This window comes from Rhopilema esculentum, chromosome 17, assembly GCF_057945365.1.
Source record: "Rhopilema esculentum isolate cy_ngs chromosome 17, ASM5794536v1, whole genome shotgun sequence".
Taxonomy (NCBI): domain Eukaryota; kingdom Metazoa; phylum Cnidaria; class Scyphozoa; order Rhizostomeae; family Rhizostomatidae; genus Rhopilema; species Rhopilema esculentum.
The window spans coordinates 34942-106718 of record NC_142831.1 but is presented as its reverse complement, the minus strand read 5'-3'; the positions used below and the strand labels follow the sequence as shown (position 1 = coordinate 106718).

At 36.2% G+C, this 71777-nt stretch overlaps 5 protein-coding genes across 10 annotated transcripts; 2 read left to right on the top strand and 3 right to left on the bottom strand.

The window, feature by feature from the left end:
- Window positions 1-363: 363 nt before the first annotated feature.
- Window positions 364-7840, bottom strand: LOC148958118 (guanine nucleotide-binding protein G(I)/G(S)/G(O) subunit gamma-8-like). The gene is made up of 2 exons (XM_089113401.1): window positions 7647-7840; window positions 364-985 (listed from the first exon to the last, which is right to left on the bottom strand). The coding sequence occupies exons 1-2, from the start codon at window positions 7757-7759 to the stop codon at window positions 877-879; spliced, it is 222 nt and encodes a 73-aa protein (XP_088969527.1). The 5' UTR covers window positions 7760-7840; the 3' UTR covers window positions 364-876.
- Window positions 7841-25317: 17477 nt separating this feature from the next.
- Window positions 25318-27117, bottom strand: LOC148958117 (uncharacterized). Its single transcript, XM_089113540.1, has one exon. It carries the CDS (start codon window positions 27115-27117, stop codon window positions 25318-25320), a length of 1800 nt encoding a protein of 599 aa, XP_088969666.1.
- Window positions 27118-29326: 2209 nt separating this feature from the next.
- On the top strand, window positions 29327-39009 carry LOC135690585 (uncharacterized). The gene is made up of 3 exons (XM_065208215.2): window positions 29327-29780; window positions 34860-35045; window positions 35277-39009. Exons 1-3 carry the CDS (start codon window positions 29594-29596, stop codon window positions 38276-38278), a joined length of 3375 nt encoding a protein of 1124 aa, XP_065064287.2. The 5' UTR covers window positions 29327-29593; the 3' UTR covers window positions 38279-39009.
- On the bottom strand, window positions 30684-50238 carry LOC135690667 (uncharacterized). Of its 6 annotated transcripts, none has more exons than XM_065208481.2 (4): window positions 49588-50238; window positions 45249-45332; window positions 43793-43885; window positions 30684-34094 (listed from the first exon to the last, which is right to left on the bottom strand). In XM_065208481.2, the coding sequence occupies exons 1-4, from the start codon at window positions 49600-49602 to the stop codon at window positions 34029-34031; spliced, it is 258 nt and encodes an 85-aa protein (XP_065064553.1). In that variant the 5' UTR covers window positions 49603-50238; the 3' UTR covers window positions 30684-34028. The 6 variants fall into 6 exon arrangements, with proteins under 6 accessions (XP_065064553.1, XP_088969494.1, XP_065064475.1 ...); XM_089113368.1 differs by lacking the exon at window positions 30684-34094 and adding an exon at window positions 38266-40672 and having other exon boundaries at window positions 49588-50215; XM_065208403.2 differs by lacking the exon at window positions 30684-34094 and adding an exon at window positions 40679-42836 and having other exon boundaries at window positions 49588-50235.
- A 5092-nt stretch (window positions 50239-55330) lies between these two features.
- Window positions 55331-67824, top strand: LOC135695070 (serine/threonine-protein phosphatase 2A catalytic subunit beta isoform). Its single transcript, XM_065214059.1, has 7 exons — window positions 55331-55496; window positions 62603-62812; window positions 64799-64972; window positions 65461-65550; window positions 66376-66537; window positions 66695-66813; window positions 67159-67824. Exons 1-7 carry the CDS (start codon window positions 55407-55409, stop codon window positions 67229-67231), a joined length of 918 nt encoding a protein of 305 aa, XP_065070131.1. The 5' UTR covers window positions 55331-55406; the 3' UTR covers window positions 67232-67824.
- The last annotated feature ends 3953 nt before the right edge of the window (window positions 67825-71777 follow it).

The following is a 71777-nucleotide window of genomic DNA, read 5'->3' as shown; positions in this document are numbered from 1 at the left end:
TAATCTGTGTTAGTTCTTAATTGACAATTGTACAGGCCAGCACACCTGAACTTCCCTATATTAAGCCTTGCAACACCACAATATCTTAATAATTCCTTTTAACATAATTATGTTACAGCTCTTCAAAAAAACCCTGATTAAACCACAGAGATGGCTTTTCTCAATATGTATCAAGTGAGCAGCCTATATACTTTCAACCTAATTCATCAGTCATCACAATTCTTCCTTCAGATCACTGAATAAGCTTTTTAATGAAAATGGTTGCATAATCTTCAGGCGTTTTTATATAATTAACAAACATTTATTTCATCAACACACTTCATTGATCAAAAGAGTTACAAGAAAAAGAACTGATAAATGCGCTTGTTTAAATTAACAGTTAGAGGTCATAGAATAAAACAATTGTTGAAAAATTTAAGCAACGGCTACTGCTCATGAAGTGCAAAAAAAACAACAAATTCATATAACACATTATGAAATGACAGAATGAAGACACTTGCCCAAATCTGTCAGTACCACAAAAGCAGCTATAATTGCTTTTTGACAAAATGAAATTTACTGAGATAAAACAGCAAAGCAGTTTTAGCATCCAAACAATGATAAACATGTCCCATCTGCATATTTACATGTCTAAAATACTCCAAAATCTACAATTCTCCAAATGAGTAACCATACAATAAACAAAATGGGCTGACATGGTCCAGGATCAATCAATTTGCACCTGACATATGCTTTTCAAAAAAACTGCTCCTTGCCAATTTGCCAAAACACAGATAAATGAATTTCATAGAAAAGAACATTTTATCACTTTTCCCTCCTCTAAAAAGTGCATGCCTTCCACCGTGCCATCTTTGTGCCAGCAGTTATTTCCAGCAACTAAAATATCTTGCAAATGCCTTTGTCATTTCTGAATGGGTTTGCAGAGGTTGGTAACTTTGAAACTAACGGATCAGCTCTTCTCTCGTTTTCACAGAACGCAACAATTCTGCAACAAAAAACAACAAAAACCGTGTTTACATAAAGACACAGATCTGTCTGTTTCATTTTCAACTTTGATATCTGTTTCCTAAAGTTTATAAAACAAATTGGTAAAGGTTATGTGATGATGAGCTACCTGCAATTCAAAAGGGGACAACAACAATCATCAAGCTTGTTTAAAAGATAAAACTTGATATATTTTCAGAGGAAGTTCAGCCAAATGTCATCCATCAAAACTGGACAGGAAAAAAATTTATTGTTCAGCATTTATGTTTGAGAATTTATTGTTCAGCATTAATGATGCCTCAAAAGAGGCAGCATATCACCATTCAATGTAGAAATAATTAATAATTTGCGACTGACAACTTCTATGAAACTTTTTAATGTTCCAGAGTACATCAGTGATGGAAATTAGTGAGGCATGGATAAATTAAAGTTTTCCAATAAAAGTTTTGGTAATTTAATAAACTTTGATAGACTAAACAAACTCAGAGTCACAAACAGAAAGGAAAGGGATAGTCAAATTCCCTAGGGCCAAAAGGTGTAAGGAATCTCATAAAGTAAAGAAGTTGATTTAAAGAACTGAATTAATCAAACGTAACACAAGTAACTCTCTTTAACACAAGATATAATGTTGGTGAGAAATCATTTCATTTCAGTTTCACTCTTCTGAAATGACCAGGTATTTTATACTAATCCAAAACAGCATGTTTTCCAAGTTTCTGTTCACTTGCTCGCAAGGATCCACATTATCCTGTTCCACCCTAGGGGCTTTTCTATAACCTCTCTGTGCCCTTGAACACACCTATTCTAATATTGCAATATTTACCAGTACTTAATAATTAAACAAACTATCTGTGATAACATCAAAACTGCTTTGGAATTCTATAATATACAATTTCAATTCCATGAATACTAGCTGTGCTTTCCATCAAATTCGTCCAAGCAAATAATACTTTCAAACATATTTCCCACTGGAGAAAACAATGAATCTTGGTAGAAAATGAAAAAGAGAGAAAAGATAAAATGCAGAAAAGGAACTTCAACATTTAATTTACTTTTTTTATTTAGTTGAAGAAGTAACAATTATGTTGTTATCATGAATGACTTGTCAATAGTGTAATCGGCTGACCTCTTGTATCACCAATAGCCTTAAAAAACATATCAAACATGATACCAAAAGTAATGAATGGATTGTTCTTCTAGCAACTAAATTTAAGAGTTTCAAAGATTTCTTAAAGGTCCTGCCCTATTATCACCTATCTTCATTAAATTGTGCAGTGCAAGGATAAATTTTTCTTAAAATTAGGTTTGAGTGGTATGATTCAAGATGTTATCGTGTCTGAAAATTGTGGGTCTCAGCCAAATTAAAACCTGAACTTCGGCCACTAGATCATATGTTTGATTTTGATTTGACTTCTGGCATCTACAAGAAAATTTGTTAGTCTCACCAACACAAGTTGCAGGTTGGTTTCAGGCGTACTGGTTGGCACTCTAAGTGTACTATACCAAACATACCTGTATTTTTTTAATATTCTGTTCATCTGCAAACTGAGAGCTTTACCGGTTTACCAAATTCAATGATGGGCTAAAGTTTAATGAGCTTTAGATCCACGCCATTAATCGGGGGTAGGGGGGGGGGGGGGCAAAACAACTGAAAGATGGGATGGAAAGGAGGAAGGAGGCAGAACAGGAAACATGCAAAGGTGCAGAAGATACCTTAACTAAGCAAACAATTTTGTCATCAGAAGTGACGATGAAAGTATGGCAATGAATATGATGACACATCTTGCCTGAAGTTATGGAGAGCATACAATGAAATTATAGTTATATGGAGATCATACAAAGGAGAAAATAATGAAGTTTGGCTAATCCCTGACATGGCTGTCTGCCTATGTCTGCCTTAAATGTTTTCAAGAAGGTTTTGATGAGGACAATGAATTTTTTTGTACTTATTGATCAGCGGGGGACATTTAAATTGCCAGTGCCAATATTTTTATCACCTAAAAGCTGATTTTTTTAAACTGTTCATTTTCTGGTGCTAATAAAGAGTAAATATTTTTGTCTATCCCTTGTTGCCTATATTTATAAAGCTTTCACACTCTGGCACACGCCTGCTGCTTCCCAGGTATGCGAATAATCATACGCCTTCATTCATTTTGAAAGCATTTTGAAAGCGATTGATTATTAGTTTTGCGGGTTTTTGTCAGGCCACTTCAAAAAGGCTAGACACCTTGTCACTATTTTGGATTAAATATCAAATTCCCAAATAATTATAGCGCTTATCTATTTTTGATTTCACCAAGTTGAATTTGAAGTTCAAAACAAAATAACTATAAAGAGGCCTTTATGTGAAAAATTGTCAGTTTGTAGTGACTTCATTTATTCCTTTTTTCCTCATTATCAGCATTCATTATCCAACTTGTTTATTTTACTCACCTTAACACTCTACGTGCGAATCCCGATGTCAACATTTCCTGTCTTTTGTTTGGGCCTATTTCAACCTACATGCATCTCTTTTTTAAAACTATTCACACTTGGATGGAGTAGCCTTTCCTTTCCCAGGCCATCTTATTTGTTTTACATAATTAGCTGTCCATTGTGAAACCACATGTGTATCATATATCAGACTTTACCAATAGATTTCTAGTTAGTTTGTTTCCATATTCGCTGGAGAAAAAATGCACAAAATACAAGCAAGTTGTTTTATGTCCAGCCATGATAAGAGCTATTAAAAGTTTGTGTTTTGAATTATGGCGGCAACCGTCCCCAAAAAGATAAAATGGCCAGCTGTAAAGTTAGTGTTTGAGAAAGTTGCTGCAAGCAATAAATGATGTTCAAGTGAAACTAAAGCAGAAGTTGGAGGACTGTTAAAGAAATTAAAGGATTATCATCATCTCTGCAGTGTAGCTGCTTACTTGGATGTTCTTGATTCTTTGGAACCCTTATCTCTAGAGTCCAAAAAGCAAAACTTACTGGCATTTGAAATCCCACCAGCTGCAGAAAGGACCAAGAAATCTTTAAAAGAGATTACTGAAGAGGGTAGTCAGCCATTTGGGGAAAATATCGCTTGGAAACAAATGGAGATAAAATGACCGTCAAAGTTAGCTTTCCAAAAGCTGGTCATGAGAGACAAAAACTGGATAATCGTGACCATGTAGATTTGGAAATTGCAGGACTAGCTAATGCTCAGTCTGACACTATTCAAGCAACTCTTGAGATGTTGAAGGAAGCTGGAAGACTACTGATTCCAATGATTGAAGAGCGCTTTAATTCATTTGATCAAAACCTATTTGGAAACATGATCTGGCTTAATCCGAAGTATTGGGACAATGCAAGCAAGGAGAGATTTGTTGCTGATTCACAGTTCCACTACAAGAAGCCTTGTTTGATTGTGAAAGTGTCATCAAAGAGTGGAAATTGCTAAAATACTTGCAGAGGTCTTTTGCCCAGCAATGGAGGCTGGCCAACTTTGGGAGAAAATTCTAAATTTCAGACATGCAGAGTTTCTAAATTTGTGCTTACTTGTTAACTTGTGCTTTTGTATTTCGGGCTCAAACTCTTCGGATGAAAGAGCATTAAGCATTCTAATTACAATATCATCTGACAAGCACTTTAAGATGTCACACAAAACAATGGAGGGGTGCATGATTATTACAGGGAATGACACAAATTGGGACAAATCTGACGGCGAAAAAAAGTTAAGTAAAGCAGTAGAAATCTACATGGGAAAAAGAAGAACCACAGTTTTTCCAAAAAAATCAATTTCAGAAAAAGAGACAGATTAATAAAGTAGAAACAAAAACGTTAACAATCTTGATATGCTAACTTCTTCATTAGAGGACACAACTGATAGCGATGACAGCAAATTGCAAAACATTATAAAACTTTGGTTGATATTGATTGTCTTTTGTTGATATATTGATTAAGTTCAGTTCTTATTTCTGTGAAAACTTGGGCAGTTATCAATCATAATGCTAGAGTCATTGTCCTGTTTGCAATTCCTGCATAGACCTACCATAATTACCTAGATGTTTCCAAAGAATTTGTGTCACATGCAACCACACGGCACCACATGCCTGGATCACCTCAGGCGTATGGTGGTTAGCACACCTGCTATGATTTTCCCACAAAAGCCTGTTTTTTTTTTCTTAAGCCAGCCTGATAGAACTGTATTGCTGCAGCCATTTTTTGCATTTTCAACTTTCTAAAGTTGGCCAAGCAAGGACAGATTTTGTAACAATAGGTTCTTTGGTTTGTTTACATTTTGTTGACTAGTCAATCAGAAAGCTCTATTTCTATGGGCGTCATCTGATCGTAATGGCGGATGGAGGGGTTTGCTGTGGAGAAAACCACACCCTCGTTTGTTCCTAGTGATGAAAATATACTTTGAGAAAAACTCAACTTTTTTTGTACCCATATAGAACGATACATTTTACACATAATTTATTGGCACTAAGCTCTGTGTTTTCTGCTCTTTGCGTGATCACTCGCCATTGACATCCCTCTGGTGGTGGTGAAATGAAAGTGTAACGAAGATGGGTAGTGGTGATAACAATAAAAAGGTAGTAAAAATAATGTACACTCTCCTCACAAAAGTATTGCACCACCTCGAAGGAGGGAAAATGGCGATAAGAATTATCGAAAGCTATTGTTGCACGAATTGATTGTTTTGAAGTGGTGAATGGGAGTTTGTCGGAAGTGAAACAACCACCAATCAAAAATTCAATCTTTTTAGAGCACTTTTTTTAAAATAACAGTTTCAAAACATCTTTTAACAGTTTCAAATTTCAATATTTTGACGGGAGCTATGAACTTCTGAAACCGCTTTATGCCTTCTTGAATTGGTTGCATATAATTAGGCAATGTATTATTGTGGATTTTCATTCCAAACCTGAAGAATTCTTTTAATTAACAACTCTTTGGTTCTTCAAGAACCTTTTAAATCATGGTTCGTAATGTTTTTCATACAAAGCCAAACATTTTCAACGATGTACAAATCTGGACTTGAACAATGCCACGGAAAAACCTGAATTCTTGTAAAAATGGTTTCCTTTTACGCAGGTGAAATTTTATTTTATATTTGTGTAAGACACTCATCATTTTTTATTTGGAAGAATTTTGAGCTGCAAAACATTGCTCAGCGTTGAGTTTCATGTCTTTTACTGCCCCTTGGTGTAAACATGGTGAAATAAAACAGACAAAATCGCTACCCCTCTAACATCAATTTTTTTTGTTCACCCACTTCTTGGTTCATTACTACTGAAGCACTCTTGAGAAACCTTTTTTGATTTATTGAAGCTGTTGTGTGGCTGCATCTAACACGGTCAACAATTTTTCAAAAACTAAAGACCACTTCCCTGTAAAAATTTTAAAGGGACTCTCATCTCATTTGACAAATTTTCTTCCTTAGGTGTGGTCTACATTTTTACAAACAATAATATTTTTGCTTAAAATTTACATTTCTAACTAGGTATTCTATGGCATCAGCAAAATTTGCAAACTTTTCCCGCCAAAATTTGCTATAAAATATGCCTATTTTACCCAATTCATGCATTCAAATGTTTTTTATTGTAAAAATATTGACGAAAAATTCCGCCATTTTGAACAAGGTGGTGCAATACTTTTGTGAGGGGAGTGTATAAAGTATAAATAATGGTGATGATAGTGACAATGGTAGTAAAAAATGAAAAATAAATAAAATATATGGAGAAAAGAAAATGATAACAGGAATGTAGGGAGTAATGATGATGATTGTAAAATAGTAATGTATAGGTAGTTGAAAAAGTGGCGATGTGGGTGATGATGGTGTGTTGCTGTAAGATTAACGGTCAGAGGTTCGGTTCATGCCCTTCGGTGTGAGAGTGTTTGCCAAGCCAATGAGGTATTGCTCTTTGGCTCGTCGAACACTCTCTCGTTTGTCGTTAAATTGCAGTAAGGTATGTTCTGGGCTGCAAGAGTGTTCTGCAAAACCAGACTTGTCTACTCTTTTGTTGATAATGTCTCGTCTGTGTTCATTAAATCTGTCTTTCAATCGTCTGCTTGTTTGTCCGATGTATTGGCATTTCTTGTTTCCGTTAATTTTGTTGCTTCATGTTCAGCTTCAAACTTCATAATTTGGAAAACAAAAGCTAAGGACTCCGTACCAGACCTATTTATATGTGTTAAAAAATGTCTTTTAGTATTTTACAGAGGATGTAACACAAAATAATCCATTTTTTGCCCCATTGTGCCCGCAGGACCAATACAACACAGGATAAATTGTCTAAGAAGGAAGAAACGCCGGGTTGGCTGTCCACCGGATTCTTTGAATCTTGCAATGAGTATGATTTTAATACTTACTTTACTTACTATACTAATATTTCGCCCCGGCATACATACAATATTGGATTCTCGTCGTCGTTTTCTTTGTTCCCGACTATTACCTATGCAACACAATGCTCAATTTTATTGAATACATAAAAATGGCCTAAAAAGAGAAGCTTAATTGGTCTGATAACATACTCAAGAAGATCTGAACTTACAGGCATTGAAATAGAATAAGAAAATGTCACAAAATATACAAGTTACCGCAATTTAAGTGTCTTCGCTAACCTGACTGGCGGTTTTTGTTCTGAATTCGGTAATGGAAACTTGTAAAAGGGAATTCAACAAAACTTGAGACTTACTCTCTTGAGCTTGAAGAGACTTGTTGCCTTTCAACTCTTACTTCCCTTTTCAGTTGATCTATCTGCTTTTGAAACTGCTGAACCTGTTGCCCGTAAGGATTTTGACCAAGCATTTCGATGATGATTTTTGATTCCAATAAGTATTTCCACACACCCTTTCACTACCGGCATCCACAAACTGCTAGTCAATGCGATGTGTCATGGCTCTCAGGCAGGGCATACCGTAAAAACCAGACCCTAAGGCCCTAAGACCCAGGACCCTTAAGTGCTAAAATCAAAAAGGACCCTTAACACCTGAAGGGTCGTCACCTCGACAAGACAATAGTTTATCTCAGTTGACTGTCATCATCGCACCAAGAGGACAGAGATATCAACTGTCAAATGCGCTTTTGTGCCAACTACGGCGTTCTTCCACATCAGCTGCTGCCTTCAAATAAGTCAGAAAGTGACAAGGAATTTGAAGATCTTTCAAAGTTGTTTTATCTCTTGGAATCAATTATAAAGAAGAGACACAGATCAAGAGCAAGGCATATGTCCGAGATGAAGATGCAGGCGCTTTCTTTGGTTGCTGCTTGTCGCTTTTGCGTGATTTTTTTGGATTCTGCCCTCCCTATCCTGAAAAATAGCATTATTGGCAAATGCTATTGTAAATTTGGTGTTGTGTGTAATTTTAAATTTTGGCATATCTAAGAGCATACTGTATGTACCCGCATATAAGAAACTTAAAACTTTTGAATAAGACAATTTGGTTTCTTATACATAAGGAATATTAATCGACAAATGTCTAGAAGCAAATGTTTATGTATTGTTTTTGGCTGAACTTTTAGGAAATTAGTAATCAAAAATAAACTAGATTCCATCGAAAATAGGCCTGGAACTGGAAAAAATAGACGAAATGATTCTGGAACTGATATCTATTGACAGAGGTCAGCTTCAAAAATTCCCTGCATAAAAATAAATTCAATTAATTATTTGATAATTATTTTTATTTTCTATAATCCAATGGCAGAGGTTTTCAGGATACATTTTTTAACATAAAGATTTGTGCAAAGTTTGCAGGAAAATATCGTCAATTCTGTGGCAACCACTCTCAGAGGGAACAAATTAAGAGATACCTAGAGGAAGCCCAAAAGGCTGCCCTGAACTTCCTTGTCGCCAGGGACAAGTGGCTAATTTTTTTTTTGGGGGGGGGGGGGGGGGGGTCGTGTAAGGTTGAAAATTCCAAATTTGCCTGATGAATTTTTTCTTTCGACCTGTTAATCTTCTGGACCTACTAAATTGATTTGGAAATTAGCCTTATTCCAGATTTTTAGGTTCTGTATAATTACCAACATTTTACTTATAATAATTAGTCTTAAGCATAAAAACACTAAAGAAGATAAAGGAAATCTCTAAATTTTGATTAACGTAACACGAACATCTAATCTTTTCTTAAGATATAAAGCAACACCAAAGCCATACCAGCCTAGATCTTGGATATGTTTAATGATAAAAAGTAATATTCTTTCAAGTCAATTAACAGCAATTCTGTTCATTTTCTGCTTTGCCCATCTTAAAGCTATTTGCTTTTGAACGACGAAATCTTCTCGCTAGAGTCTTTGAATTAGTACAATCATTAGGATATAACGATCTTTCAAATGAGGTTTTGATAGAACTTTTATTATATAGCGATAAAGACCTCCCAAACAACCTCAACAGAAATATAATCGAATTAACTCTCCAATATATTCACACAACTGGTAGATTCGAATAAGGTCACTGTAACCTTGCCACCAAGTCTCTTTTCATATAGTTTTGTATGCCTACTTATGCAGTATTTCCCGTTTATGTATATGTTGTATTTTACTATGTATGTATTATTATAATCTAGTTTATATATATGTAGTATTATTAGTTATATTCATATACATGTCATATCCCAGGGGGCAGTCATGTTATATTGCTCCTCCTGGGTTCTGTCCTTGTTATGTAGTTTAGTAATTTGTACGTACTGTTTTAGGTAATTTGTTGTGTAAGTTTTTATACCGAATATATATATATATATAAAAAAAAAAAAAGCTGCTGCAGATCAGTTTTATATAAAATATTTTTTTCACAATATAGAAGCATCAAAATATTGACCATTTTTTCTTTTGTTCTTGATCGAAGGAAAATTTTTACAATTTTCAAAGGGCTAAATGTCCTTTGCTTTTTGGAACTGAAAAGGGGGATCTGAGGGCAAGTGCATATGCCCGATTCGTAAGATAAAACACTCTTCTTTGATCAAATACTTCTGCTGCAGCTTCTTTGATCAATGTTTTGTGGCTTCTTATTAGCATTATCATAGAAATTGTGATAAGATTCAAGGAGGTCTACAAAGTAAAGGAGGAGCTTATTATACACCCGTTAAGAAGCGTTGAGAATTTCTAGCATTGAAAGATTTTTAATGTTTTCAATTGAATTGGCTACTCGTTGTTTCTTAAAAAATTCCCACTCTCAATTGTTCTGATCAATACAAGGAATGATTTTTCAAAACTTCATGCTCAATCAATACTGATGGTAAAATTTAAACTTCTTATCCCAGGGCCAATTTTATGGAAATTTTCCAAAACCACACTTTAAAAAAAGAAGGCTGTATATGAAGCATGGAATATTCTAACATATCGACCGTTGCCTTAGAAAGCGTTTTTTTATTTGTGTAGAACAAAATATTCAACATAAGACGATTACAAATATGTTTCTATTATAGCCTATTCTTTATGGACTCCGCTAGCAACAGTAGTTAAAGGTTAACATTGCTAGAAGCTCTACAGCTTCACTTTAACTTTACAGGGGTTTTATTTTTGCGTTAGCTTAAGAAGATGATCTAGAGAATCGATATAAAAAATTAATGACAATAACCCCTTTGCAATTATTGAACAGAGTAAATGTTTGGCGAATTTAGACTACCTTAATGCAGCCATATCTCCAGTTTAGGTGCGTAATTCTAGAATGCGCACGATGAAAATCTAGAACGACCCTTACGTATTGAAAAAATCATAGACTTATTTTGCCTTGAGATTTTTTCGCTTGCAGCAGTTCAAAGTTTGTAGTGCACTTTCACGCAGCTTGGTGGTTGTTTGGCCGCCATTGTTGTTATTTTTGCTAGATTCAGGGGTCTTTCACAAGCTCTGATTGGCTTTTTCACCATTTGAGAGCATAAAGCTGATTGGCTGTAACATTTTTCGCTCTTAGAACAGATTAATCTGGACCAAGGAACTTGCGCTACGATTAATGGATGTTTTGTACTGTTCTTTTATGTTATAAGGTTTCAAAATTCTTTCAACAGAAAAACATATTTATAACAAAAATATAAACCCATTCCACAACAAAAAAACCCATTCCACAATTTTGAATTTCCAAGACCACATTTTGGATTTCCAAGACCACAAAATGTGGGAAAAATCACACTAAAATAGGCCCTGTCTTATCCAGAAATTCACCTTGCCTATTCAAAATAATTTAATTCAACTTAACCCTTGTCAGAAAGGAAACAAACGATGCAATGGTGCAATTTGAGATCCAGTTGAGACAGGTCTTCGCAATTAAAAACGATTAGAAGATGTGCCTGCTCCAGAGAATTTTAATAAGATCTAAGATTTTTACATTTGAAATCCCAAAATCCTAAGCTATAAAATTCACATATTTGGTTATAATAGTTAGAAAAAATTCCAAGTGAACTTTTATGTTTTCCAACTGCAATTGGATTTTTCAACCTTTGTGGGGGGCATCATGCCCCCACGCCCCAACGCCCCCTATCATTTACGTACCTGCTTGTCGCTGTCTGACTCCATGAAAGACTCATTTGAAGACAGCAACTGACGTGAATAATATGCGGAAGAACGCCGTAGTAGAAGCAAAGGTACATTTGACAGTTGATGTGTCCTAATGGTGTGATGATGACAGTCAACCGTGATCATCTATTGTCTTATTGGGGTGAAGACCAAGCCTGGTTCCCACTTGGTTGTTTCGGTCGTTTGGGTCGTTACTTGAAAAATACCCAAACGACAGAAAAGGCTCAGTGAAAACATACCTGCCAACAACCCAAAAGACCCGAATGATTCAAACGACAGTTGTCGCAGAGATAGAAAAAATTCTATCTCCGCGACCCAAAATACCCATGCATTAATGATTCTTGCAAGTGGAAACCGACAAACGACTCAAACGACTCAAACGACTCAAACGACTCAAACGACTCAAACGACTCAAACGACTCAAACGACTCAAACGACTCAAACGACTCAAACGACTCAAACGACTCAAACGACCCACGGTTTAGTAACTTTTTTCAAGAAGAGGGGATTTTCTTGTAACCGCGTGTTTGACTAGAACAAGAACAAGATAGCTGAATATTTCACAGCAAACTTTATGGAAGAAGTTCGAAAATACGAGTGCCATTATCACAATTACTGGAAAGAGTTTAAAAATAAATACAAAAATATCAAATCATGGCAAGCTATTGCACTGAAATTTAGTGATCTAACATCGTCGTCTGTACAAAGTCACCAGAGGTAGAAATAGTTGACTTGGCAACATCAGTTGTTGTTTATCAAATGCTACCATCGTTCCTTCCACGCGTGCCGCCAAAATTAAATGAGCGATGCATGGTGCAAGCAATGAACAGCATCAACAACAAACGACTCAAAAGACTCAAACGACCAAGTGGAAACCACAATGTGTTCTTTGGGTCGTTCGTGTCTTTCAGGAACGATTCTGACGACTCCAACGACCCAAACGACCAAGTGGGAACCAGGCTTTTTTATTTTAGTACTTCAGGGTCCTAGGGCTCAGAGTCTTAAGGTCTGGTTTTTACGGTATGCCCTCAGGCAGACCTGAGAGTTTTTCAATACCACTCAAGCAGGGACCGCGGAAGTGGGCCTTAAAGGGTTTCTATCTTATCTGTTTTGCGCTTCAAATTTTTCTCATCTTTCATAAGCAATGAATGTATGCTATTCGTGTATGGATCTTTTTTGACAATTGTAATTGCGAGAAAAAAAATTAAAAAAGGTTGAAAGTGAATTTTATCCAAGTTGATGACGTCGTCAAAAAATTTGACCACCGCTCGAGATATTTTAATTCCATCTTGGATTTGAAATTTGCATAGTAATCTAGTGCAAAAATGCAAGAAAATTAGAGGTCGAGTCAATGGCTGATTTTCAAAGAATTTTTATCATTTTTTGATGACGCCATCAGAAGCAAGTATCTTGTGACAATTGTTTGGCCCGTCTTGGATTTGAAGTCACTATGGTTGATTTAGTTTTCTGGTGGATTATGAAATAAAATTCGAGGTCAGACAATTTGCTAGTTTTCTACTAAATTCTCTGTCTACTATTCTCTGATCCGGGCAATTTTTACCTTCACATTTGGCAAAAATGGATCATAAGATTGAAATCTTCATGTTGAAATTAGTCTGTGCTGAAAATTTCAAGCTGTTTGGGACATCAGACAGCAAACAAACCTATTTTCAAGATTTAGCTTTTCCTATACATTTCAATGGAATTTGTTCCTGTAATGAAATTTTGTCTCTGCAGCAGCAAATTCCGGTCAAATCTAAAGAAATATCTAAATATTCAAAACAAAGTAACTTACGACAAAACAAAGATGAAGATTTCAATTCTGAAGTCCATTTTTGAGAAAGATCCATAGATAGCGAGATGCAAAATCAATGACGTCAACCCGGAATGGAGAATTGCTGATAAATGCCCTGAACAAGGACACCCAATGCTTTCTTTTTATTCATAACGGCAATTTTGTTTTATTCTATTCCCAGAAGAACAGTGAAATTTTCATCAGGGCACAGTGCTGCCCCGACTGCCTCCCTAGAGTAAGCCGGCGCCCCCTGCTGGTGAATTTTACAGATATACTTTAGTTTACCAACTTCAGACCTATGACCTCAATTGTCTAAAACCGCAACAACAACAACATCCAAACCTTATGAAGCGTGACAAAGAGATTTCACATCTGTGATCTTCTCCGCATACTGCAAAACCACGCACTGCAATCCCCGCCCCCCCCCTCCCTCCGTAGAAGTAAAATAAATTATGAGCCCTAACGGATAGTCCGCCACCCTAACATGCCATTCTTCACATTTCATCATGCAGCCATGGGGGCTTCGTCTGGATACAACGGAAAGATACACTGGCGGACTGGCACATCACAATCTGGCAAAAAGACCCCATTTTCGAAGGCACCATTTTATGGGGGTACCATGTATTTTGAAGTGATTGCATGATCGGCGTGTTTTCGATGTGTGAATTCATGAAACAAACTTTTATTATGCGTGAATGCGTGAATAGACATTCACTCGTGATCTGTGAATTAGCATTCTTATGGCGTGATTGCGCGAAAATGAGTGCTGCAGGCGAATTTCGAAATGGAGAGCTATCCCTGTTACATTGCAGAAAGTCTTGGTTACCGGTACCAGACCAGATAAATATCTCAATTATTCAGAGATTCCAATGACGATGGCTCTGCCAACCTGAACTTTCTCCTATTAGATAGTTGTTAAAGATTCAGAGGGACTTTAGGGGGTGTGATCATGAAAGTTGATTTCCAGTACCGTGAAAGCGTAATTTGCAATTATTTTACGCAAAATTGCATGATTCAGCATGAATACATGGTACCTCCTTTTATAAATATGAGACATGCCTTTCTCTGTCCTGTTACGAATAATGATACTCGTGGATTAAATGAAAACTGAGGTCGAATAAAGCGTCATAGCATGTGATTGTAAAAGGGATTGGATAAAAACTAAAAAAAATCTTGAACTATGTGCAGGGCATCGTTTAACATACTGAGTTGTGGGGCGGTTGCCCGATCAGGCCCCATTTGCTGCCCTATTATCAGTGGCGGTTTTAAGGGGGTCCAGGGGGCCATGATCCCAAGCCCCACGCTTGTGGTAGCCAAAAGGGGCCCTACACTTAAGAAAAAAGATAGAAATTGTAAAGAACAAGGGCCCCGCAGTCCCTAAAACCTCTGCTGATTATCACCGACCGCTGAAATCTCGGTTTTGCCCTACCAGTGATGGACCTTCTTGACTTAAATGTTTTCATAGCTAAAACCTTTTAAACATTAGAACACCTTTATGGTGGACATACTTTGGACTGTGCTCTTGAATCCACTGAAGTAAGTGAAACAGCTTAGCAGGGGCTGTAAATGGGCTCAGCAGCAGTGGCGGCCTGGCTTTTTTCACCTGGAGGGGCCAGCAGCAAAATGGCACCCTTCATAACTAACATTGAAAGATTGGCAGTCTGGTAACGCTCTTATATTTTTCAACCTTGTGTGTCAAGGATAGACTGACCCCCACGTGAGCACAGTGTCCCAAATATAATAATTTTTCATGGGGGTGTCAGGACAAGTTGGATCGACTCGTGTACGAAATGGACTGTCTCTTTGAAGCCAATCCAAGCAGATAAACAAAATTAAAATGTGTCAAGAGCATGTTTGGGGGAAATTCCAAGAGTTACCCTTACGCTGTGGTAAAATGAGGGCTTTGTTCTCTTTGTAACTGTTGTGTTCATTTGGCACCTTGGAGGGGAATCTGAAGCGCATGATAATGAAGCCTAATATTGCACTCTCTAGCAGCTTCTGTCACAAGATACAGTAAAATAAAAACATCTTTCACGTACATACTTGTATATTCTCTAACATTGGCATAATTTTATATCTGATCACATATGCGTAGACTTGCATTTTTTTCGGGGGGGGGGGGGGGGGGGGCTCAAAAAATTAATGACAATTCCTTATGGCAACTGCTGATGTCACAGGATAAGAAATGGGTTAGCTAAGGGCTTAAAGATGATTTTTTCGTGCATTTTTCATTATCAAGGAAGAAGAAACACACATGAGATGATGGAAAGTGTATTTTTAAATCATAATCAGTTTCTTTAGGTTGAGATCATCAGTTCTATTTAGGCACCCAAAATGTTTATGCGTGGAACCAATAATATAACAAACTAATCTAAAAAATTGGTGAAGCACTTCCTTATTTTCCAGGGAGGGGGGCTCAGCCCCCCCTCAGTTTTCCTCAGGAGGTGCTGAAGCCCCAGAGCCCCCCTAAGTTTACGCCTATGTCTGATCACATTTCAGAAAAGCTCTTCAAATTGCGAAGGTTGGAGAACGTTGCCGACGCCACGGAAAAACTTGAATTCTTCTTGTTCGGAAGTCGTCGTAAAAATGGTTACTCGGGTAACCTTTTTATTTATATTTGTATAAGGAACTCATAATTTTTTGTTTTGACGAATTTTGAGCTGCAAAACATTGCTCAGCTTCAATTTTCATGGCTTTTTTACTGTCCCTTGATGCAAACACGGTAAAATAAAACAAACAAATTCTCTCCCCTTCAAAGGTCATTTTTTTTTGCTCGCTCATTTCTCGGTTTTATTATTACACAAGGATTGCCGCACCGCCGCGAATTTTTTATAGCAAAGCGAAATTCAAATAGCTAAAGCAAGTTAAACAAAAGTTTAAAGCTGACCTAATGAATGGGAAATAATGGGAAATTTATCAAGGTAGAGTAACAAAAATGAGAAATGCAAATATATTTTTAATATTTTTAGATTTTTAAGCCATATCGACCACTGCGAAAACATGATAACTGAGCTATGGCGATAGGAGCACCTGTAATATATTTGCAACAAAAAAGGCTTTTCTTTGCACAAACCTGTAAGAATTCAGAAAGGCGAACTTGGAAATACTTACTTTTTGCTCGTTTGCCCAAAACTGTCAAATTCTTCTGAGTGTTATAAAAGTATTTCTCAGAAGTTCGGGTCACACGATTTTCGTACTGGAAAAGGCCTAATTTTGGGTATCATTTCGTAACATGTTGCAACAGAATACAATCGATAAAACATGTCAGTACTTTTAACTCCATATCTTCCAGCTAATTGCGATGTTGTATAGGGAATAAATATTACAGCATTAGCCTATGTTCAAAACAGCATTTCAACTCCTCGTTGGATGAAAATACAAAATTTTCTTCGACAAACAGTCGTAAACAGTGACCCGCAAGTGCCTGAAAATTTCTCATTAAAAAACGGCTGTAAAAGTGTCACTTTTCGCTAAATTCAAGGCCAATATAATCTTCTTGGATCATAAACACCTAAACGTGATCTTGCCAAAGTTGATTCAAATTTATCATGTGGCGTTCAAAAGAAACCTGCTGCAAATGGTTTTGATTGAATTTGAAAGTTTTACAAGGATTTCAAGGCTTCCAGACTTTCCAATTAAAAATTTTCTTTCTTGATATTTTAAAATGATATCTTTCTCAAAATGAAAATGAATAATACTAGAAATAGCTCTTGCTAGTACTGCCCGCAAACAATTAGTTCCTTGATAATGATTGTTTTGAAAATTTAGGTCAGGATATTCGAAGAAGACACCATCTTGGGTTTTCACAATTTTATAAAAACAGCTGCTCTAGTTGATGCTAAACTATTCTTTTTATCAAGAATTTTTGGTGTTCAGTTTGCCTTTGATTTAAGTCCAACGCCCTTTTGAAAATCATGAAGTTTTTCTAGGGTTTGACATTTATTTTTCGTTTTCGTGAAGCAAAGACATATGAAAATGGACACGTGATAGAACGGGTACAGCTAAAATAGATTGCGATAAAGGATTCGTACAGCGATGTACAGGCGATAATTACGACAATCATAACTTTTGCTCGTACGGTGTCGAGTTTTTGGGAGAAAGGTGTGGCATTCGACTGGTTTTGATTCCCAAAACTTCGAATCAAAACTTCCATCCATTGCGGAGAACCGAGCTGTGATGCAGCACCGTTTTCATGTCAAAAAAACCGAAGGCCTTTAACAGAGTCTTGGCAGAGCAACGCTCCGAAGATAACTCCCTTCCGCACAAAGAGGTGGCGGTTAACGACCTCCTCGACAAAGCCGATTGATTGACAGTTGTCATGGCAGCAGAAAAGTGACAAAATCTGCTGAAAAAGTGCTGACATTATGAACTAAAGCTTCCATATGCTACTTATACGCGGGGCAGACTATAAGCCCTTCACTCGCGCGCTATCGCGCGCGAGTTGCGGGCAATTAACCATGGAATGACGTCTAATGGCTTCACAAAAATGGTAATTCGTATTTATAAAAATCTATCCTTGGTCGATAAAGCTTGAAAAAATAAAAAAAAACAAAGAATATTTCTGCATTTTTCAATTTCATTTCTATATCTTGATAAATTTTCCATTAATTTTCACCTAAAAGCCTGGTTCCCACTTGGTCGTTTGGGTCGTTGGAGTCGTCAGAGTCGTTCCTGAAAGAAACGAACGACCCAAAGAACGCATTGGTTCGTTGGTCGTTTGAGTCGTTTGTTGTTGATGCTTTTCATTGCTTGCATTATGCATCGCTCATTTAATTTTGGCGGCACGCGTGGAAGGAACGATGATAGCATTTGATAAACAACAACTGATGTTGCCAAGTCAACTATTTCTACCTCTGGTGACTTTGTACAGACGACGATGTTAGATCACTAAATTTCAGTGCAATAGCTTGCCAAGATTTGATATTTTTGTATTTATTTTTAAACTATTTCCAGTAATTGTGATAATGGTACTCGTATTTTCGAACTTCTTCCATAAAGTTTGCTGTGAAATATTCAGCTATCTTGTTCTTGTTCTAGTCAAACACGCGGTTACAAGAAAATATCCTATTCTTGAAGAAAAAGTTATTAAAGCGTGGGTCGTTTGAGTCGTTTGATTCGTTTGTCGGTTTCCACTTGCAAAAATCATTAATGCGTGGGTATTTTGGGTCGCGGAGATAGAATTTTTTCTATCTCTGCGACAACTGTCGTTTGAGTGAGTCTTTCGGGTATTTTGGGTCGTTGGCAGGTACGTTTTCACTGTGTCTTTTCAGTTGTTTGGGTATCTTCCAACGACCCAAACGACCCAACGACCAAGTGAACTTTTATTTAACTTGCTATAGCTAGTTGAATTTGGTTTGCTATAAAAAGTTCGCGGCGGTGCTGCCATTTTGTGGTGGGTGGTGCAATGCTTTTGCTCACCAAGTTCAGTGTACCGAAACACTCTCAAGAAATCTTTTTGATTTTTCGCAGCTGTTGTGTGTGGCTGCATAATTTTTCTCTCCTAGGCATGATCTACATTTTTACAAAAAAAATTCATGCATATCTAACTAAGTTTTCTATGGCGTCAGCATAATGTGTAAACTTTTCCCGCCGAAATTTGTTATAGAATACGCCAATTTTACCCAATTCATGCATTCAAATGTTTTCTATTGTCAAAAAGTTGACAAAAAGTGCCGCCATTTTGAACAAGGTGGTGCAATACTTTTGTGAGGGGAGTGTACACTGGGGTCGCAAAAGTATGGAAACGGTATCGACCAGACGGAAAATGAGATAGGGGTAACCTGGAACCGAACTTTATTAGGTAATGTTTTTCCGATGTAAAATTTTTTGATGAATAAGAAAATCTTTGGTAAACTTGCGGTACCCGCTGCGTTTACAATATATGGGCATTTTTCAAACCGGTGGCATGGTAATCAATTATTTCGCAAAAAACATATCTTTTAAAAGTCGGTCTCGGCATTAAACATCATTTTATACCATTTTAAAAACCGATTTGATCCCTTTTTGTTATTTCTACCAGGTAGCAGCAAGTTATAGGATTCGGGGGATTAAGATTGTGAAGATGAGGGTTACATCATGTGTTTGATTGCCTAAAATATCGCAAGAAGTACAAAAAGGATCGTACCTGCGCTTCATAAGAATTCTTCATTACTGTTACTAAATTCTTCATCCTCGCTTTTATCGCTGCTCTCATTATTGCTCTCTTCTCCAGCCAAAATTTGCTCCACCTCTTCAGGGTATCTATCCATCATCTATCCAGCATCTATCCAGACTATTTTTCCGTCCGCAGACCATCCATTTTGCCCAATATCTGCAAAGTCAATGTTCGCTTGTAGGCAGGACCTCCACACTTCTGCGATGTAGTTTGATCACTGGCAATGCAAATGCAATGATTGTCGACATGGAGACAGCAAAGACAAATCTTGAATCTTTCCTTTATTTTCATAAACATTCTTTGAAGATCTCGTAACGAACTGCATTTAGGTCTTTCTTTTCCTTTCCAAAAATGTTACAGACATACTCCTTCAATTTTGAAAGCAGATCGTCATCAATACTCCACTAAGCTCCTAGCCGCGAAAAAACATTAACAAACCTGTTATTTTTTTAAAGGACTTGCCAACAGTGACTCTTTGACTTGCGAAACAACAAAGAGAGTCATTTCCTGTGGAAGAATGGAAGCCAATCAGAGCCTTTTTGTGTTCATCGCTCATATCAATAGAACTTAGCTGCAGAATCTTCCTAGAATTTCCTCTGCCATGATCACTTATTACCTTCTCGGGACTCTCTAAGAACACACTATGAAATAATATATTGATATCAACATCCCCTGACAGTGAAGAACGAACAACCACAGATGCATCGGCATTCTCGGAGAGCGAGTGTACAGCCTGCAGAAACAATTTGGTGCCTGCTTCTTCTTGATTGCAGCTTAATTGCTCAACAACAACAACATACGTGGTTGTGATCTGGTAGCATAATTGATGCATCGAGAACATTATTCGTCGACACTGTAATTTCTGAAGCAATGTTTCTTTATTTGCAGTAAGCTCATCCTTCACGATTTCTATCAGCTGTGTTTTATTTTCTCCCCTTTTTTCAGGAAATTGGCAAAATCTTGAGGAAATTCTGATTGGGTTGATTTTACAATGACTCTGTCAGCAATACCACGCTTTTCACGCTCTGCATCTTTAGATGATATTTCCCTGTATGTATCTGCCACAATGTCAATACGATTGTAACCAACTGGGAGCATATCAAAAGGCTCATTGCCAGGTCGCGTTAGGCATCAAAGGAACTAGGCATTGTACGCACCAAAGCCACGAGGTCCACAAGATATGTTGAAGTAGCTCTTTCAGGTAAATCAACATCTTTGGGATCAGTAGAATCGCTGCAAGAAGAATGAATAGCTACCATGAATTGTCTCTTTGCTGTTGTCTTTGGGGAACCGTCTGGAAGTGCTAGACCTACCGGAAAAAGAATGCAGGGGAAATTTCAATGCCTCCTGAAAGTCGATTGCTTTGTCACTCTTTGCCGAGAGGGCTGGGAGCTTTCCTAGAACATTCCTATTGGCTTCAATCATTTGCTGCTTGAACTTTGAGCACATTTTTCTTTCCGGCATTTTTGAAAAGTGCCAACTTTTGGCGCTTGATTGCTTTGTGGATCTTTGTTTCTGTTGTTGCTTGATTGCTTTATGAATGCGTTCATTTACAAATTCGTCAAATAACTTTTCCCCTCTCTTCCATATCGTGAGAATAGATTCTGTTATTTCTCTTTCAAGAGGCATTCCAGCCAGATCTTAGGTTATAAAGCTGATTGGCATCAATGCCCGGGTCGAATGGGTTTAGATATTCTTGGGTTATAACGTTATGAATCTTTACGAAGGATTCTCCAGACTTGATGATTTCAGATGGACGATTGTGCTTATAGATAGCATCAGTCCTCTTAATTTCTGCTAAATCATGAAGAGCCTCTGTATTTCTTGCTTGCGCTGCACGATTTAAGTTCCATTTGAGCATGGAGTTTGAATCAGATGCAAAGTACTTGATACCACCTACTACTTTTGCGTCTCGATTTATTGTCTGTTCCCCTCGCTGGTCAATTGCAGTTCTGCAAGGGTACTTACTCTGTCCTTGAACTGAAATTCCTTTGTGCTTGATCAGTTCGAGACAGCATTAGATGCATTAGATCAAGTTACAACATAGCAATCTTTTATTCTATCACCGTCGGTCTGTCCTGCTGCTGTGTATGCTTAATAGCCTTATATATTGAACAGGCAATTTTAAATAACTAGTGTTTCACAATAAAATGGTAGCTATGAAATATGATGTAACCCCCGTTATCACAATCTGAATCCTTTCCCCGATTCATATAACTTGCTGCTACCTGGTAGGATTAACAAAAAGGGATCAAATAAATGTTTAAAATTGCATAAAATGAAGTTTAACGCCGAGACCGACATTTAACAGATACGTTTTTGCGAAATAATTGATTACCATGCCACCGGTTCGAAAAATAATGCTCATATAAGGTAAACGCAGCGAGTACCGTAAGTTTACCAAAGATTTTCTTTTTCGACAAAAAATTCTACATCGGAAAAACATTGCCTAATAAAGTTCAGCTCCAGGTTACCCCTGCCTCTTTTTCCGTCTGACAGTGAGCACAGGCCTAAGCCAACCAATTTCAAAATCGGAACTATGAGGCGAAGGGGCTTGGGAACGATAGGTTATGGCGGGAGAATGCATTAGACATTCCTTTGACTTTCGGTTTTTTTAAAAAATTAATGATTTGCTGTTTAGAGAGGAAAAATTCAGCAAAACTTTGAAGCACTGCTTCAAAACAATTCTGTAAAAGATTCTCTGATTATTTATGAAAGATGACCACAAAGTGTTACTTTTTTGAAGAAACGTGAACGAAAAATGTTGAAATTCGAAGCAAACTGCTTCAAGCTTCTTTTTTATGAAAAAGTTATAACTGAGAAGGTGACGATAGCATGTGAACTTTAAATTTAAAGTTTCAATACTGACACAAGGTGAATTGCTCTACATTTGATGTTAATGGTTTCTTTATCTTTAATTCTGATTTACTCAGTATCTAAGCACACGGCAATCGAAAAGTTAAAGCAAAACGTTCAACGTTTATTCTGCTTTTAAAATTTATGAAAAGAATCATCTACACCCAAAGTCTATGTTATTTAGCAAGACAACTATTTTGATAACTAAGACCCCCCTCACATGAGAAATTTCAGGCCGGTCTGAACTCAGATCGACCTGAAATTCATTTCAGTCTGCGGTCGGAGCCCTTGAGGTGCTCACATGAGAGAGGGCGAAATGAAACTCAGGTTGACCTGAATTCGTTTCGGTTGTTCAGGTCGGTCTGAAAATTCAGGTCGACTTGAAATCCGCATGTGAGCAGAAACGTTTTTCAAGTCGGGGCGAAATGAAACTCGCGGAGAAAAATAAATTGCATTCTGGGATGCAAATTAGAGTTCTGGGATACATGTTTGATAAATTTGGCGCCATTTCACCATTGAATAATGCAAGATACAGCCTGTGCTTATTTTGCCAAGATCTATTTGGCTTCTGTTGGACGTCATGAAAACTCTCGGAATAAAGAAACGGTACATGTTGAAGAAGTTGAAACATAAGTTGAAGAAGCAAAATAAAATGAAGTTGCAGAGCCGAGACTAAAACAACCAAAATAGATTTCAACAACTGATTTAAAATAAACCTTTTCATCAAATTATTGAGCGCCATGATTGTTTTGATCTAAATTTCGCCGTAAATGCGCATGTGCAAAACCCTGTGGCTTTTTCAAGCCGGTTTGAAAGCATCCATGTGAGCGGGAGCAAAATTAGCACGCACCATCAAATTTCAAGACGACCTGAGTTTCAGACCGGCCTGAAATTGTTCATGTGAGGAGTGTCTAAATGACAGCTTTAGAAATTGTTCACCTGATATAATTTTTAATAACCTAAAGCCTGACATTTCAGCCAAAGTTATCTTCTCGGTAATATATTTAAAGTCAGAACAAAGGTGCAGGTATTAAGTTTCAATCCTAATTAATTATCTTATGTTTATTAAGTTTCGTCTGTACTTTGAGGCAATTTTTTATGAATCCTTCGAAAATATTTTCCAGAAATTTTCTAAAGCACCGGTCCAATGTTTCCCTGACTTTTCACCCGCAAAAAAGTAAGGTAATCTTTCAAATTTAGTTTGATTCAAAAGTCATTGGAATTACGCAAAAAATTTAGTGGCAAAAGCGTTCGTTACAAAAACCCCTTAGCGCTGAACTTCTGCTTGAAAAATTTGTCGGCTTAGGCCTTTGGCTTCTGTGAGCCGCCATTTTTAGCACCGTTTCCATACTTTTGTGACCCCAGTGTATTTCGGCTTAAAAGAAATATCAAAGCTTGACAAAATTTATATTATTCTCAAATAACAGAGTGTATTTATTGCCCCTCTGGCTTTAGTAAAAAGCAAAATTGGAAATACTTATGTTTGTTGGGTCTTGTGCTTTAATGGCACTAAATGTGCAGTTAAAATTAACAAAACCCTTATCCGGCACTGTTGCAGATCTGCAACAAATTGGTCAAGGGGCTCTTTTTACCAAGCCTCGTTTTAAAAAGATACACAGGAACAAAGCAATACGACAACGAGAATCCAATGTCACGAGATAAAATATTCAAAATAAATTGAATTTAAGGAATATACTAATATTTCTCCACGGCATAAAGGGCTTCATCAGAGTAAATGAGACGAACGAGTGAAGCCCTTTATGCCGGGGCGAAATATTAGTATATTCCTTAGATTTAATTCATCTTTAATATTTTATCTCGTGACATTGGATTCTCGTCGTCGTATTGCTTTGTTCCTGTATATCTTTCTTAACAACACTCAATTTAAGGAGAGTTATTGCTAGTAACCATTCGTAAGGCCCCCTGTTTGTAAGAGAAAACGAAAAATTGGTGTTCAACATTCAGATAGAAATGGCAGAAAATTGACAGTAACTTCCATCGCTATCATCCTATGCTTTAAAATTTTTGCCCCGGTTTTTAATTGTTATGTTGTTAAAAAGGGCCTAATCATGTGCTCACATGTAACACGGTTTACTCCCTCGCCTCGTGCTCTACAACTAACTCCAAGTACCGTTACGTCATAATATGTTAATTTATTCAAAACATTATATCTCCCCTTTTCTTCAGATTAGTGTCTGGGGCTTAAATATAAAGTTAATTAAAGTTCAAATTATCAAGTCCAAACTTTCTAACAGTAAGATAACTAGGTCTACACGACAACAAAACATTTTTTTTTAAACTTCTGAAAATCGAATAAAATAAGTGAAAGCGTTAAACTCACAGTCCTTTCTGCTTACGTATCGTAAATGTTTTGTCCATATCTTTGAACTCTTCTTCTAATTCTTTGTGGATATCTGGCGTTATTCTGGGTGTCTGCTTCTTCTTGCTGTCCTTCTCCGGTCGCAGGTAGTTCTAATGATTCTTCATCATCCGCATCATTATAAAATTCCAAATCCTTTCTTTCCTGAATTGGCTTAAAAAATGAAATGTTCCTTGTTACGTAATGTCCATTTCTACAAGCTGTGATCATCGTTCCTTTTATTCGTACTATACGAAAAGGCTTCGGATCGAATTTGGATGTTAACTTGTTTCTTTTTCTTTGTCGAATTAGTACCAGATTGCCAATACTCATTTTACGTTCCTTAGCTCCTCTTTTCCGGTCCGCATTTTGCTTCATCGTTGCCTTTGCCTGTGTGTCGTTTTTGCGAATTTCTTCGTCCAAGGGCGATAGACTCTTTTCCACTGTGTCTGGCAACTTTATCCGAATTTTGCGATTAAAAAGTAGCTGTGCTGGAGGATATTTTGTTGTTGTATGTGGAGTGGCACGGTAATTTAGAACGAATCTGTAAAGCTCTTTCTTCCAATTTCTCCCCTCCACTTGTGCTGCTTTGATGGCTTTAGTCATTGGTTTGTTAAAGTTCTCAGCTTTGGAATTGGCTTGGGGCCACAACGGTGTTATGGGTTGAAAATGTATGCCATTTTCTTTCATGTAATTTAAATGTATGCCAAATGCCAATTTAAATGAAAATGTATGCCAAAGTTAAGACGTGTATATCTTCGTAACCCTTTATGAGTAGCGAAAGTAGTGATGTGACGGCTTTCTTCTGATAAAACCAGTTGGTGGTAACCAGAGCGAAGATCTAACTTGGAAAAAACTGTAGCACCATTTAACGCGTGTATAAGGTCGTCGATGGTAGGGCTAGGGTGGCGTTCCCGTTGAATCGCGCGGTTAGGCATTCTCATGTCCACGCATAAGCGAACAGTTCCGTCGTTTTTTGGAATTACGACCAAGGGTGATATCCAGGGGGTGCTTGTTTCTGCCACTTTTTCAATAATGCCTTGGTCTTCCAAATCACGCAGAGTTTCCGACACTTTCTTCCGCAAATGAAATGGTATACGTCGAGCGGGCTGAGCCACCGGCGGAACAGTGCTATCGATATGCAGTTTGATTTCACGGTCTTTAAGCTTTCCTATTCCATCAAATAGTTTCGGGTATTTGGCTTCCAAATTCTCGGTAGTGGCAGGGGTAGATTGTCCTGTTTTCACTGCATTTAGCTTAATCTGAATCAAATTTGAGTCAGCAGCCGTTGTGTAACTGAGCAAAGATCCAGAATTTCCCCGAACCACATGTAGGCAAACGGGCGCGATTCGGTCCTTTGTTTCGATCGTGGCATGAAATTTTCCCAAAACTGGAAGCTGTTGTTCAGAACCAGATGCAAAAAGCTTTGTCGTTGAACGAGAAAGATGGATATTCTTAGCTGCCTTGACCTGATGAAATGTTGATTCATCCAAAATATCGATCGATGCTCCTGTATCCAAAATCATTTTCACAGGGGTGTTATTAATTTTTACACGGACTTGTGGCATCTTTATTTCGCGTTGATCATCGCACGTAAACAAATAACCTTCGTCGCTGCTAGACTCTGGAGTAGGCTCTTGTGTATGTTGAGGTACTTTTCCATGTACATGATGTATTTTTCCTTTTTGATTTGCGAATTTATGACCTCCTTTCTTATGGTCTTGCGTAAGCGGGTCATTAACGGCACACGGTTGTTTCGCGCGGCTTTTACAGACTTTAGCAAAATGTCCAACACGCCCACATTTGCGACAACTTTGAGTCTTGGCGGGGCAAGGGGAAGTACGGTGAGGCCATGAAAAACCACAGTTGAAACAGGTTTTCAGCTGAGGCTTACGAACCAGCTGGGCGGTTTCTACCTGCATGAGACTTTCTTCTATATCTTTAGCTTGTGTATCGCTGGCTTCCAGAATACGTGCTTTTGATAACAACACGGCAAGTGTAAGCTTCTCTTCCCGCAAAGCAAGCCTTCTGAGTTGCTTAGACGAGCAGTTTTGTATAATCGCAGATTTAATTTCCTTATCTAAATCTGTAAATTCACAATTTGTAGCAAGTTTGCGAAGTCGTGTAGCAAATTGATCAGTAGTTTCTCCAATCTTCTGTTTGGCTTGGCGAAATTGAAAAATTTCAAAGTCGACATTTTTCTGCGGTGTTGGCAACAGCGGGGCAAAGTAAGTGTCAAGTTTCGCCAACGCTGTCTTGTAATCTGCAGCTTCATCTTGCTCAACTGGGAGGGAATCGAAAATTTCTTGAGTGGCGGCACCTGCTTGGTACAACAGTAAGGCACGTTTCTGAGCATCATCAGTTATATTTACGGCAAGTAAATATGTTTCGAAACGGCGTTTCCAATGTTGCCATCGTTGGCTTATGGACGTCGGGTCGGACACAGGGTCGAACGGTGGAAGCGGTAATAAATCTAATCGTGCTGCCGTCGCCATCTTAAATTCTGAAACTTAACAGAAATGGCATGTGCTTTCCCTCCACGTTATCTGCTTTTTGTTTTAATCCTCGTCGCCAAATGTTATGTTGTTAAAAAGGGCCTAATCATGTGCTCACATGTAACACGGTTTACTCCCTCGCCTCGTGCTCTACAACTAACTCCAAGTACCGTTACGTCATAATATGTTAATTTATTCAAAACATTACATTAATCTTGTCGAAATTTTACAAGAAAATGCTTTTTTGATGACGAGTAATTAAGAGAACATAATGTATACTTTGTCGTGGGAAGAAAAAGTTGGACGAAAAAAGTTGCGAAGAAAAACTCGCAACTGTTCTCAGAATCCGTAACTGTTCTCCCGCAACTTTTAAATTTTATTTTATTTTATTTTTATTTTAAATTTTATTTCAGTCAGAGAAAAGCCAGCACCGTATTCGAACATTTGATAATCATAATTAACATTACTCAGTATCTGCGATGAACAGTAAAATTCGCAATAGGACTGATGATTTATATCTTAAGATTCTAAAGAAACAAACTGGCGATTTTTAGTGCATGAGAAGTCACCTTAGCCGTCCTTAGCAACAGTGGCGGAAATTTTGGGGGTTTCGGAGGGCTCGGGTCCCCCCAAAATTTGGGCTTTCTTCGGATAATTGAAAACCGCTTAACGTGCCAAAATTACTCAAAGAAATCGTTCTGAAAAGGAATTTTAAGCTAGTCTAAGAGGCGTAATTGCCAAATTTGCTGCTCGTTTCGCTTGCAGGTGATCTGCATTTTCCCATTTTACCCCAGGGGCCTCTATAACCTCTTTGTTCTCTTTTTGCAAAATTTTAACATTGCATAGCTGATAAGATGTTAGCCAGTAAAAACAATCATCATCATCATCAGGTACCATCTTCTATCAGAAGGTTGGCTACCATGACCCTCCAACTATCCCAAAATCTGAGTTTTGGTTTGTTGTCATGGTCATAGATAAAATCATAGATATAATCAAACAATATATTACCAAAACCAAAACTGCTTGTGAATTATTCCATTTCCGTGAAATTTAGCCGAAACTTCCATCGGATTCTTCCGAATAAAAGTTATTTTCAAACATATTTCCCACTGGCGAAAACCAGATAAGATGCAAAAAATGAACGTACGACTTGTCAAAAGTGTAACTGGTCGACCTCTTGTATCATCAATTGTCTTAGATGATATATCGATCTTGATATCAAAAATGGATTGTTCTGCTTGCTACTTAATTATGGCCTTGTCAGCAAAGATTTCTAAAGGGTCCCGTCAAAAATTATCTATTTTTATCAAAAAGTGCAGTTCCTTTGAAATCATACATGATCCAAGATGTTATCTTGTCGGAAAATCATAGGCCTCCCCCCCCCCCAAATGAAAGCCTGAATTTCCGCCACTGCTTAGCAATTTTGTGCCATTTACTTCAGTATAACCGAGTGTCAAATAAGTCAAGCTCAGCTTTGTTTAACCTCTCTTGCCTAATTGTTGATCGCAGCCTGCTTTTTACACATTTTAGCTTTAAAAAGGTGCACTCGTCGCATTCAGTAATACCAATTGGCAACGTTGCCATTTCCTGTACAAAAGTACAGATTTATATGTGGCATTTATATAGGCAGACTGTAAAATAGATAACCATCAGTTTTACTGTCTTCTAAAAACCTTTCACTTTACAACTTTATTCTTATACTGGTTAGTCTCTTATACTGGTAATACTGGAACTTTCTTGCTTTTCTTTGAACTATAAATATTCTTTTATCGAACAGATTCGAAATTTCCGACAAATTGCCGAATCATATATGATATGGGGGGGGGGGGGGGGGCACGTGTTCCCTATCCCCCCAGTCATGAAGCTCCTTTTTATTAAGGGAGCTTGTTGAAAAGAACGTAATTGCGAACTGGAGTCTGATTTCTGATCTTATCTTACCCTTTATTTTACAAAAGGAATTGATTATCACATGGAATGAAGAATTGGCAACAAAAAGACAAACAGAAAATTACAAGAATCACCCAGATTGCACACTTTTGACTACAGCGATGCCAATTTGTTTCGATTTCAGCGCGTGTATAGGAAATGAAATGGCTAAGCTACAAAACTTTTTGGAGTATGTAAAAAGTAGCAACCCGACCAACTATTTTATTGGGAAACAGTGACAATCCTCACCGGGGATTGTTAAAGAACAATCGAACTAATAACGCATGCGTAGCATGAGTATTCGTCCCAGGATTCGCGATGACAGAAGAGATAGATGATCATGGTAGCAGTTCATTTTGAAGCTCATTTTCAGAACAATCTTTAAGTTCATGCAACATATTTCATTAATAACTTCTAGAGACAGAGCATGTTATTGTAATGATTTATGTTTGGTTAATTCAAGCCGTTGCAAAGAGTTGCTTTCCAAGTTTGATTTCAGCATATTGAAATCTAGGCCCAGACTAATTTGCATAGCAAGTTAGAGGCGGCAATGGAGCAAGAATCGTCCCTCGACGAGAGCGCTAAAGAGCCTGTTTGTGATGTTTGTAAAAAGAAGTTCAAAAACCAAGAAAAGCTGTCACTTCATATGCGATTTCATTCACTTTTTGGAAACTTTAAGAAGACACCCACCGAAACAACTTGCCTTCACGAACGCAGTTCGCAAGAAGCCATCGACGGTAAGCAATCCAAACTGAAACTCCGATATTTTTCAAAATCAAAAAATTCAATTGAATATACGTAAAAATTGAAATTAATTACGATGTTAGAGATATGTTAAATAAATAAATAACTAATCAGTTCCCCATCCAAATATAGAATTAATGCTCACGGTTGCATTTCTCTGTTCTGGTCAATTCTTTGTCTTTACATTTGTCAAAAATGGATCATAGAATTGGAATCTTCATGTTGAAATTAGTCTGTGCTGAAAATTTCATGTTGTTAGGACTGTCAGACAGTAAATTACCCCATTTTCAAGATTTGGCCTAAGATACATTTCAATTCAAATTTAATTTGTTGCTGTAGTGAATTTTTTTTACTACACTACAGCAGCAAATTCCAGTCGATGCTAAATAAATATTGAAGTATTCAAAACAAAGTAACTTGTGACTAAACAGTCCAAACAACATAAAGTTTTCAGTATAAACTAATTTCAAGATAAAGATTTCAAATCTAAACTCCATTTTTGGAAAGGTCTGTAGATGGTGTGATGCAAAATCGATGATAGGAGAATATCAGGGCTATCTGGATGATGTACTGGCAGACTAATCTTGAAGTCAATGAATCTCTAATTTGAAGAAAGTATAAATTGGCAATAAATAAATCATAGTGAATACAGTGATTGATTGAAGTGATATTTCTTTTGACTATCACATCAATGAAATGCTCATAGAAGAATCGGTAACATATAACTTGGAATGTATATTAACTCCAAAATTCTATGGAAGAAGATAGTTGATAATATGGTAGGTAGAGTAAATTTAACATTGTGGCTCATAAAAGAAATTTTCAAACTGCTCAGGTCATGTCCAAGAGGAACTTTCTTTGACATCCCTTCCCCATCTAAAATCCTCTTGCCAAGTTTGGTCACCCAGTTAAGAAACATTAAAAAAGATAGAAATGTTTCAAAGACATGCACCTTGTTTCATAACAAATGATTATTGGCAAATGCCCAGCGTTGATGCTAAGCTAAAACATTTGAACTTTTGAAACATTGGAATTGTTCGGCACTTTTTAAATTAGAAAATGTACCTTAAGTGTTTACCAATCAAGTTTCCTGAAACCAACTGATAGTTTGAACTTAGACAAAACATCAGCACAGTGAATTAATGTTGTTCTTTGCTTGCATGACATTTGTGTCAACCTTTCAGTCTTTCAACAAAATCCTCCAGATATCCAATATTATTTTCAATGAAGCAAACACAGATGGGTTTCATTCATGAATTTACTTAACTGTCATATCCTTATTATAGAATGGTGACCAAACAGCTTCTGTATTCCTTCCTCCTAAATGCATTACCTTGCATTGCCACACTTCTGATCATGCTTGACAATTATTAAGACCATTGTGCAGTCCCTGATGATAAAAGTCATTGACTATACTTGAGAACACCTTTGTGTCATCCGCAAAGATACATATCCCATTTTTTATCACATCTGGCATATCATTCACATAACATATGAAAATAAGAGGGCCCTATACACTCCCTTCTGGAATTCCACTCAGGACTGCTGACAACAAGAGCAAGATCCATTACCTATTGCTCTTTGATGTTTATCAAATAGGAAATTCTGTATCCAAACACATTCCCCTATGCCATAGTGACTAGGTTTCAAAACAGTCTTTGATGTGGCAAAGTGACAAATGCTTTAGCAAAGTCATGCCCCTCGTCCAGTATTTTAGTCGAAAGACAATTTCCAACAAAAAATTTGATTTACCGTAAAAAAATCCACCTATAGAAATATCTCAAGAGCTGACATACCAACAAAGGCTGTTCCTAATTCTTTTATCCTGACATTGACATAAAAGAAACAAAAGAAATTCACTTTGCTGAATAACAATACCAAAGCTCATTTTCAAGTGCTCCTGGAATGCCTTTGGGAGAGATTCATAAATAGGCAGCATCCTTTAATATCAGGAATGAACATGAGGAACATTGTATTGTTTAATATCAGGGATGAACAATGCACAGGACCTTCTGGTACCACAAAAAGTAGAACAGATTGCCATTAGTTCACACAACTCAATTTTTAAATGAAAAAGGAACATATATATACCCATTTGGCCATCCATCTACTTGACTCTGCTATGAAGACAGTTTTGTTCAAAATTATACTTTGAAAAAAGGTATATGCTTATGATAATAAACGATAATTAATAAATTATTCTGATGAGTAACGAAATATTTCTTGTTGCCTAAAGTAGAGCCCTCTTTGAAACTTTCCTGTAATCTATAAAAATCCTCAAAAGAGACCCTGACTCACAATCCATGACATCTATGGATCTAAATTAAAACAGACATGATTTTTTTAATTCATAAATTTGCTAGGTCATCCAGTGTCTTTCAACATTTATACTTTTACGAAAATTATTTTGCTTAAACAATAACAGTGTTGTCGCCCTCTCTTGTAGAACAGGACCTTATAAGCTTAAAAATTTGAGAGACGTGATCAAGAGCTTCCCTTCATAGAAGCTTGTTTTTTCAATTTCATGACATAATTTTCAACCAAGAAGAGCCTGCTGAATTCTTTTGATACAACAGAATAACCACTTTGTACAAGAAATGAATATTTGGTACAACGTTTCATCAGGTTGTGCTCAAGAGTTATGCCGAAAACGTCGTACCAAATATCAATTTCCTGTACAAAGTCGTTATTTTGTTGTATCCAATTATGTTCATTTTCGACATACCACACGCACAACTTCATCTTATCACTACATTCCCCATCTAATCACTATACTGTGGTCTTTGTCTATAACTCAATACTGTAATCTGTTAGCATGCTACAGATCTTGCGTTGGTCATATCTTGCTTATAGTTTTGACATATCTGATTGATTTCAAGCTATTCATGGATTCTTTTTAATGTCATTATTGCTAATGGAATCTCAATTAAGATGTTACTTCAGAGAGTAAAAAGAACTTCAGCTTTGAGCCAAACAGCAATTTTCTTGTGTATATATAATAATTTTTAACCATAGATTAGAAAACACCTCAACCTTCCTCCAAATAAAAATTTTCCTTAGTTGTTTCAGCAAAATTTTCCTGGTATATTGTGAAGCAATATTTCTTAAAAATGGGGTTTAAGTAAAATTAATTATTTTTAGGCATGTAGGCTCGTCACTCCACAATTAATACAAGGCTAATACACTTTTAACAGCAAAACATACATATTTCGACTAACTTAGACCAAATATTACTAAATTAATTACAAATACAGAGATACATAGTTATAAAGTTACATGCTTCTTAATACACAATGCAATCAACGTAACAAAAAGCTAAATACTTTGTTAATCGTTTATGAATCAACAAATAATCGTAATATTAACTATCGAATATATGCATCAAGATACATGGGAAAACATTATTTGCTTCAACGTAGCTTTCTTATTTTTTAACCTTTTTCATGGAGATTATAAACTCTATTGAAAAATTTATCTGATTGTAGCAGACACTCATTATCTTCCTGACTCATAAACCAGATGAATAGATTTTATCATCTTGTTGACGGAAACATTTTTTAGGTAATTGCGAGTAGATTTTGGGTAATTGTAGCAGACACTCATTATCTTGCGCATATTTGTGAACTGGGGATATGAAATTAGGAAATGGATCTCATTTTCCAGAACAAGAGTGCCACTAGATTTACAGAATTCATAATATAGCTTTTCTCTAAGGTTTTTTGTGTCCGATACCTTCTGGTTTCTATTGCCAAACTGTGAGCACTGAGTCTCAGCTTCGTAATGCTCCTTTCAAGGAACTTAGCTACTACGTCAAGGTAAGGTTCAAATTGAAAAGTTGTCTTGAACAAAACAAACGATTTCCTGTCTTTTGCAATGGGCAGATTCAAATGATTCATTATTTGAGACCTAAAACAAATATAAACATTCGATTTGATAACATTAGAATCATCGTACGGATTTATGTTGTAAAATGATGATAGAGATCGTGCTGTTGAGATCCAATTATTCCATCCAGATTCTATGCTCTGTTCTTTATAACAGTACTTTTCGCTCATGTTGTATACTCTTATCATGCTATGAATTGGCCCTCCTCAAAACTGCTGCATCGTTTTTCCCCTTGTGACAGCTGTGAAAAGGTAATGTTTTGTGGACTCAATTTAACATATGGTATTCACTAGCGCAAACATAAAAAGTTATCCGCTGCCTGTCATAGTCATGGTATAACCATGCACATGCTTTTCCTAATTTTCATATATCTTTCTCGAATATTCTCGGATTTTTCTCTGAACTGAATATGTTGGTAATTGCTGAAAGAAAAAGGAAATTTCAGAATACTTTTCATAGATATTAATTTTAAGTTTTTGCAAAGAGTAGCAGAATATTCGGCACAGAAAGTCGACTGTTACCCAATGTGTAAGGAGTTGCTAAGTCGGCTAGAAATAATGACAGAAGTAAAACTGTAAATCCAAATTATATTTGTAGCTTTGTATCATTAGGCTGTATCCAATTCACTTTGCAGGTATATTTATATCAATAAGTAAAACCAAGGGTCGTTTTCATAAATTTGAGAAAGATATGGATAGATTTTGGGCAATGCTATGTTAAAAGGAACCTACAGGCATTTGCAAGACTGAGCTTTAGTTTCATCCATATTTTGAATATTCCATATAGGGTTACTTTTCTTTGCTTCTGCGCCTGCTTGTAGTAGCAGACATAAGAAAATCAAAGTTTCGGACAAAATGATCCAAAAGTTATCCGTTTCAATGTATAAGTGGAATATTGTTTACAACATCTGCTCAAACATCGAAGATATGTAGTTTTTCATACAAGTTTTTCGTGTGGATGCGTTCAAGATTTCCCCAGTTTTGTTTCTTAAAGAATATGACCTCAACGGTTTGTTTTCATATAATCAAGAAATTCAGCTGAAGAAAATAAATTCTCATTTTGTTGGCCTAGTCATTTAAGCCTAAAGTCAAGTTTATGTCAACTGTTACTGAGAATCATGAACTAGCTGTATTACTTTTCTGCGAATGAGTATTGTCAGTCATATATTCTGTTTTTTGTCATTGCAGATAACGGTGAAGCCGTTGAGCCACCAATCATACCCAAAAAAGCAAAAAGCCGCAATGCTTCATCAGTTCTTCTTGTTGAGAAACCGTTTCGATGTACCAAATGTGGCGTAAATTTCAGCTCAATGAGAAATAAAATGCAGCATGATCTTCTTCATGCCAAGAGAACAAGTGGATTTGAACAACGAGGTAGTTCAAAGTATTTGAGTTTTTCATTAGTATCTTCACGTATTCCTCCATTCTCATCCAAAACGTTTTATGTTGGTCTGTAAAAGTCTATGTTTGTTAATGAATTATGTAAACATGGGCATTATAGTCTGATAAAAATTATTCTATTTCCAAATGTTCGTAGCTCTTCTAAGGAATATTCATAGCCATGTTTTGACTGAAATTTGTACTGTTTATCGCTTTTGATTTCAGGAACATACACAACGGAACTGAAGTGTAGTATATGTAAGAAACGATGCCGAACTGAAAATGGGCTGCAAAAGCACTTCGAAACGGAGCATACAAATATGCACGACAGTGGTAGCACTTCATGTACGGTCTGCTCAAAGAAATTCAAAAACATGAATTCTCTTGATGTGCACATGCAATCAGAACATGCGGACAAAAAAGATGTTAATTGCAAGTCACCAAGTTCTTCAATAACGGTAAATGACTCCCGTGTCAACAAAGCATCTTGGGTCAACTTTGAAAGTGTAGTTGTAACGAAAAAAACAAATAACAGAAATGTTCTGATGTACAAGTGTAAAATTTGTGAGACTTTGTGTTTCACAATTCGCAGTATCAGACTTCATTTAAAGAAAGACCACGCAAAAAAGCAGTTAGGTCCTTCAAAGTGTGAAGAATGTGGAAAAGTGCTTGCCGGAGAAACTGAATTAAAAAGACACGTAACGGTCATGCATAGAAATAAAGAGAAGAGAGCACAAGAAGTGGTCAATTTATCCAAAAATGAGATTAAAACTGATTATGAAGCTGTAAGAAATGAACCAGAATCATCTCCGTGTTTCCCACCAGACATAACTGATAATGGAGAATTATTTCATTGCGAGGCCTGCTTGATCTCATTTCCAACTGCTTTGAAAATGAGAAAGCACCTAAAAGAGAAACACTCGCGGCATGCGCTGCACAAATTTAACTATATGATCAAAGGTTTCAAGAGATTCAAAGTTGGATACAATTGGACAAATGGAGCTTCAAGATTCTCATATCAGTGTTTGATTTGTAAGAAACAAACCAATTCTCTAGATAAAGTTGCAGCACACATGAAAAGTGAGCACAATATCGAAGTCTCTAAATCTTTATATACTAAAAAGGAAGAGGGTTATAGTAACAGATATAAAAAAGCCACCAACCTTGGTCAAAATCTCTCTGCTTCTGCTTCTGAGCAAGCAAAGGCAAATGAAGAGGAAGATGCTAACAAAAGCTCTGCGCTATCTGAAACGAAGGGGGAAACTCCTAAGTTTTTTAGGAGAAAAGGTTTCAAAAAGAAAAGATTTGGTACAAAAAAACTGAAACCAAAAGGAAGTCACGAAGACCCATGCCATTGTTTAGATTGTGGGGTTCTCTTGAAAACCGAATGGGAGCTTGATCACCATTACAAAACCGTTCATTCCGGACCAAATTTCCAGGTTGTGCCGAAATACAGTGTTGTTAAAGGAAAGTATAACCTGTTTCTAAAATGCTTAATTTGCGGGAAAATGTGTAGATCAAAAGGAATCTTGAAGCAGCACCTACGTTCCCATGATAAAACTGCTGCAGTAGGAGGGAATTCCCTTGGTGCCAATAATCAGGATATTCTAGCTGGAGACCAGACAGTGAAGAGCCGAAAAGGAGGTGCTAAACGAAGTGGCAGTTGTATATATCATTGTAGAACATGTGGAAAGTCATTTCCAAGACTATTTAATTACAACGAGCATATTTGCGTGACTGAAGACTCTGCCAACCGCTCTTTAATTGAGGAGACTGAAACACAAAGCAATATGGAAGTAGTTTTGCCAGAGTTTGTCAGGGATGTTAGTGACTTTGTCAAGACAAAAGGTAAAAGTGAAAATGACACACGCAAACTAAGTCTTACTAAGATCACCCTAGAAAAGAAAAAGAGCCAAGAAGAGAATATGGAAGATAGCCAGCTTCTGGCTTTGGATCATAGAAATGTTTTTTTGGGAAGTATATGTCGTGAGGAGCAAAGCACGGAGACTTCTACTCAGAAAGTTCTTTTCAACCCTGAGGACACTGATTGTGTATCTTTGCCGCGATCTCCATTGGTCATGAAGGACAAAGCAGTTTCAGAAATAAAGCCAAGCAAAAATGGAAAAAGAATTTTAAGTAGAAAATACAGTTGTCGTTTTTGTAAACGATGCTTTCCGCATCAGAAGCAGCTCTCAAAGCATGAAAAAATACATACAGAAGCACATTTACATGCATGTAGTAACTGTGGTAGGTCATTCACTGCATTGCACAAGCTACGATACCATTCTATGAGGTGTATTCTGAATAATGAAGGCAGCGAGCCTCCTATCGGCAATGTTGGTAAACCTAATGCGCATTGTGTTGTGAATGAATCGAGTTTCAATGGCCGAGTAAATGGCAATACATACCCATCGTATGCCAGAAAAAGTGAATACACTGTTTTTGATCCAGCTAACAGACCAGACCAGGTAGATCTCAATGATAACATCGGCATGTGTAATGATCAGCTTTTTGAAGGCCCAGTAAATATTGCTGAAACAAGTGCTAATCATTATGAGGGTAGTAGCAATTCATCGTTAGACCATATCGTCATTGCTGATGTTCGTAGTTGTAATCCTGCCTTTTCACAGAGAACTGATATGGTAAAAAGCAACAATATTTTGAAGAACCAGATAGGCGTTTCAAACGTTGACCCTGTTGAGGCTAATGATGCACCAGGGTTTTACTTGGATCCGCTGCAGGCCGCCCATTCAAGAGCTGAAGACAAAGCATCCCATCCCGTTACAGTCATATCACCAGACTGTGCCAAATTGAATATGTACACACAAGGCACAGTTCTTCTTGTACCGTACTTTGTACCAGCTGGGGAAACTTACTCAAAGGTTGGAGAGCCGCATTCAGGGGCAGTTGCTCCTAAACCTGCTATGTTACCTCCAGGCAGTTTTATGCTAAGCCCAAATGATTTTAATGCCAGGATAAGCCCCTGTGCCGATTGGAGATTTTTTTCCCACCCATTGGAAGCAAATATTCAAAGCCAGGTCCCTGTGGCTGTGGAAGAGGTTTTTAAAGCCCGGATGTGTACCGATGAAAGTGCACTAGAGGTGCAGCCTAGTGGAACATATTCAAAATCAAAAAAGGAGAGTAAATCGTATGACTGTAGTGTTTGTGCTGAGAGTTTTTCTACTTTTGGAAACTTTATCAAGCACCGGGAAAGCCACAAGAATTGATTTAAGTTGCTTCAACAAAAATAACTTGTCGAACAATAGGACAGTTAACTACGGGGCTTGCTTGTAAATATAGATATATAAATTACTAACAATATACGCTTTTCTATAAATGTTTTGAAAAAGACACATTTGGGTAGAAGGCTGGGCTCTAATTCGCTTAATTTTTCATTGTTTTTGGATAAAAACCATCTTAACAGAGAAAATAGCATAATGTCTCATGCTATTATTTCCCCGTCCTTTTGTTACACAGCAAGTTTTTAATTAGAATTTTCAGAATGGTCATCTCAAAACTTTCAGGAATAGCATTTACATTTAATGAACTGACCGAAGAGTGATCCCGTTTTTCACTTGCTAATGATGGGTCTTGGACAATCGACTCTTTACTAAATAAACCAAGAAGAATATCAAGTCCACCGTAAAAAAGATCTACGTTACAAACTATTTTAAATTTATGTTTTTTGGTACAGTAAGAATACTGCCGAGTTTCAAAATATTGCTTTCGACAGAATACTGCCGCAATAATACCGATGATGTATATCATTTTCCTTTTTTCAGGATAATATTTGGATATGATATTATTTTGTGCTTCACTCTTTGTGGCTTTTAGATATGTTGGAAAGATAACAAAATTGGTTAAAAATAGCACAGATTCTGGTATTTTTATAAAATGAATTATTAGTTTCTTATTGCCTCATAACATTATATATTTCATATTTATTTGTTAGTATCAATATTCAGGTTATCTCTTAAAGACTCTGCCTGATTAAGCTCAAAATAAGCCTGATGCCGCAGTACAAAAATGGCCTGTTACTTGGCCTATTTGGCTTCAGAAAAGTCTCATTTGTTTTCATCTAGGCTAATTTCAGGAATGGGCCTAGTGCTGCAGCACCAAAAGCACTCACCTTAATCCGGCTTTGGTCGAAGATCCGCGATTCCATGTATCTGCATATTGGTTCAGTAGCAAGCCAATATGACAAGGGTTATTGATATTCCAGCTTCTCTTGTTTTTACAAGCAGCATTCTTAATACCATGAGTCTTGAACGGAAACTGCCAGATTGTATCAAATTATCTACGTGTTTTGTGCTGTAAAAATTCTCCCTTAATGGTAGAGGTTTTGTTGTGTGGCAAAAATGTCCACCTGCTTTGTAAAACAAGTTAAGGAAGACTTTGTGGTGATGCATAGAGCAGAGAAACTAGAACGTTTTGGCAAAATCGGCTTATACAGCCCAGTCTTGTCTATCAACCTTTGGTCATATTTACGCTGGTATAGATAGCTGTACTTTTTCAATAGCAAACACAGTCAAAGATTCAAGGTTACACCCACCAAGTTTTCATATCTCCAAAGATATGTAACTAGTGAAAGATTCAAGGTTATACCTACCCAACTTGACGACGTTTTTCTAATATCTTGTTAAAGAAATATTTATTTTTCACGAATAATAAATAATTTCTGAAGACGATATCGGCGAAAATAGTTTTTCTCGTTTTTAATTCTACAGTATATGTATATTGCCTTGCTGTCAAGAATGCTTTTTGATTAATGCAATTGCTAATCTGGTCAACTCTGTAAATCTCTCTTGCCTAACACGTGTGCTTGTAAGTTCGTTTGAACATCTTTGCTGCCGTAATTAACTATATTTCTAGCCGACAATGATGTAGTTAAAAGTAAAATTTAGACGGCAGGGGGAATCTAATGAATTACACAAGTTCAGAGAGCAAGTTAGACAATGAATTTTGTGAAAAATCTAAGGAACGCCAAGTATGAGGATTGACTCTGAACAAGGAATATGCAGATTTAAATCTCAAAGGAGCCTTGCCAATTTTAAGTTAAGGGTTTAAAATAAAAAAGTGTGCTAAACTACTTTTGTTTCAGTTTCGTAATCAGATCAAATCGTAAGGTATAATAAAGAGGGGGTAAAAGGGGTGTTAGGAGGTAGAAAGTTGGTGGTAGGATCAAAGTTCGAAACTCGTACTATAGCCCGTAATCAAGTAAACAAATTTGGGAATTTTCTTGATTTATTTTCGTTGTAAGATAAAAATTTAATGAAAGAAGTATCACCAAGTAAACACTACAAAGCTTTTCCAATCGCAGTTTTATAAAACATGGCATTGCAAACAAACAAAATCACGGAGAGTTTCTTAAGTCAAACTTACTTTTATCAAAATTGCCTGCCTAGCTCAGCTGCATTGTGAAACGGTAGCGTTTAGGTTCGACAAGAAGAGAGACAAGATAACAGACTTCACTTCGTTTGGATACTCATAGACTGATCATTCCAAAAACACTCAGGATCATACAACTTTTTAACAGGAACTGACAAGTTTTGTACCACGTGACTCGTTTCATCATTCGTTACATATGATATCATATCGCGCCCTCAGGTTAACTGCTTGACCTGATAGAAAAAATAAACATATTGGTATCATTCTCATTACTGTATCTTAGGTTTTTGACTGTCGTTCGAAAAATGTCTTCTAGGTAAACCCCGTGGTTATGGGTTGCAGAGTGTCCAGGGATATATCCTTCCAACGAGAAAGAGAAAGTCAGCAAAGTTAAAGGCTCTGGTACCCAGTATAAGTTAAAGTGTACTATAGTTCTTGTGCAAGCCTAGTAGTGCAGAAGATAAATGCAGAAATACAACAGGCTTGTGCAAATTATGATACAAGCACCAAAATTTCAGAAAATAGTAAGTTTGACACGCTAAAAAAGATGGTACAGTCCCCTAATTGAGGATCTAAAAATGGACCTTTGGAGCAAGGCATGATTTTGATCTATATCACATGTTGTTCAGCGTGTCAAACTGTCGTTATATTGTGAATTTCACCTTTCTATGATCTGACTTTCTCCGTTTATGGCCAATGGTACGATTAGGGTCTGTATCAGAGTACCTTAGTCTAAAAATAGACCTAAGGGGCAAGATATGATAACATCTTTTTCAGCGTATGAAATTTAGTGTATTTTGAAATTTTGGTGCTTGTATCACAATTTGCACAATACTGCTGCATATCTCCTCCCCTGTAGGATAAGTATCTCCCATTATCACCAACCTCGACAGCACCATCCACATTCCGTCACATCACCCACCACTCCTTCCTTCCTCACTTTCATTAAAATCCCATTTTTTCTCCGCTGTGCTGCATTCATACAATTCCATATCAATTAATCCGGTATCATCATCGCACATCTCACTCCTCGTTCGTTCCATTTTCTCTGATGAAGCCCTATATGCCCGGCCGAAATAAATATATAAGTACTTGCTAAATTTTATTTATTTAAAATTTTATCTCATCACGTTGGATTCTCGTCGTCGTATTGCTTTGTTCCTGACCCTCTCTCTCTAGGAGAAGTAGCCTGTTTTCCGGACCCCTTACTTGATACAAGGATGAGAGCAATCAAAAGCTATCAAATACTTTCCATTTTTCTGAAATTGATTGCAAGATGTAATGGATAGCTACATGTGTAGCCAATATAGAAGGTTAAAAAAATGTGAAAATTTGAAAAACGTTACTGTAATACAATAAATTGGTCGCTTATCGAAGATCCTCGAATTATCTAGAAAGGAATTATCTACAATAAATTTGCACCATACAAAATAACGGTTTTAGAGGCTGCTGCTATTTTAACTTTCGAAAGATGACTGAAAACGTCATGGATGGAAATCCAAAAAGTAAAACAAGGACCAAGCGACACCAATTCCAAACGGCAAACTCTACGTTATCTTGATAAAATCAAGTTTTCCTTCTCGAATAATCCTATTAGCAAATAGGGTCAAATCTGCATCGGTAAACAAAACTAAATGACATAAGGTTTACGTGTCCAATCGAGTTGTGGCTTATATGAAAATCCGATAAGCCGCAAAGAGGAACTTTTTTGCTGCAATGGAAATTGGAGATTGCAGGATAAATGATTTTTCAGGCAGGATTATCAACATTACAATCAAGGCAGGCAGGATATAACTGTCCATGGAATGTCTGAAGCTGTGCTCATTTGGGCGATTAAAAGTTCAAATGCTACTTCAGAAAAGGTGTAGCAATCGCAACACCAAAATTAAGTTCTCGTTAGGTTTGGCTAATTCTGATTAGAGCATGCAATTTATGTTTAAACTGAGAATGGACGTTAGCTTTTTGAGTCGTCAGCATGAAGCAAGCCCTATAGTGATAAAAGCAATGTAATCTCAATGTTGGTATTACTCTTTGAAAATTTAAGAGTTTATAAATAATAACGATTATCAAACTAATGAAAATTACTGTTTACCGGTCTTTCGTAAAGTTACAGTTGCCTGATGATAAATGTAATATTTTGATTATCCCCAGGAGAATTGGAATTACACAGAGTTGAATTTATTCAGCACACCAACATGGTGCAGCAGTCGGTGTTTGCTTCATTACCAAAACTAGGAGAACCTCAACAATCGGCTGTAATCCAATCGGCCTGTAAGCCACTTGACCTCGTTGCTTGTTATTTAGAGACAAGAACTTCAGTAACGGTATTGAAGAACATTCAAGAACTTGATACAGAATTTGATACAGAGTTATTAGCTTGCACCTGATAAAGAACTTCTGCAATGTAAGGAATCTTTTTAGAGTCTTTGTAATCTTCTGTCACTAGCGATTGGAAACGCAAGTATTTGAATATAATTTTGTTTTCTAATGCATATTTCAAAAAATAAATAAAACAACTTATCGTAAAAGGGAGCTAAGCCATGATGATATGTGCAACAGAGCCTTCCCATTTTGTCTACTTTCAAACAGTTTTCAAGGTTTGGAATTCAAACAAAAATGGATAATAAATATTTGAAAAGTGATATCAAAGTTTGTCGCACAAAGTGAATGAAGTTCCAATCTCATTTTGCAGCTTGGCGTCTTTGTTCTGAGTATCTACTTTGCTCAGTGAACAAAAAAGCATTCAAGGCAGGCTGAAGGATATGAGTAGTTGGCTCGAGTCAGTCGCCATTGGTTTTCATCACAATGCAAAATCTTTGCTGAAACCGACTGTCTTTTTCAAGTCAGTAGGAAGACGCCTTTTCCTAAGGTTTTAGACATAAGGATGATTTGGGGCAGAGAGGGGCATAAAATTTTAGGTGGACGGGCAATGCTCCCCGTGTCCCCTCTCTTAGCTTTGTGCCTGGTTCAAACACCGCACTTGACTCTGTTTTTTGAGGCCGAATGATTGGATTGGATTCCTTAGAACATGTGCGGTGCTATCCACTCAAACATTTTTTTAACATTCCATTATACTTCATATTCTGCTCTTTACATTTTAAGTCAATTTTAGCTAGTTGAACCTTAAATGTTTTATTCTTTTCATCAATTAACAGGCCTGCCTTGATATCTTCTCGAGCTTTTTCAAATTCATTGATCTCAGTCCAGGCAACTGATCTTCTATAAAATGCTTTAATGTTTCTATTATCAATACACAACGCTTTTGAGCAGTTCTTGACAACATGTTGAGGAAGTCCTAATTTTATCTGGCAAGCTGCTATGTTGAGGTAAAATGAAAGCTTCAAAGAATTTACTTCCGACAGCAGGTCATGAGGAAGATCATATGCTGGTATTAATCTTTTTAGACCACTTCTGTAACTTTCCATTGCGTCTTCAACAAGACCATCCTAAGAGAAACCAAGTACACAATGCATCAAAACGATAATGAGTTTGCGAAAAAAACCTAACATCATTTCTAAAATGTATGTGGGGGTAATCAAACATTTTGTGGGATACAATATTCACACATAACTTTTTCTCTAGAGATTAATAAAAGGGAAACTGCTGTATCAATATAACAAAAGAAAAGCGATTAAAGTGAGAAACCATAACAACGTTCAAGAGGCCATTTCAAGATGCAAGCTGCTCACCAAAAGATAAATGAAGAAGCTAGTTACTTTTAACAAAACACAGAAATAAACTGATTGATGTGGGCAGACTTTGACTAAACAATTAAATGTACAAATAAAGTCTGAGAAGCAGGAAAGAGGTAGAGCATTTCAAAATTTACAAGATCTAGGCAGGAAACAAAAGTTGTGGGATTTAGTTCGTGCATTTGGCGAAGAGCCTTGGAAAGGGGGAACAATGGAAAAGTGTCTGCTATTGCGTGCATGTCTCAGGGGTGGTTACAATTCCATAACGATGGGGGAAAAGTTGGGGTTGTGTTTGGGTGAAATGAAAAAACCTACATTACTTTAGTTTGATTAAACTTAACAAGATTCTCTTTACTCCACTTGTCGATTTTTGCATGGCAAGGCTGAAATACTTTTTCGAAGGAGGGTGTTGGTAGCAGAATTATGTGGACAATTCAAGAAAAATGTAGAGCTCACTTAAGTGTCGTCAGCAAAAGAATAAATACTTGAAGTGGTGGAGGTTAGTAGATAATTTATGAAAGGATGAATAAAACAGAAGTTAAGCGACAACCTTTTCAAACACCAGCATTAATTGAGTTTGGACTGGAGAGGTAGCCATCAACTCTGAAGGCTATGAACTTGTCTGAGAGAAAATCGCTAATCCAATTTATAAGGTTTTGATAAAGACCAAACATTAGGAGAGTTTGGAAAGAAGGCCTTTGTGTCAAATATGACCAATAAATGAATGAGTTTGAGCATTCATGATTGGAAAGCAGCTAGTCAATCATTTTCTGATATCATGGGTGCTCAATTTTCATCCAGACAGGCAGAAAAAGCATGTTTTAGTTTTTAGTCAACAGAAGTGATTTCTTTTGAGTAAAAGGTAGTCACAAAAAACAAAAGCTGAAGCAATTAAGGAGAATGGGTATTGTTGTCAGGCCATTGGTTTATTCAGCATTTGATTTGTTAAAACATGATGCAAGAGATCGAATGATAAATCTCAGCAATTTGTGATGAGGACAACAGAGTAGATTTTGTTTTAGGGCCTCTGTATTTAGTTTTTTTCAGTCTACAAAAAAAAACTTGATATCCTGTTTTTTGAAGTTAAAATGGCAAAATACTTTGTACAGTAACATACCAAGAAATACCTTCTTCCAATCTCTTTCATTTGTTTTGCAAACTCAACTCTTTCAGCAACGGACATATTCCATGGCTCCTTCTCCTTAAAGGAAATTCAATATGCTAATTGTTTTGTAATACCAACCAAAATGAAAAACTTTTGCAACTAAATTTTTCTAAGTATGCAATGTTTTAGGGTAATAGGGGCTATAAGTATTTGACTCTCACACCATTCAAAATCTGAAAATTTTAGTAAATGTGCTGCTAATCAAAACAATAGAATAGGCACATGGCACACTGTGAGCAAAAATGTGTGGAAACATCACCCTGTTTAGGACTTAATTATAGGATGAGGGGAAGGTGTTCATTAATTCTATTTATTTATAATTTATATTACCAGATAATGAAACATAAAATATATTATTTATATTATCATAAAATATATAAAGTACATAAAACCTTGCTACAAGGATGAACCATATAATCAATAGGTTTATGGTCATCATATTGTTGGGTTAAAAAAGGCCTTATGTAAAGTGAAATCTGCTCTGTCTTATCATCATTTACTAGGTAGAAAATTCCCTTTCTGGTTTCAAATTAAGAGTGGGGGCAAGATTTGGTCACATAGTAAAAAAACTGGTCTTGAGCACTTTACTACAAAAGGAAAGCTGACAGGAAAAAAAAGTAGGGAAGGCATAGGGAGAAGCACATAGATGGTCTGCATAGGTGACTAGGTGCTGAGTCAGCCATAGAAGTAGTTCATAGAGTGCGGGATCAAGAAAGATGGAAAACCATGATTGTTAAAACCTGTGGGTATGACACCTAAAGAAGGAGAACTAAAAATAAGATGCCGCCTCGTACAGCTTATCATTGTGGATTTTTGCAACTTTGTATAAGTTAGAACATTTTCTATGGTCCTAGGAGATTCAACTTATGCCAGTTGAATTCTAGGTATATTTAGTTCAGTTCAGTACAATTTAAAATTCCACTACATTGAATAAATTTAGTTATTTTGCTTACTTATATTAGAATGTAAGTGTTTGAACTAATACTAGAATATGAAGCTAATATTTTCTTTGTCTCTTTAGTCAGAATACCAATATTCAGTTACAGCTTTAGTAGATACAATTCTATGTTTACATTAATGAGGCAGGGCTACACCCTCTTCTTCACATTTCATGAGAACTGCCTAGAATTTTGAACATCATTCTATAACTTTTGAAGGACTTGAGAAGTCAAAGTGGAATTTTGGATTTCATCATATTTGGTAATGATGTCTAGGGTATGTTAAAATGAATGCAATCAAACCCATGAGTCAGAGATTTAAGAATTCTTGGATGATTTGACATGGAAATGTTACTCTTTGACAAAGTCTTTGAGTCTTTGTTCAATTATAGTTCTAATACTGTTAGATGTTGCAAAGCTAAAAAATTGTACTGGAAACTGCAAACTGAAGCATTTTTTTTACAAAATTGACTTTTCATCTAAATGACTTTCTTTGTGAGTAAGTTTTTTGTTAGTGTTCACAAATTGACGAAAATGTTAAAAACCACCAGGAAGAAGCTTCCCATGATAATTATTGTCATTAACTGTTTGTCTAACATGACTTATTTTTACAGGTATGTTGTTTATAAATTCAACAGATACCAGGGATCTCCCTGTGTTTGGCCAAATCTCCCTGTTTTTCTCTACAAAAAATCTGAAATCTCAAAGTTTTGAAAATTTTAGGTTGACAGGTCTAAAGCTTTTACATTTCAAACCTCAAAGCAGGGCAACCGAAACAGAGGAGAAGGGGGCCTCCAGATATTGGGGACCTCATAAAATAAGTTCCATTTTAAGAATTGAATAAAACAGAGATAGCAAATGCATGTCTCAAATAGTTACAAATTTAAAAATGATTGCAGGAAAATGACTGTAAGAAAGGTTCTGAAATGCACTTTAAGCTGCAGAGGGCCTTGCTTTTCGGTTTCGTCCTAGAGCCTCTGAAACCTCTCGGCAGCTCTGCTTCAAAGGAAAATAAACCATTTTTGCAAATGGGGGTGCTCTCTCCTTGATAAGTTTAGCTGTTGAGGAGGTTCCTCATAAAGCCTGATTTATATGGAACAAATTTTTCGCGCGAAGCGAATTTTTTGCCACAAACTTTTTAGCTGCAAATTTTTCTTTCAAATTTGAAGTTCAATTTACACTGGCAGAAATGTTTATGCGAATTCGCTGCAAATATTACAAAAGAATATAGCGACTGTCCAAAGAGTGCTCTTATCAGAAAGCTTAAAATTTCAAATTTATCAAAAAAGCGAGCAAAACAGCAAAAAGCGATACTGGATTAGAAACATTCAGGACATCTTTAGCAATTTGAAGAAATTCTTGCCTAATATTTTAATTTTGACATATTGGTAGAACGATGAAACTTTCAAGCCAGTTTTCGTCAATTTGAAATTCAAATGTTTGAATAATAATCTGATATGAATCCACTTACATGGATTGTGTATGAGGAACAGGAAATGAATAATTACCAACCAATTTTTTTGATGTTTTATGGGCAAGAGTGTTGGAAAAAAAAAATGCAGAAAGATTTAGGCCATCTGGAACCAAAACAGAAGTCAGATGTCTTCAAATGCTGTTCTGATTGGTTTATTTTACAAGGCCAAAAATTTGGCAGCGAAAAAGTGGAAATGGTTTATACTTTTTCACAGCAAATTATTTGCTGCAAATTCGCTGCAAATTATTCGCAGCAAATTCGCTGCAAATTTTCTACAACTGCAAATATTTTTTGCGGATTCGCGGCAAAAAATTCGCTTCGTACGAAAAAATTCATCTCGTGTAAATCAGGCTTAAGAAGCTCTAGTCATACAATTTGTTATATGTTTTCATGTTGTTATAAGTCTTCATGTTTTTCAAACTTATATTTAAATTGTACTGTACACTACCAGGACAAAAGTATTGCAACACCCAAACGAAAATAGCATCCAAAAAAATTGAAGTTTTGTAAACTAGTATCTTTACGCTGAAATATTCCCCTCAAGAGAGAAAATAATCAGGCCAAACCAGTAGTCAAATTCTTTGAAATTTATCGAGGATTTCGAAATACTCAGAATTACAATATTAACCTAAGAAATCTTACAGTTTTAAGAAAAAGTATCTGCAGTGGTAAAATCAAAATATCGAGAGGATAAGGAGTTTGTAGTTGTGATAAACTTCGTATAACTGGTCTTTTACTTCTAAAGATTTTGAAACTTTCCACAGAAAACGAAAGCAAAATAGCGAAAGATCAGGTAACAACAAATTAAGTCAATATTCCCGACTTCTTTAGCCCCAAAATTTTCCATTTCACCTTGGGTAATCTTTCTGGGCACAGTTAGGCCCATATAAATAGTGCGAGTAAATGCAGTGAAACATGTCAAAATAATGCAAAACAGTTTCTTTGGTGGAATCAAATCAATGCTAGGAAAATGAGGAAGGCTGTTTTTATCATAAAAAGCAATAGATCCCCCTTAAATGGCCATTTTTACTCAAATTTACCTGCAAATCTGCAAACTCTATGTACTTCCTCGGCTATCACAAAGACCTAACCTTAAAATAAACGAATATTTGTTGTTGCCAATAAAAATGATCTGATTTGAAATCCACAAGGTTCTCTAAGGTCCAAACAAAAACTGACTTAGAGAGTTTATTGAGAATGAAACAGAATCCCAGTGCATTTCATCAACAATTTTTGTGCATCAATTCCAAAGCAATTTCCCGTACTTATCAGAGCCAGAAGCACCTCCACAAAGTTTAATTAAAAGTTACTTGAATTGCTGATTTAAAATTTTGAAAAATGGAAATGGAATATTCGAATTAACGCTTCATTGAATTTGCAATTTTATTTGCGTGCAATTGGCTGATTAAACAATAGCTAAATCAGACAACAACAAAAGTTATTGCATGGTCCGCCATTAATCGCCTTCGCAGGTGTTACAATACTTTTGTTCTGGTAGGGTATGTTGTAATAGAATAGAGTAATAGAATTAACATTGTAAAGGCCTATGTAGTGGAATTTTTAAACAATTTAAAAAAAGTGAAAACCGAAACTCTTTCGCACGAATATTTTTGTGAATGTGAGCATGCGTGGTGTCACTTTACCAAATTTGCAGCGAAAAAATTTGATTCGCAGAAAGTAGACCACAGTCCTACTTTATCCCTACGAATCTTAACGGATGTTTACGTTGAGAGGAGCCCTGAAGCAGCCTTATATCATCCTAATTCCTTATCAAATTTAATTACAAAATACTTGACGGTCAATTCTACTCGATGCAACATTCAACATATATAAAACTATATTTTATACAATAACTACTATATAATAAACATTTGTTTACCGCAACGTCACTCATTATGGTTCTGTCACAGAATGGTTCCTGCAGGGTGTCGTGATGTTCAGTACAAACCTAAACGAGGCGGGAATAAAATGGTCGTCAGGTCGCCCATCGCCCATACTTCCACTGTTGCGATTGTTTGCTTTATCCTAAAAACTAGCCTGCGTGCAAAGTCAGAAATTGAAAAGGGGAGAAAGAGTGGAGTCTGCACAACCGAGTCGCTTTTCTTGTTCGCTGACATCAACAATTTATTCTGAGCACAAGAACAACAGCTTGCCTCGCCGTCCCATGCAAAGACTCGCCAAGAGCCCCGGCCCGGTCTGCAGAGTATGGCACTTTCCGACGAGATCTCCGGAGTAAAAAGCCTGGTGTGCCGGTGTGCACCACCAAAAATTTCTGGTGTGCTGGTGTGAACCAGCTATTAAATTTCCCCCTGTTGTGGTTAAAGTTTTAAATTTGCATTTCATCGTAAAAATGCCTCACGTGCCTTCTTCTTTTGCCCGCCCTTTCTTCTTCTTGTCTGGGTCATTCCAATAGAAGCCACAGAATTTTCTATGGGACCACACCCAGACACGCCCATATTAGTTGCCACACCCAAAAATACCCGGTGTGCAACAGGTTTTGAACAAAAATATCTCCTGTGTGCACATGCCATACTCTGCAGACTGGGCCCCGGCGGGCTCAGTCAGTTGGTCCAGTGGCGTACCCAGGGCTGCAACAGCGGGGGGTCTGGGGCGTAGCCCCCAAAAATATTTTTGGGACCACGCCCTTCAAACATTCGCAAATGCGGGGACACGCCCTTTTTGCAAAATTTCCCCCCATTTTTTTATTCATGTTAGCTACGGTAAATAGCAAAGCATTTTACAATTGTTATTGACACAAGCATACAGTATACAAGCATACCTGTGTGTTCCTGAAAGTAGAAACCGGACCCTAATTTCTCGATTCTGAGTTGCTTAAAATGTACTCTTTTTTCTGAATTTGCCAAATTTTGCAACCCTTTTCACTGAGAATATTCTCAAGCTCAAGCAAGTAATTTGGAAACCAATATGGGTAAGAACCATTCTATTTCTCAAATTTATGTTTAAAGACATATTAAAGCGCAGAATTCACTAATTTTGAGTTTAATAAAAATCCCTTATGGTTCATAATGTATATTAACAAAATCAGACAGCAGTAAAACTATTACTGCAACAAATTGCTTACTTCACAACATTGTGTTTAATATTTTTTACAATGGAATGAAAAAGTTGTGTCAACTTCCAAATACCCTGCAATGAGTAAAAACTAGCAGATCATAAAAGCTATATTTTCTCTCACAAAGTAGATAATCAATACTTTTTTCTATTTGACTGAGATTGTGCAGCACCATGACCACTATTTGACATATAGTTTAAAATGTTGAAAACTGCACCATATTTCTTAGTGCCATCGACCTTTAATTTGACAGAGAATTCTATTGAAAAGAGTAATAATTACAGGAGAAACACATGGAAAAATCACAGAATTAGCCCATAGCCTATTTGTGTTATATAAGAGAAAGGAATTATTATAATGTTAAACCATTCATGTCAATGTGCAATCAACTGACAAAATATATGGAAAATGTAGTTTATACATAACATAAAAATATACGATGTATCATCCAGCTAGTTTCCACCCATTGTCTAGTTTGAGTAAAGAAAGGACAAACCTACGAATTTGAGTTTGGCTGAATCTAAACAGTGCTATTAACATTACTTTAGTCAAGTCGGATAATTTTGGATTTAAATAAAGAGAAGTATCACTGAAAATTTATTGCGTCAGTGCCAAATATTTAAATATTTGGAAGCCTATGCAGTTATTACATTTACCTCTTTGCGTCCAAAAAATGTCCCTATTATCTAATTTAAGATCCATAGTCATGCACAGAAAATAAATATTGTGCTTTTTGAGAGACTCAACCTTCTGCAATCGTGGAGCCTCATTAACGATTACCACATCGCTTCGAGGGTACAGGAATAAATTAAATTTTGTTAAAATTATAAAAAGGCCTACAGTTTGATTTGATATCTTTTATGGTTTTATGGTATACACTGAGACGGAACTGAAAGAATGAACTTTGCAGGAAACCTTTTTAACAGATGTTCTGACGTTCAAAGAAGAATGCAGTCAATTTCCAATGAATTTAAGCAACAACAGAGGCTCGTTCATATTGTCAAACTTTTCTCACTAGACGTAGTATAATTCAGGCCCATGAGCAGGGGCTTTTTTGTGGGATTTCGGCATTTTAAGTTGTTTGCATATTAAAAAGTAACCAGTTGTTTTCAGTTTTCTGCCAGATGTTCACTGAAACAATTTTGAGTAAATGGGTTGGGTTGTTCTCATTGGGACATTTAAAGGCACACCCAGCTAGTGGTACTGCACCAGAGCCGCAAAAATTTAACTGCGGCTCTGGTACCCAGGGTAGTTTTAGTGAGGCCTGAGCTAGTCATAAGTTTGCATGGTACCTAACTGTAGTAAAGTAGCTGAAATGAGAAAAATTACATATACCAAGAGGATTTTTTAATATACATCAGATTTTTGTTTTGTTTTATTCTTTTTTAAGTCTCTTTGTTTCAATGGGCCCATAGTTACTCCATTTAAAGAGCTCTTACATAATCAAACGTGAATGCCATCATGTTGTTTTTTCCAGTATCTGTAGCGTACTTTCCTTTAATCTGTATGGTATATATATTGTAAATTTGTAGTTGTGTAGTAATTGTGTTAAATTGTATATAGCATTGATTTTACCAATAAATGAAACTGAAACTGATTAATTGGCAGTGCTAATCTGACAGTGCAAAAGGGATTGAAAGTAACAAGTTGACAATTTTTAGAAAATATATTTTGCTAGGCATTGTTTTCCATCATAGGTAAAAAATTATTTGATTAGTGCAGTGCAAGGTTTTAGCAACAGAAAAGTGGAACAGCTGATTTCATGCACAGCTGATTTCATGCACAGCTGATTTCATGCACAGCTGATTTCATGACCTGTTTGAGTGTAACATCCTTAAACAAAGACTTGAATTTCTTATCTGAGATTTGAGCAACAGACATAACTAGATGCCACTGCAGAATTTGTTGTACTGTATAACCATTGATTTACCAAAAACCTTTTCATAACATCATATCAGTAAATTCCTACCATTTTTGTGGTTCCTCTGACTGAGTAAAAAAACAACCCTATGTCCTAAGATTCTAGCTTTCAGACAACCCTTTCTCAGCGTTTTTCGGGACTCACATGATATACATTTGACAAACTGACTGAGCCCGCTGTTCCAGCCAAGAGCTTGAAAACAAAATAGCCATTAATTCTGAAGAGTATACGAAAGACAATTCAGATAATTTTAGTTGTTCAAAAGAACAAACAGGCCTATTCTATTATTCTATTATAAAATTTATTTATACCTCTGCTCGAAGACGCCATTTTGAACACTAAAAAAACAGTAGAAATTCCCCCCAACCAATCAAATTAGGTTCCTTGATTTTGAGGAACCTGTGGAAAAGAACTAGGAGATTTACCGGGGCTTGTCGTAGAGAGAGAGAGAGAGAGAGCGAGAGAGAGAGAGAGAGAGAGAGAGAGAGAGAGAGAGAGAGAGAGAGAGAGAGAGAGAGAGAGAGAGAGAGAGAGAGAGAGAGAGAGAGAGAGAGAGAGAGAGAGAGAGAGAGAGAGAGAGAGAGAGAGAGAGAGAGAGAGAGAGTATACAAAGTTTTAACAAAAGTTACACAAAGTTACCAGTTACCAGTTTTAACAAAACAGCCGGTTTAACTTTCAACTAAGTTTACAGAAGGTTCGTATATGGGGGCATCAATTCTCAACAAATTCTGTATAAAGTCTTTTAAAAAGTGGTCAAGATTTTTGGCTTCAATTAGTCATAATTTCTTTTGAGTACGAAATTCTTGGTTGTAACGTACAAAAAGCATGATGCATACGAGATTTTAGTTGAATTGCAAAATAAAAAAGCTTGCCAACAACAGGACGTTTAGAAAGTATTGTCCTCTATCATACCTAGAGCAGTTTTCAATATTAAGGGATAGTTTATGGCCCAAAGAAAAGGGACTATTGTTCAAAAGAGACAACACAAGAAATATGCACATATTACGTCATCAAAAAAACCCCTTTTCCCTAAATAATAATTTTAACAAGATCTAATCTCCTTCTCCCTAAATAATTTTAAACAAGCTGACCCCCCCCTCCCCAACCCATTTTTGATTACGTAATATATAAACGTTACCATACCCAATAGCCAACACATCGATAATGTCATTCAGTTATAACCATTTTGATTGGAAAGAGAGAAGGGTAGTGCTCAATTAATTTTTCCAATGCGCGAGCCCTCTCAGTTATTTGATATCAGATACTCGAAATAACTCGCGTTAGTCATAAGTCAAAAAACTAATATGGTTAGCCAAAAGTCATGGGTTTCACAAACAGTGTGCTAGTTAGCTAGTGTAAACCCCTACTACCCCCTCAACAGATATCGAATTAATTCAAGTATTGCGCACTTGCTTGAAAAAATTAAAAGCTAACGAGGGTTGGAAGTGAGAGTAGGCTTTCTGGCTGCGACCACATTAACTGCTATCAATAAAAAAAATGTGAACAATTTTTTGGCACTACTTAATTTGGAAAAGCTTTGAAGAAGGAAAAATTTCAAACATATTTAAAGTTTTTATCGTCTGAACCTCTTCAAAGTATAAGACGTCATAATAAGGGTCGGAAAGAACAAGATGGAGAATAAATACCCATTTATGGATCGAATTCTCCATCTTGTTCTTTTGGACCCTTATTCTGACATCTTATGCTCTGAGGAGTTTCAGACGAAAAATATTTGATATGTTTAAAAGTTTTGCTTTTTTCAAAGCAATTTTCAAGACAAAATATATTTTTCAAGGCCTTCAAAGAATCTTGCAGAAACTGCTGATCAAAATTTCGTTTTCAATGAATTTTCTCAGCCTAAAGGATAAGCTAAATTTTTCATGGAAACGTACTTTAGACAGGAAGTCAATTGTTGATTGTAATCAATTTAAGTTTTGTTCGATGGTTAGTTGCCTTTTGAAAGTTTTCAAGTTTTTGAAAAAATACTTTGGGCAAAGGGCGCACCGGGAAATTTACTTTGGGGCTGGCCAGTCTGCTTCTGCAGAAAACACCCGACTTTGCATCAGGTAATTCCTTTTTAAGAATTTATCGAAAACCATGTTTCAAACCATTTGAATTTCTGCACAAAAAGTAGTTTTTGTCGCTAAAAAAACGAGGGGATTGTATTTTTTTCAATAAAAACCCCCCACAGAAAGTGCAGGTCGCAACGCCGTGAAACGAAGCAACTTGTGAGCAGCGGCCTCTTATATTGGCTGAATGGCTAACATGAAAAAACAGTGTGCATACACTCATGCAGATCTTCTATCATTGCTCAACATTTTTAAAAAATGTGATTTTATAACAGATTTATGAAAAAAAATTCGAAAAGCAGGAGTTTAGGTTAACTCCTAATTCGGGAGACTCCCAAATCGGCAGAGTTGGAATCTTTAGTGTGGGGGCTTATTAAACTTTTTCACTTATAAGGGGTTAACTTATGCGAAGAAGGTCAACTCGGGGATTTAAGATGTTTCATCTTTCAATGAAACTATTTTCCTTTTTCCTAATTTGGTAAAGATGATGCTATATAAGGAAAATAGACGTGTTCTCGCGCTTTGCCGCGGAATCTTCAACGCCAGAAACTGCCAAGGCGCTTCTCACAATATCGGCTCGTAGTGCGTCTGTCTTGGTCTTGGCTGTTCGGAAAGATTTAACAAACGTGATTGTAATGGAGGTGAAGGACCTTGATGCATGGGTAGAACAACTAAATAACTGCCAGCAGCTATCAGAGCAACAAGTCAAGAACTTGACAGACAAGGTATTCTTGTTTTTGTTGCTATAACGGAATAATGCTCATTTAGGTGACTTGGCCTAAAGGTTGAGCTTGAGACCCTGACACTTCCTCCAAAATGTCTTCTGATTTAAAATGTCGATTATGCGAATATCATAGTACAAAATATGATGCAATTTCTGTTGACATTAATCATTCACACTGAATTTGATCAATCCTGTTTAATATAGATTATTGTTGTCTTTGCAGATCTAGTCTTAAAAATTTATTGTTTAGATTTTGAAAGCTGTGATTTTGTCAGACTCTCGCGCGTTCTGTTGTTCTTAGTATTAGCAAAAATTAGCACTACGACACGTATAAAGTTAAACTGCCTTTTGGTAAAAATTACCTATCAAGTTGCTTTCATGCGATGACGAGCGCCAATAGATGAATTTAAGAGGCAGCATTTTCGTTTGAGTAGGCCAGTAGGCCTATGCAATAAAGCCCTGGAATCGCGATACAACCATCTAAGTTGCTTCAATTCCGGAGATCCCAATCCCCAGAAGTTGCTTTGAAATAGCTTAAAATGGACAAAGTGGACCAAATATGGCAAATACAGAAAGTTTTAAAATGCCAAATTTTGAATAAAAATAATTAATATATGCATTTGTGAGGTCATCTTGTGAACACACAACCAGAAAATTTCAACCAAGTACGCAATTCTGAAGGTATTTCATTACATTCACAAAAATTATGGAAGATGGAGAGAAGACGTAAGACACCACTATCAAGAAAATAAGTGTATCAAAATCCTTTATGGTCAATGCAAAAATTAACATGCTTGTCCATTGTATTGGGAATAGAAAATTTGAAGGCCAACATGATATCATTCTAGTCACATTCATATGGAAATCAACATAGAGCAAAAATGTTTTTTATGCGCGCGCATGCTGACATGATTTTCCTGCCCGTAAAAGTTGTGTTGTTTTGTCCCAATTTAGAATGATATAAAAATATATGAGATAACAAACCTTCACTTTTAACCTTTCCTCTGCTTCTTTTTTATGAAGTCGAAAAAATAAATCATCAACTTAAGATACATTTATATCATTACATTAAGGCTTTAAAAGTAGTTATTAATCTCTTTGTTGTCTATGCCTCTATGCTACACTGTCAATCTAAAGTATCCTATGCCTAGGCCTAGTATTAAGCAATGAGGGAAATATTAACAATTTAAAAAGTAAATTTTAAAGCGTTTCCCAATTTTCCGCCACTGAAGGAGACATTATATAAAAAAATGGAACTTCTGACTATAAGTTTACAAAAATTCAGAATGTGGCATGGTGGAAATTTTTCACGATCATTAATTTAAAAATGGAACAAAACTTCCCACGTTGACCTTGTCAAATATCGCTTTTGTTCGGTTTTCTTCTCTTATACAAAAAATACCAAAGCGATTTCAATATCGAAGAGAAAACAGCTACTTACAGTTGTGACCAATCTATTTTGATGAAATACTTTCATGAATATACTGCATATCCCCAAAAAATATGTTCGTTTTAACTTATCAGTCAATCTCCCCCAAAATTTGACAATCCTGACATTAGGTATCTTTGCAGTAAAATTATGAACGTGTTCAAATTTTCTGGATATGCCGACCAATTTCATTTTAATTTTTTGGGTCATGAAAATGAATCAAGAAAAAAGTCAGCGTGCGGCATGGTGGCATTTTCGAGATAAAATGAATTTAAATTTTGAACTATTTCTCCGTAGAACTGAAAATTTTTGAAGTATACTCACACTTTGAGATTTTGTATATAAAATGAGCCGATCAGGCTTCAAGTTCACTCTGCCATGCTCAGGTCCATTGTGGTTGTGGTGATATGATTCATAGATTAGTTTTAGAGTTAGTTTAAATAGTTTTAGTGTTGTTTAGTTAATTCATAGTTTTAGAGTAATAGTTTTAATGTTAATTCATAGTTTTAGTATTAATTCATAGTTCTAATGTTAATTCATAGTTTAAGAGTTCATCCATAGTTTTAGTTAAAATAGTTTTAGAATTATAGTTTAGTTGTAATCAATAATTTTAATGTTAGTTCAAACAGTTTTAGTTGATTAGATGATTTCAATAGTATATTAATCAATAGTTTTAGTTCTGATAGTTCTAGTTCAAAATAGTTTTAGTTCAAATAGTTTTAGTTCAAATAGTTTTAGTTCAAATAGCTTTTAATTTTTGCTTAGTTAATTTATATATATATAGTTTATAGTGTTAATCGAGAGTTTAAGTATTGCTTAGTTTAATTGTTGCATAGTTGTTTTAGTATTGATTAGTTGTAGAATCATAGTTTATTCATAGTTTCATTGTCTCTACATACATGCAAACATATAGTCATACTTTTTGATAAATAATAGCACAATTCAAACTGCTGATGTGATATAGTAGTGTTACATTTCGAATGGTTGATATTCGAACTGTATTCTGATTGGCTGAAGGCAACGCCATTGCTGACGTGATATTTGAACTGTATTCTGATTGGTTGAAGATGACGTGATATTCGTACATCTAGAAAGAAAAACTGATTCTTATTGGTTGATAGTAATATCCTAAATAATAAAATGGATTCTGGTTGGTTGAAAGCAATGTCATTGCTGATGTGACACTCGAATTATTAAGATATATGGGTGGGCAAGCAATGCAAAAAAATCAGTTGGTTTATGAATCACAAAGAGTAACAATGAAGCTAAGTTTTGAGCAACCAAATGATGGAGAAGATGAATGCAATGGTGGTGATCGCTTCTTGCTTTGACCCTGTTCTTGATCTTCCATGTGATGTGCTCTCTTCAACTTATTAGCATTTGCCTGTACATCGATCATAGAATGTACCCTACTTTCACTTTGAAATCTTTAAGCATGAGCCCATTACCTTTAAACAGCCCCTGCACTGTGTGTGATGTTAGACTCAAAAAATATGTCTGCTCTTTGCAGTTGCAAGTTCCAACTGAGCTTTACCCTAAAATTCAATGACTTATATATCATATCAGTTCGAATGTCACATCAGCATTTTGAATCTCACATCAGTTTCAGCCAATCAGAATCCATTTTTATTTTTATATGTTCAAATATCATGTATGCTTCAGCCAATCAACATAAATCACATCATCAGTTCAAATATCATGTCATATAGTTCAAAATGACAAGTTGTTTAAAATTGGTAACATTACATCTTCATTGTTGTTAAGTAACGACATTAATCTATTACTACATCACATTATTAATTCGCATAGAAGCCTCCTTTATTTGGTAAGAAACACCCCTTCTGCCTCTCATGTTGCCACTTTCCTCTCAAAAAGGTACATTGAGTAATATTAGCTAATGATAAAAATCCTAGGAAAAATAGAAATGCTTTTATAATCTTGGTTTTAAACATTTTAATATTTGGTGAAATTCCTTCGCTTTAGAGTGCAGGGTATTTTCAGTTCCTTTGCACTTAAACTACTTAATTTTCTTGTTGTCTTTCGTTTCACAGGTTTTTCTTCTTCTTTTCTGCCTTGTTTTCATTCCTTTTATCCTTTTTCAAGACCTCCTAATTTTCTGAATCCCTGCATCTATTGCAACTCCAGCTGCTGCTGCTGCTGCTGCTCCCTTTGCAAGTGATTTAGCTCCTTTGATTGCAACCTGTTTTAAATCTTTTTTTGTTACATTTCGTGCTATTGCTTTCTCTCTTTGCTTCAAACCTTCTTTGATAGCTTGTTTAGCTGCTGCTCTTGTTACTGTTGAACCCATCTTATCAAGTTTTAAATATCTTCTTCTTGGAAATTTACCCTTCTTTCTTTTATACTTTCCTTCTCAACCGATAACTTTAAGAGCATCATCAAGTTCCTCATCATCTTGGAATGCAGCGTCTTGTCCTTTATCTATTGCTATTTTTGCTGCTGTTCCACCCATTACTTTCTCCAAGTTTAAATTTAACCGTTGCTCTGGCACCCCTTTTGCTTAAAGGATTTAAAAAAGACGGACACTTTAAGTTTCTTCAGATAATAGGGATTCTGTGGTTCCATGTAAAGCTTGCACAGCACAAAAGTGCTATAATTCTCTTACCAAACAATCTTTTTGATGTACAGAATTAAAAAAGGCTTTGAAAAACACATTTTGAAAAATACTTAAGCTTTTCGTCTGACACTCTTTCAGACTATAAAATGTCAGAACATAGTTCGAAAACTCTAGGCTAGAAAATATTGAAACTCAGTTACGAATTGAAATAGGCCAATCAGAAACGCGAGCACATGACTGTTGAGGTTGCCCAATCTGTGCCGCTTGCCAATGGAAAATGTTACCAATGAATCCTAAGGTGAAAACAAACTCCTTCTGTCTAGAGAATACCGGCTATTTCATATTTATGTATATGGATTCCAAAACTGCTATATGCATTGACAGTCAGGCTCTACCAATAATCTGAAACATGTAACCATTACATCCCAAAACAGCTAGATGTAATGACAGTCAGGTTCTGCCAATAATCTGAAACATGTTACCATTATAGCTTTCATGCAATCTAGTTTTCCAGTGAATGCGCTTCCTTGTGGCATTGCATCTTTTAGTTGTGGTTTTTGATCTGCAAGACGTAAGTAGGCTGTTTTCTTTGAGGGAGGGTTCTGTTTCTAATGCTGGAAGGGCCCTGCTGTTTTATTCTATCTCTCGATCGACAATCCTTACCACTTTCTTCGACTTTCCTACCAATAATGTGGTTGTTTTCATAAGAATGAAAGGTTCTAAGCTCTGCAAACATACCTTTCCCTTCACTATCCTTTCCCAAATAGATTGCAGCTCGTGACAATCATAACAAAAACTGCCTGACAGGCAAAGAATTATTTTTTAAAAATGCAAAACCAATTAACCTTGTAAATTTTTCAGGGTTCTTTCAAAACGAAAAGGGTAAGTGAATGGGAATTTTAGAGAAGCGAATTTTACTTCATGTTCTGTTTAGGAGAGCAATTCACAGCTCGCCCCATGTTGCAAGAGAGTGGCTAGTGTGGAGGTGAGCCTGAGCTATTGCTTGCCTCAAACAAATTCAATTTTCTAGACAATTTGATACCTTAAAAAGCAACTTTAAACCTGCCAGTTTAGATATGCTACACTCATAAAATAATGCTTCAAAATTGAAAAGGAATTTCTGGTTTAGTTTTTCCTTGAAGCTGGCCTCTCCATAAAGATTTCAGTAGGTGTTTTGACTGTGCACAGAAACAAGCAGCCTTTGTTGTTAAATGTGTGATCAACAGGCTACAATTGGTGGTTGCCCATTGAAAATAATAAATCAGGGCAAGTTTGACAAAAAGAGAAGTTTAATTGATAAGATGTTATTGAATAACATGATGTAATGAACATTTTCCTTGCAAGCAGGTCATTGGAGCAAATGTTGTATTTTGGCTCATTCAGTTAAATCTTGTTCAATACTCTGTTGTTATTAATCAAGGAAGCTGTGTCCATAATGGCAATTACTGGGGGAAGGGTTACAGCCCCCACTTTTGACAGCCACACCAAATTGTTTATAAAGCAACATTAACGATCACTGCCTTTTTGCAGATACAATCACTACCTCCATCCTGATCTTCGTTGGTACTTTTTCACTACTTTTCTTTCAATCCTTTTCATTAACACTGCTAATTTCCTTCCGCTTGCTTTGTAGACTTTCTTTCTCCTTCCTGATTTTACACTTATTTAAAGTGATTGCTCTATGATGATTGCATCTTTTTCTTCTAAAGTGTGCATTGATGAATTTTAGATTATACTGATCTAAGAATGGCCGGAAACTGCACCTTAAATTTCTTGGACACAGGAATAAAATGCAGCAGATAGAAAGTTGTTTGTATCGCAGGCCATCGCACGCGCAAAGTAATCAAGATACAAAACACCCTACGTGGCCTATCTTTATGTTACAAAGACATGAAGTAGTTGAAGTAGTTAAGGTATTGATTGAGATCCTTGCAGAAATTCTGTAGGAGACAAATTCCAATAAATTTATGATAGGATCCCAGCACAACATAAATTTTTGGCAACATTTTGGGTTTTTGGGTATCATGGCTCAATGACCCTTTATTTCCCTTCTGGGATGGTCTGACCCCAACCGAAAGGTGTTTCCAGGTTAAAAATAAGTTGTTGGCGCATTTTGGAATCAATGGTATTCTAAAGGACTATTTTAACGTCTAATTTTCAAAGAAACATTACAGAAATTAACGATAGTGTCTTTTCTATTATGCCAATAAGCCTCTTGAATGCAAGTTTTTACAACAGATCTGTTTATGTTTGACCTTTTTCTTCAATACATTTGCTACTTTTTGCTTGCTGCATCACTGCATAACACATCCAGACAACCCTGATTGTAACAAACACACTGTAATGGGGATGCTGACAAAAACACCTATTCGGTTTCTTGCCTCACCGGTTTCTTGCTACTTTGAAAACAACTTTGATTTTCTTTGTATTAAATTTTCAAATTCAGTTTTGGGTTGAAGACTAAAACTACTATCTTACATTCCAGGGTGCCAGTACTTGTAATAGTGATTTCATGATGATGCTGTGTCAATAAGTTTGTAAGAAATTTGACTGCAAATATTTTCAAGCTGTTCAGATCAACATTTCAAAAGTTTAGTTTATATCTGATCCAAAGCAATGGAACGCATATGAGAAAATGCCTAATGCACTTTTACTTTGTTTCCAAGGATAATTAGCAAATTGCCAATATCTGTTAGATAGGTAGTGTCGGATGATTTGTATTCAATTTTTTTTATACTCATAGAAATTTACAAAACACTACTACAAATACAATACTATAACGATATCACAGGGGGCATGAATCTTTATAACAATCCTGTGGCCATTAACGATTAATTCAGAGTCTGTAGCAAAAATGATGCATTATTAACAAACTACTCTACTACTTTAAAGCGACAATTCCATGTCGTGCATAAAACAATGACCATCCCATGACAAAAACCTGCATGTCTTGGACAGTTACCTTTAAGAAGTGATAAAACAGAAAAAAGCTTATTAATTAGGGGGGTTGGTATTTAAAACCGATTTCGTTGCTATTTGTAGATAGGAAACCTTTACTTGTAATCTTTTGGGTTTAGTGATAATCTTGTTTTCTGTATTGTAGGCAAAAGAAATTTTGACAAAAGAATCAAATGTTCAAGAAGTAAAATGTCCAGTCACTGTGTGTGGGGATGTTCATGGGCAGTTTCACGATTTGATGGAACTTTTCAAAATAGGTGGTAAATCTCCAGATACAAATTACCTCTTTATGGGCGACTATGTAGACAGAGGCTACTATTCAGTGGAAACGGTCACTTTGCTTGTTGCTTTAAAGGTAAGGCTAACTGAAGCATTCAGTATTGCATAATTGTCTCAATGCAGTTCATGATTCTGATAGGTTTATCGTCTTTGGTATGTTGTGATTAAATTTGGAACAGGTAGGTTTTCAACATTTTATGCCAAGAACTCGGCCACAAACCAAGCCAACACCATTCTTTTACACTTGTAGAAACTGGGAAGCTGCCTTTGTGCACAGTTGATGAGTAGGTTTCAGAGAGTTTGCTAAGGGTTGAATTTACTTAAAAAAGGAAAGAGAAGTTGGAATTTGCTAAGCATATTTTTGTACTTGCAAATCCTTAGCTGTTAAAGTTTGCTAGAGACTAATCTTAGTTTTCTGTAATAAAAGATACCCTGCGAAAATTCTGGAACGAGGATCACAATTGTACACCCAGCGGCGAAGGCATTAACAGCTCTAACTCAACTTCCAACAAGGCTTGTCATTTGCATGTTATGAAGGGAGAAACAGAAAACAAATTGACACAGGCAGAATGCGAATCATATTCTTTCTGCAGAGTGATCAGATTATTTTTTCTTTGCAAATCATCAAATGACCTCTCGCCACCATTCATTTAAAAATTCCGACTGTCATGATCTTAGGGTGGCGAAACACTTGGTTAAAGAGCTAAATTTAATGACTGTTGTCCTCCATTAAAAAAGGTCAAATGCATTTTGAAAGCTGCTTGGGAAACCATCAAGGTTGCATATTCATCTAAACATTTTTTTTTCATCTAAACAAACATTTTCATCTAAACAAAGGATTTGCTATCTTTGAACAAAATAAGCCAGATGGTACAATTTCTCTGTTGGTTTCTTCTAAGTGAAAGTTGGCAGATGAATGATTGTTGCCAGATCTTCTTTGAAAAAATACGAGGAGAAAAATAATTTCTCAATCAATAAATGATTTACCAAGTAATAGCGCCGTTATCAAATGAGAGAACCATTTCACTTGCAAGCTTTAAACGAGAAAATTTTTTATAAAATTTCAACCCTCCGATTTAAAACCAAAATAAAACTACTTTTACCTAAATTCTAGTTCAAATTAATGTTTAATTGTAGATTCAAATTCCGTTTTCTCTTCTTCCTTTGTTTTTTACCTTGAAAAATTAATCTAAGCACGTTATTCTCATAAGAGAGGGATATCTAATAATCCCGTGTGCGGGTTTGATGAAAGTAAGAAACCAATGCATTGGAAATGTTCTTGGAATGTTTTTTAGCCAATTAGAGTAACTTTCTAACCAATGTTCGTCAACGTTCTTTGCAATTTACAAACAAAGTTCCCGCGCCAAAGCACAGCCTTCTTTCTAAAAGCAAGTTGAAATTTCTTGCCCATCTTTTTCAATCAGTCACAATCAGATAGCATTTGACCTATCCAAAATGCTGCCAAAGAAACAGATAATGCTTACTTTTGTTAAAAATTTGCTGTCGAACCAAAGGGCGACAATTTACACAGGATGAATAACATATTTAATAACAAAATGATTGAAAAAGTATTACTTTCTACAAGCCAAATTACAATATTGGTTAACATGGTGCTCAAATGAGATACCGTGAGGTTTGATATTCGTTTTAGATTTACTTGTTCATGTCTTACCAAAGTTTGCAAACAAATATATACGGGATAAGACAATTATAGTGTTTTTAATATTTTTATACGAAGTTTTATTCAAAAATGAAAAAAGCAGTCTTTGTTGAGTAATTGTTTCGGGTTTTTTCGTTGTTTATTGTTGATCATTAGCTGCTACTAGAGTAATAGCCAGTTGTTTTTTCTCTATGTCTCTCTTCAGTGCCATGTCTAGTGCCGTTTAGGTGACGGTTTTTAAATGCTCCGGTTTTCTAGATGCTTTAATTTGCACTAATGTTATTATACTTTGCTATTCATTCTCCTCCAAAATGCTATAGCTAGTTCTATAGCTAGTTCTATAGCTAGTTCTATAGCTAGTTCTATAGCTAGTTCTATAGCTAGTTCTTTGTTGTTTTCAAGGTCAGATTTCCGCATAGAGTAACAATTCTACGAGGTAATCATGAAAGTCGACAGATCACTCAGGTGTATGGATTCTATGATGAATGCTTAAGAAAATATGGAAATGCAAATGTTTGGAAGTATTTTACAGATCTTTTCGATTATCTCCCGTTAACAGCTCTAGTAGATGGACAGGTGAGGCAATTTTCCTAGGTTCTTTATTGTTTTCTTTCTTAAATGACCCAAACTTTTATTTAGCATTTTTAGAGTTCTATTTTGCAGGATTTAGTTAAGCTTTTAATATTTTACATTTTTACCAGATACTTGAAAGGGACTTTATGTAGAATTAATCTTCTATTCTTAATTGTTATGTTTTTTGTATTGCTGTTATCTCTTTTTGTCCATGAAGGGAACACGGTTCATTTTCAACTCAGAGAGCAAATCACTAAAGGTTTTTTTTGGACAGTATTAACTCGACTGAAAGCTCGTGTTTTTAAGTCAAAACATCACTTTGACAGACACTGGCATTTTGATAGCTTTCAGGATTGATTTGGTTTGGTTGATCTATGAACTGATAGAGACTGTTAGTAAAGAGCTTGAAGCATCGCAGTGAATAGCTTAGTGCGACCTCCACTTATTTTTTAGTATTCCTGCCAGATATTATATTTTGAGCTCTTTTTCAGATCTTCTGTTTACATGGTGGCTTATCTCCTTCCATTGATACCTTAGACCATATTAGAGCTTTAGACAGGCTTCAAGAAGTTCCTCATGAGGTGAGAATCGTTGTTATTAATCTGGTGTTGATAATAATTGATGACAAGGTACTGTAGCTAACAATAGCTTGTGGGACAAACCTGATAAAAAATTGGCTCTACTTTATTTCTCTTTTACCCCGGAAACAAATCATTGCTCAAATTGATTCTTTTATTCGAAATAACTAGTGCAAAATTAGTTGTCTGAAAAGAGTTTTATAATGATTGGATTTTATAATTATTAGAATTTAATTGAGTGTTTGTATTGTATTTTGAATAGAATGATAAATAGCTGTAAATGGAATGAAAGAAAGCTAGAGGAAATTATGTTGACCCTGGCAAAACATGTTTTCATGTTCGTTTCTTGTTGAATAGGTTAAGAATACATCTGTTAATTCTTAAGGACAATGCTTTAAAACAAGGTTCTTGTAGAATGTTGCTATAAAATCATGGGAAGGTCAAAATTTCGGTTAGTTGCTGCACTCGCTAGCAAATTCATTTCTTTTTTTTATATCTACTTAGTTTGCCCTAGGCTTCTTTTTTAAATACCAAGTTTTCGATATATGTTTAATAGAAGGTCAGATAATTGATGTTTTTCTGATCAAAATCTTGTGTTATTTAAGTACTTATAAAGAGCATTTGCTAGCAAATACACTTGGAAGAAGCAACAAAGTTATACGTGTTTTTTCTGGCGAATAAGCAACAAGATTAATTGCTACTCTTCTTCTCTTCTTTTCTCTGAGTCTTAGTTGCATACTCCAGAGAGCTTTGCCGCATTAGCTGCTACAAATTTTTTAATTTGTCATTTTTCTAATCAGCTGAAATTTGTATTGCATTCAATGACAGGGTCCGATGTGCGATCTGCTTTGGAGTGATCCTGATGACCGAGGTGGCTGGGGTATCTCCCCGCGTGGTGCGGGTTACACGTTTGGGCAAGACATTTCAGAAACCTTCAACCACACGAATGGCTTAACATTGATTGCAAGAGCTCACCAGCTCGTGATGGAGGTTAGAACTAAATGCTTACTCTGCTGTTTCATTTCTGTAGACTTGGTGCCTGAAATTGTGCCTGATTTTACTTTTTGATACTTGAAATTCAAGGTACCTAACTAAAATAATTTTAAAGATATCTTTTTTTACTTGGGACAATGTCTCTTTTGTTTAGGGGTACAACTGGTGTCACGACCGAAATGTAGTGACGATATTTTCTGCTCCAAACTACTGCTACAGATGTGGAAACCAGGCAGCAATAATGGAGCTTGATGATGCACTCAAGTATTCCTTGTAAGTCCCATTCCTTGTACATTGCTGCATTTCTGCAACTCCAAAATGAAGGCAACAGAATACTTTTTTGTCGTTTCTGCAACCTGTCGTTTACGTAAACGAAAGCCGTTTTCCCTTGATGCTGAAGATTCCAGGCCTGTGATGTGTAAACAGATGCTCACACATAAGTTGTATCAAGGGTAACGCACAGCATTGTTCAGGCTTGCTTACCTATTTAAAAATTAGGTTTCGGTACAAAGCTTGCTAGGAACTGCCTCTGGTTTATGAAAAATTACAATATTACTAAGTTAAGGCAGATAGAGTCATGCACAGATTAATTGATGGATTGACTGTTTTATTTTCCAGCCTTCCATTTGATCCGGCGCCGAGAAGAGGCGAGCCTCATGTGACAAGGCGAACACCAGACTACTTTCTTTAGTAACCAGTTTATCTTTGATTTAAAAAAGGTGATCTGTATCTCGGTTTATCTCATTGGAGCGTGAAACTATTCACCGCAGTATCTGTTATTAATGCTGTTTCAAGAGCCTTTACAACTTTTATCGGATTGTAGTAAGATGTAACGAAAAGAAGCCATTCACACGATTGCGTGGAAAGGTGCACCCTTCCAAGCATGCTAGATATTCGCCGTATCCATTCCACACTTGCCCAAAAAAATTATCAGATATATTTCTACTTTTTTATTTTGAGTTTGTATTTCACGCTCATTGCCTTAAAAGAATATTTTCGTTTTAACTCAATCTATTTTGAAAGCAAATCTGCTTGGTTAAATAGAGCATGGTTAAATAAAGCCATTTGGTATAAAGAGACTTGATCATAACTCTTTGCATTGTATTTTTTATTCCTTAGAAATGAGGCTTGAAGTTGATTGGGTCCACTTTTCTATGTTGTGAATGGTGCAAATCTAATTTGTTCTAATCAACATATTTTATTCTTCCTATGATCAAATAACTTACTGTCGTATCTGGTATGTTTCAATTTTTCATGTATCAATTAATGAAATATCTTGATTCATCCTTTAGACTGTTGTTGTGTCCAATCTCAAGAATAGAATTTTCGCACATACGCGAATAAGACAAGGCGTTAGAGTATCCTGTAGCTTGTAAGGTTGTGTGTCCTTGTTGGCATGTAGTGCTCGATGTAATCATTATCTTATGATTGATCAGATACAATATGGATATTGTATAAACATTAATGAAATTATCGTAACTTATTATTATTGACATCGAATATATCAAAAAGGAAAAGACAGGATAAATGCTCATCCTACGGCAATCAATTGAATTGTTAAAGTTGGGAGCATGGCGAAGCCAGGGTTAAAATATTGGGAGCAACGGAAAATTTTTGCTGATCACACCCTTAAGAAGTTGGGATAACGCCGTATTTTGTTAATACGTTTGGGAAGGCTATGGCTTTTTTTACGTGGCAATGTTTGGCTAATCAAATACAATAACTGTCATATGTAGCTGCTTCAATTCCCCATTTCATTCACAATATTCACAACACATTTCATTTATATGTAACTGTCCATTAAATTCACACTTTGTATTCTGAATATGTAAGGCGAGGGAGCTCTACTTCTAAAATCTGATTTTCCAAAGTTTTAAGCAAATATCTAAAATAATAAACTTTTCAAAAGTTTCAAACTAAGTCAGTCCTCCTTGGCGTAGAATTCGCAAATTGCCCGACAAGCATTTAAGAATCAATTTTTTAGAGGTTTGAAGCATTTTAGTTTTTTTTTATTGGGAATTAGCGAGGTCGTGGAGCGTTCAATTCAAGGTCAACCGGGAAAAAAATGGTAGAAAAGCGAATTTTCCACCATCCAGTGCAGAATTTTTTGCACTATAACATACTCAAAATCGCCCAAAATCGACCGTGGGGAAAAAATTTCATTGAGGTTTATATGGTCTACGAGGCCACATTCGATAATCAAGTAGTTTTAGCACAACTGAGAGCATGTGTTCAAAAAAGCAAGAAATTCGTTTTTCTTTTAAAAATGTAGATTTACGCAAGAAAAAATTCTCCTATTCTAGGACTGAAAATAAATAAGAGGACTAATAAAGGAAGAAGTCAGTTGTTTTTTGATTCCCTTAAAAACATGGGCGGAAATTTTATAATCGACAGGCAGTTTTTGAATACCAAAAGACAATATTCATAAACGCACCATAAGCGAGGGACTTTTATCAATATTTTAGAGTACATAAAGTTACTCAATGCCTTAGCAATTTACTCGGGGGAGGGGCTATTTTGGGTATTGGGGACATCCCAGCCAAAGATGTAATGTTCTTTTGTGATTTCGATATCAACACAGGTCATTATTTCCTAATGATTGGTACAAATGAACGGCTCATTTTCAGGAAACTCTCTGGATAAAATATGGCAGAATCGCTAATCAATTGGGTGGACTAAAACTTTGTGATATGCAAGCTAGTTTTTAAAAATGGAAAAGCAGTACACGTTATGAAAAGGTGCCTGCAACATCATAAAGCACAGTAAAAGAAACGTAAGACTTGACTTAGGCCCTATTCGCACTGCATCTAGAAACCTGACAATGTTAATCCCTTATTATTCTATCTTCAAAGGCGGCAAGGGTTGGTCAGGAAGTAGTTTAATTGGTAGAGTGCGAACAGCAAAATCCGAAATCTGACAAATTGTAACGTTTCGACTAATTGGTCAAAGGTTCCGTCGTAGAGCTCTGGAGCATCACAATCTTGTGAAAATCTATGATAACCAGCGGGTGACTCGACGGACATGCCAGAATTATGTTAACACCAATAAAAAAGCCCAGGGTGCTATTTGAAATCATGTCACAATTTGAAAAGGTACAATTTCTTAATGGCAACCTGATAACGTGTTAGATAAAGATGCAACATCTCAGAAAACTGCCTAATGCGAACAGAAGTTTGACAAACTTTGACAATCTTGAAAAAGTTTTCTTAATTGGCGTGAGAATATCGGGTTTGACAAACATTATCATATTTGCAGTGCGAATAGGGCCTTAAACAATTATTCAACAGAGAGTTAAAAAACTCCAATTGGTAACGTTTTAGTTCATCAAAGTCGTCGAGACTTAAGAAAGTACTTCGAAAAAGTTACGATGTTAGCGTAACACCTTGTTCTAAAAGACTACAATCAAGTTTTACTGAGTTCAGGTGGAAAAAATATTGCTTCCTTTGTGGCAATGCTGCTACAAATGACTATATAGCAATGATGCATCATTCCAGGGAAGGCTTTCTCCGGTAAAGGCCCCAAAATGCATGAAATTAGATTTTAAAGTATTTTAAATTAATTCTGCTTTTTTTATGTTTAAAGCATCTTTTCGACGGCCTTGAACTAATGATGGCCAGCTGAATGACCTGGCTTTGCTGTCTGTTGTATGTGATGTTGCTTAACAGATTGACTTTAGAAGTGTTATCGACATTTCTGCTTTAACAAAGCTTGTAAACTGGTACTTTAAAAGGTGGAAAATTAATGAGCAACAATTTGAATAAAATTTTTTCAGGAGGGGGCGGGGAGAATGGCTCATAAGTTGACTCACTCTTATTTGTCGCGGAACACTGCATTCATACCTATTTTGCATAAACAGAACCCTAGGCCGAAGATTCGCAAAAAGGTGTTAGAAAAGATGAAAATTTTAACCACGCTACAAAGCAATATCTTGATAAAGCCAATTGTAGCCTTCAATTTCAGAGCAAGGGTGTTGGGCCTTCGCTGCAAATTGGATAGTCGCGATGACTTAGCTCGAGGGCCCGTACCCCCTAGCAGTGGTGCTAGAAGACTGTGTTACAACGATACCAATACAAGACAGGCTTTGGAAGGATGCGGCATTATTTGTGGACTGCAAATGTATAACCTTCGCCTTCACGGCAGCATTTATCTTGTAGTAGCAGACGCAATATATAATCAAATATCATGACAACTGCTTTTCACGTTTCATGCTGGGCAAAGAATTCCAGATCTATCTGTGAAATTGTTGAAAAGTTAGAACTCTCATTTGTAATCAAGAATTTTCAAAAATTTGGCGGGTTAGCAATAGGACTTGATTATAAGCCGGAAAAAGCCGGGTTAGCAATAGGAATTGCTACTCTTCAACCTACACTCAGGGCCCACGCCACAAATTCTAAGCGGAGGGGCCAAGTTCTATACATTAATCTTGAATTTGGGGCTTCAAAAGATGACCTCTATGAGAATATTTTTGCTGACAAAAAATTAGGGGGCCATGGCCACTCCACCCGCCCCCACCCCCGATGTTGCGGGCCCTGGTACTCAATTTTATTGCTCAATTGTCGACTCGATTACCTGTTTAGCTTCCAAATCCAGAATTTACGCCTTGAATTGTTGCAAGCTATTCATATTTTGCCGAATCCCTCGGCAGATGATATTTTGCATATGGTCAAAAAGCTCATGTTTTTAAAATTTCTAGAAAATTTTTTCCTAACGTTGGATTGTAGGCGATTTTGGATATATTATAGAGGAAAAAATTCTACTTAAAATGTTTGCTTTTCTTCCCGGTTCATCATTTCAACGACTGCACTAGATGGCTAAAGAACGTGAAGACTTTTCTATATAAATCTTAAAACTAGAAATAGCTCTTGCTAGTACTGCCCGCAAACAATTAGTTCCTTGATAATGATTGTTTTGAAAATTTAGGTCAGGATATTCGAAGAAGACACCATCTTGGGTTTTCACAATTTTATAAAAACAGCTGCTCTAGTTGATGCTAAACTATTCTTTTTATCAAGAATTTTTGGTGTTCAGTTTGCCTTTGATTCAAGTCCAACGCCCTTTTGAAAATCGTGAAGTTTTTCTAGGGTTTGACATTTATTTTTCGTTTTCGTGAAGCAACGACGTATGAAAATGGACACGTGATAGAACGGGTACAGCTAAAATAGATTGCGATAAAGGATTCGTACAGCGATGTACAGGAGATAATCACGACAATCATAACTTTTGCTCGTACGGTGTCG

Excerpts from the sequence above, each read along its gene's own strand:
- LOC148958118 (XM_089113401.1), bottom strand. The coding sequence starts at position 7,759 with ATGCTTGGTCAAAATCCTTACGGGCAACAGGTTCAGCAGTTTCAAAAG. Across the intron at positions 986-7,646 it reads GTCTCTTCAAGCTCAAGAGA|AATTGTTGCGTTCTGTGAAA; the intron begins GTAAGTCTCAAG and ends TTTTTGTTGCAG.
- LOC148958117 (XM_089113540.1), bottom strand. The coding sequence starts at position 27,117 with ATGGCGACGGCAGCACGATTAGATTTATTACCGCTTCCACCGTTCGAC.
- LOC135690585 (XM_065208215.2), top strand. The coding sequence starts at position 29,594 with ATGGAGCAAGAATCGTCCCTCGACGAGAGCGCTAAAGAGCCTGTTTGT. Across the intron at positions 29,781-34,859 it reads TTCGCAAGAAGCCATCGACG|ATAACGGTGAAGCCGTTGAG; the intron begins GTAAGCAATCCA and ends TTGTCATTGCAG. Across the intron at positions 35,046-35,276 it reads AAGTGGATTTGAACAACGAG|GAACATACACAACGGAACTG; the intron begins GTAGTTCAAAGT and ends TTTTGATTTCAG.
- LOC135690667 (XM_065208322.2), bottom strand. Across the intron at positions 43,886-45,248 it reads TTGGAAGAAGGTATTTCTTG|GATGGTCTTGTTGAAGACGC; the intron begins GTATGTTACTGT and ends GGTTTCTCTTAG.
- LOC135695070 (XM_065214059.1), top strand. The coding sequence starts at position 55,407 with ATGGAGGTGAAGGACCTTGATGCATGGGTAGAACAACTAAATAACTGC. Across the intron at positions 55,497-62,602 it reads TCAAGAACTTGACAGACAAG|GCAAAAGAAATTTTGACAAA; the intron begins GTATTCTTGTTT and ends TCTGTATTGTAG. Across the intron at positions 62,813-64,798 it reads CTTTGCTTGTTGCTTTAAAG|GTCAGATTTCCGCATAGAGT; the intron begins GTAAGGCTAACT and ends GTTGTTTTCAAG.